The sequence below is a fragment of the Centrocercus urophasianus genome, unplaced genomic scaffold, assembly GCF_019232065.1.
Source record: "Centrocercus urophasianus isolate 14NV4802_14NV808 unplaced genomic scaffold, USGS_Curo_1.0 seq_9, whole genome shotgun sequence".
In the NCBI taxonomy this organism is placed as follows: domain Eukaryota; kingdom Metazoa; phylum Chordata; class Aves; order Galliformes; family Phasianidae; genus Centrocercus; species Centrocercus urophasianus.
Window position 1 is genome coordinate 21,013,051 of NW_024885532.1, and position 72,089 is coordinate 21,085,139.

Below are 72,089 nucleotides of genomic sequence, written 5' to 3' on the forward strand. Positions count from 1 at the left end.
TAGCAATGTTAGCAGAATAGGACCTGTGAAAAATGCAATGTAAGTCTTTGTGGCTTGGCCCAAAGATTTTAAGAGTCTAAATGGCAAGTAAAACCTGACCTCTAAAGAAATGCTTGCAAAAACCTCTCTTTACTAATTCAGAAACTTACAGACAGCCTCCAAATGTTCTGTCCTAAATTGGACAGGAATAAATTTAAGTTGCAAAATTTCTTAATGGAAGAGCGATGGGATCCTGGAGCCAATTTCCAGTAGAAATGGTGGGGAGATGAAAAGTAGTTTGTTCAGAAATCAATGTTGATAATATCATTTAAAATGAATTACTTTGTCTACTTGTCCACAGTACCAAGATGGATAATCAGCTCATCGTATGTCATCTGGTTCTTCGTTCTCTCTTCTATAGCATATCTTGCTCACAGTGTCCCTTTGGGGCTTACAAGTTATAAAATGTGCTGAATTGCAACACTACTTTCACTGTCATGTTATTTTAAAAACTACTTTGATCTACTTTCTAGTATGGACAGGCACATGTGTGAAGTTAGCTGTTTACAGGGTTGTTTACAAGAATTCACAGTGAAGAATAATTGGTAGGGTTGGTGGAACGATTTTTACCTCAGCACTATGAACTTAAGTTAAGGAAATAAGACAATTGCCTGAATATTTGAAAAGTTATTCCAGCAGTTAGATTTCATTTGACTGTGGAAAAGACTGAAGCTGCTAATTATACTTAGGCTTAAAACTAATTCTTGAGGCAGTCCACGAATCGCTTTGCCACAATTTGATAAATGGCTGGTTATCATTACCTTTTGTTTATAGGCCTCTGCGCTGTGGATTATGCTTCAAGAGGAGAAATGCTTTATTCCATTCCTGGCCCTAAGAGAAACTGTACCAGTGACAGCTGCTCTCAAAGAAGGAAATTGTTTGTGCCAATTATAGCCAGCCAGGGAGGAAGCCAGCAAAAACCTCTTATAAACACCAACGAGACTAAGTATAACTGGTTTAGTCTGCTTACTGTAGTGAGGTCAGCTTTTCCTGTCTTGTTTTTTGAAGAACTTCATATATATTGGGCAGAATGGGAAGATTTCACCAAAACATACTGCAAATTGTTATCTGAGAACTTAATAAGTGTATTTGGTATGCAGTCTTCCTCTGTTGTATTTTGTTCTACACAATGAATGAAATTGGCCCTATATAGAAGTCCACAAGGATTAGCAAACACTTCCCTCCCTCCCTCCAATGCTGAGAGCCCATGTAGCTTCTGCTTCAAATACTTTTCAATCAGCTTTGTGAAGAGTGTCTTACTCAGGTTTTTATCAAGCAACAGAAAGCTGCTTGGTTATAAATAGCAAACAAGGAGGAAATATCTAAAAAAATAGGTAGGATGGTGGAAGAAAGTCTGCCCTATTCCAGAATTCCCTGAGGAGATCCCTGTTCTGCAGCCATGGCACCATGTACCAGGCCCAGCGCAGGCTGAAGGCTTGATCCAGTGTAGACAAAATCTGAGTGAATAATTAGTTTGTCCCAAAACCCAAATCAAGAATGTTAGCTGATTAACATAACACTGAAAAGCAAGCTTCTGGTTTTTACTGTTAAAACAGATTGGGGGGTGGGTGATGGGGAAGGAAAAAGAGGGGAAAAAAAAGCAGTGCTTCATACAAATAAAATTATTTCATGTTGTTTTTAATAAAAGACAAAGCAATTCGAAATCTCATCTACAAAAAAAGCTCAGAGGTAGTTATTAGCACCATACTTGATCAATGGTGACGGCACTCTCCCAAGTTGTGGTATATCTAAATAGAAATACATTTATTGTCTGACAGGTTTAAATCTGCTAATTCCATCTCCAAGAAGAGTGCTTTAAACACTCCCTGACATACACATTGAGGCAGGTACTGTTTGCATAAGCATGAACGCTTTCTTGGAATCGAGGTCTGAAACCCTATTTATTTCCTTGGTGGTTTGTGTAGCAGGTTATAAGTTTATTCAGTCACGTAGAATGGTATATTTTTTTTTTTTTCTCCTTCCAAACTGGTGAATAAAGTACTTGAGCCAAGACTGTGAAGTTTTGGCAGGAGAAAGTAGGATATATCTTGAGTTGGAATACAGACGGCACAGTATTCACTTAGAAAGATCCAAGGGGTCAGGATTTTGTGGGCAGAGAATCAATCCAAACCCAGATTCATGAACTGAATGGATTTTTCAACTATTCAGTAAAAGGAAGAGGTTTTAATCCTTGTTAATGAGGATGTTCGAATCTACATTTTTGATCCATTCCAATTTTTTCATGTTGCATATGTTTTTGTACTAATCTTCCTAATGATGCTTGATATTTATGAGATTAACAAAGCTGTTCTTTTTTTTTTTTTCTCATAAAGGTGCTTTCAGTAATTTTTTAATTCATTGAACTGCATTCTTCTATTCCTGCACTTACAATTACAGCTGCTAACACTATAAGAGACACAATAAGAGACAGAGATGTGATTTTGCAATTACAGGCCCAAACAGAGCATTGCAATATAATATAATCAATAGCATCGAAAACAAAGCTGTTATTTAGAAGAAGAAACAGAAGGAGTGATGTTCTGAATAATGGAAGCTGAAATAAGGTGATTCAAGTGACTCAGAGATTATTAGTCTCAGAGGAAGAAAGCCAAGCTTTGATGAGACTGAGTATGATATTTGGCACTATCTTTCGGGGCACTTGGTGAATTCATGATAGTATGAAAAAATCTGGATAAGCATTTCCACCAAAATATTCTGCTCAGTCCTTACTTCAGGACTTTGCCCATAACCCAAATCTTTCCTTCTCTAAAAAGCAATTTCCACCCACTTTTTATGTAGGATGGTTAAAAGATGAATGTTTCCTTGAACCAGAGAGCTTCCTCGCTTTCCCAGCAAGACCATAAGTTCTTGGGGTCAAAAAAAGATTTTGCTGTGTTATTTTTACTAGCAGTTTATGCCATCAGGTTCTCAACCTGCTTAGTGCCTTTGCATGTTACTGTAATAAAAGTAACTGTTCATAACATATAATTTGCTGAAGTTATCTGGAAAATCTCTGGCAGGGGTAATGTTTAGAAGGATTTCTTCGATATGTTCCTGTTTCTATCCTTCCACTCAGAGACTGCTTTCACCTGTTGGCACAGGAAAAGATCCTTGAGTGTTACTGAGATAACAGAAAGATTATGAGCAATTGGAAAACAAACCTCCAGAAAACCATACCTGCACCTTACTGTCAGTAAAACTGTATCAAATTATGTATTTTTACAAAGGATTTTGAAAATACCTTTGAAATTCTTACAGTACAGATAGATTACAAATATTTAGCAATTTTTTCTGTGAAGATTTTTTTTTCATAAAACTCAATCTTCACAGAATCACGGAATCACAAGGTTGGAAACGACCTGCAAGATCATCCAGTCCAACCTCCCATTCCTATCAGTGCCACAAGCCGCTAAACCATCTCTTGTAGCTCCAACTTTTAAAGTCACATAGTCTTCAATGAACTACTGGATGAACAGTTCAACTCTCAATTGTCTTAGAACTTTGACCATGACACAGATGAGATTAGATTAAAAACTAATCATAGATTAAAACTAATCATAGATTAAAATGTTTTTTTCTTTTTCCATATTTTAAGACATTGACCACTTTTTATTGGTTTTGTATGTGTGTTTTAAAAAGTGCCTGGAACTTAACACCAGGTGAAATGGTGCATTCATCAGAACTATGATCACTCCAGGAACAAGTTTTTTTCATTCTCTTTGATTGCTCTTCAGAAAGTCAAAAAGGTAATGCACAGAACTGAGGCAGACAGAACAAGCAAAGTTTGAAAACCTCAATCTGTTGGTGAATGGAGCATTGACGTGCATTCTAAGTACACCCAGATGGAGAACTCAAGCCTCTTTGCCATCTGGGGAATCTCCAGCTCAAGCAACAGAAGCTTGCAGGATTGTTACTATAGTATAGCAAAATTTAGTTAAGATTTTTTTTCCTTTCCTCCCCCCCCTGGCCAAAATAGACTCTGTTCTTTAACTCATACCTGTCTATATAATGATGTGAAGCACAAAACACACACAGCTGTACAGGGGACTTACTTCTCAGCATGTTGAAATCAATGAACATCTCTGTGAGTTAGTACATTTCTACTCTGGGTGTTCAAAGGCAGCTCTGAGGAAAATAAAATAAAGTGAAAGCTGAGATCCTGCACTGCTGAGTTATAAAACTTCATTTTCTGATCGTTTACATGCAGACATTGTTAGCAACTGTTGGTTTTCTCCTACCTTATAGCACTGATCAAACTTATCCACAGGTGTGCAGATGGAGAACTGGTGTGAGTTTACTTGTCCAAACATGCATACCAGGTGTCCATATACAATGCTTGTTGTCTTCCTGTGGCTGCAAAGAAGGAGAGATGCTCCTGTGATATATCTGCTAGCTATGTGCAGAAGTGTCTGGTTCTGTAATGAGTCTAAAATGACCCTGGACACCAGTGTTCAAGCAACTGAATCCACCTGTAATGATTAAGCATTCTTTTAAAAATTTGTACATTTGGGAGGATCTTGTAATTTCTCACATTTCCTCAAGAAGAGTATTCTATAGGTTTCAATGGTTTGTTTGCTACAGTCTTCTCCCACAGATCCAACTGGAACAGGGACCAGGAGCCTTCTTATTCTTTGGATGAACAAGTGACTTTGGCATCTCTTTGAAGAAGCTTGCTTTCATTCAAGCTCAGGCTGTACAGGGCTCTGAGCACCTTGATCTGGAGACAGGTGTCCCTGTTCATTGCAGAGAAGTTGGACTATGTGACTTTTAAAGGTCTCTTCTAACGTATTCTCTGTGTTGATTTTATTCTATGAAGCAGCTTTAGTCTTTTGGAACTAAAAATTCCAGTAGTCTCAGCGCAGTGCTCATGTGGTGCTTAGTTCCCAGGATCAAGGTACTGCCTGCAATGCTGGGTTGTCAGACTGTCATGGTCAAGCAACACAAGATAAGAGCTGTTTCAGGGGCTCAGTGTCTTCAGAACTGTAAGGAATTGCTAACTGCCCCTTATTTTTTTCTTCCAGTAACAGTTTCTGTAATCTGCTGGAATTAATACGGCAACGCTGAAGACAAACTCCTTTCTCAGTTTGCTTTGTTGTCTGAACCAAAAACTCTATTGAATTGCCCACTGCAGTCTTGGATAGTTTCTCATTCAAACTGTGCCCATTATCCTATTTTCTTTTAATTTCCAGTGAAGATTCAAATTCAGTTAGTAAGGTCTTTTTTTTCCCCCTCCCATGCGCACAACTATTATCTAGTCAGGGAATGATCTTGCATTTGTGTCAAAATTAATTTTTTCACTCCCTTTAAATTGTCCTCTCTTGCTGAAATTACAACACTGAATAATGAACCCTTCATGTTTCAATATCCAGAGGGAGGTGCTTGAATAAATATTGTTAATTGCTCTTTTTGTGGTGAGATTCCCAGTATGAAAAAAGTCCAGAATGTCTTATTAGACTCTAAGCTTTTGCTCCTATTTATTTTTACAATACCATCCCTGAAGGGACTCTGCCTTTTCCCAGGTGAACACAGACCATCCATATATTCAGCCAATATTCAAAGCACTGTAAAAAGGTTTTCACTGGTGGGCATTGGACCTATTATTAGATGCCAGCAAAACATCAAACACTTTTCAGCTATGATATTGCCTGACTCAGTAACATTTTGTTTGTCTGCTTCAAGAGGCCACTTGGTAAATGTTTATCTTTTTCTTATAGAAGCACGAGCTGCTTTCATGTACAATTACCATTTTCAATCACTTGTTTCCCACAAAAATTCTTTCTCGTCTGGTGGGCTGACTCAGATTTGCAAACTGAAGTTTTTTTCTACTATGCATTATCAATTTACCTGTGTGTAAAACTAATCAGCTGTTTTCACATTTTACATTTAGAAGAACAACCCCATTTAAAACTGACACATAAACTTTCACAGCTGAATTTCCACCGGATTACAGAATGGCCAGGGTTGGAAGAGACCTCAAGGATCATGAATCTCCAACCCCCCTGCCACATGCAGGGCCACCAACCTCCACATTTAATACTAGACCAGGCTGCCCAGGGCCCCATCCAGCCTGGCCTTGAACACCTCCAGGGACGGGGCATCCACCACCTCTCTGGGCAGCCTGTCCCAGCACCTCTCCACTCTCATAATAAAGAACTTGTCTTTGCCTTCCCTAAGTTTTTGGCTCATCCCCTGCCAGTTGAGAACTTCATTTGTTTACTTCTTTTTATCCCCCAAAATCTTTCGAATTTGGCATAGTTATACCTCTTCCCTTCCTCTTTAGGCTTCCAGGCATTTTTTTTCCTTCCTTGATGGTTTCTAACAGATGCTGTAAGAAAACAAATGCTCTTGTTAGTTTCCTTTTCATGGTTGTTTTTTGTTTTTGTTTTGTTTTGTTTTGTTTTTAACAACTTATTAATTCACAGATTGAAATTAACTTCTCATATTTTTAGGGTCAACGAGCAACATATGTGTAGAGATTCTCCAGAATAACTGAGAAAGTAAATAAAATAAAAAATGACGGTGGAAAGACCTGGAGAAAAACTGAGCAACAAACACCCAATTTAACTGAAAAACCTAAAGGGGTCCTCTTCCTTCTTTCCTTCCTTCCCCTCAAATGTTTGATATTTCATTTCTGTATTGTAGAAAGCATCTGCGTTACTATTAGCTCTTGTAAACTCCAAGACCAAAAGTGAACGTTGCCGCCATGGGTCTTAGTGAAGATGACCAGGGAACCCCCTGAGTTAACAAGAAATAAAGGCCACCCAAGAGACGCATATGGAAGAGGTCAGTGAGTTGAGGGGAATTTTTCTGTTGAGTTTAAAGGGAGCGGAAGCGGATCAGAAGGCAGCCAACGTGAGTTTTGCATAAGATTCTCAGCAGCTATCTGCTGCTTGTGCATGTGCTTGTAGCTCAAAGGGAAGGACTGTGTGCGTGCAGAGCCAATACCGCTCGGCAGCATCACTTCTTTTCTGCTTCATCAGAGTAGAAACGTCGAGACACATAGCCATCCTAAAGCCTAGGCATTTACTGTGGGAGAGACTGAGGACACCAAAAAGTCACCTCCATCTACTGAACTATGTCCTGTTTATGCACTCTACACACTTCTGTAAAGGGTAACTTGTGATCCTTTTTTAGGATATCCAAATGTTGTTGCCTCAGGAGCTGTTATTTTTCTCTAGGAATAGAAAGGGAGGAGCGGGGCAACTGTTTGAAATAACCTGCATGAATTTCTTCTCTTGTCCTATTTATGATCTGTTTTTTTTTTTATGTTGAGGAAAAGACAAGTAACTTTGAGTTGACATTGCCCCAGTATTTCTGTTTCTTCCACTTAAAAACAGTATCTGAAGTCCTATTGCTTCTTTATCATTCTTAAGTTTAGAGTCTTTAAGTTCTTAAGCATAGGTTTCTATATCTTGTATTGTTGTAGACAGTATTTTTATGAAAAACACAAAATACTGATTTTCAGTTATAAAATGCCAAAAGACTAAATACATTGAATAAAATTTTTCATTTTACTGCCCAGAACACACCAAAAACTTTGCATGCAGAAATCTACCAGTCTTTCACCCAGAGATCTTTCCTGAATACTTTGATCAAAGTTCCTGCATTCTAGTTTTTGACTAGAATGAGATTATTTGCCCAAAAGCAGGCATAAAGGAATATGGTCTCCCTTTAGGGTCAATGTAAAGGAATACAAACACACACACACAAAAAAAAACAGAAGCAATGCAGGGAAATCCGTGAGAGTTGTTGCTCATCTCATAGGTTAGATCTTTCAGAGTGACAGCTTCTCTCTTCCCTGCTCATGTCACTGATTTGACAGTGGACTTTGGGAACATTTTGAGTAGATAGATCTCACCTGTAGCATGGAGAAACTCTCCTTGTTCGGAGTTGTCAGGCTTTGCTCCCTCTGCATCTGAATGAAGGCATAGAAGGGGCTGCATTGTGCTCCTTGACATACACAAGAGATTTCTTTGCTGCTGTTGTATATCAGACAGTTATGCATCAGGCTGGTGATGGGGCGTATAAAGGTGACATGAGATTATGTGAAAAAGCACAAGACAACTGAGTTTAGAAAAGAGAGATTAGAAGATGGCAATTTAATTGCTGGAGAAACAACAGAGAGAAAGGCAAGTTAACCAGCCCCAGCTTGAGACCATCTGGCAGGCATGCACATCCATCGGCTGGAGAGCAGAGGGAAAAAATAAATTCAGTCAAACATCTGGAAAATCTGCAAACCAGCCAACAGTCAGCTGCATAAAGATTGGCTGAAAGCCCATGTGACTGCAGATGGATTTGCAGGGACTTTTGCCCCTTGTTTGGAACTGTTTCCTACCCACTCCAGCAAGAGATCTGCTGGAATGGAAGAGTGAAGAGTAATGCTGTGTGTGCCACATTTGTCAGGTGCCTGAAGCAAGTAATTCCTGTGAGAGCAGGAAGCACTCTTAGCTTTGGTCACCAATTAGAGCTACACTCCACCTATGTATAAATCCACTTTGGAAACAAGTATGAGAGGGCAATGTTAGTCCTACACGCTCTGATTTGTTCCCAGACCTAGCACTTACCAGCTCAGAGACCATGGTAGAACTGTGGAAAGGTTTTGTTTGCTTTATAGTGAACACACAGGAGAGTTTGAATGAGAAGTGCTTTTCGTTACTCTTCAGCCTTCTTCTTCTCACCTCATATGTACCATTGCTCCTTATGAAGGTGTTTTGAGAGACACACATCCTGACAGTGGATGAGAATATTTTGGAGGTCCTCTCATCCCCACTTTGCTGTGTCCCATCGTCTCCCCTGCGCTGACTCCAGGGTCTGGGTACCCATATTAATTTTAGAGAAGTTGCTTATCTGAAAGGAAAGGCACCGTAGATTGAGAATGCTGTAGGGAAAGTGATGGATTTTTTTTTTGTTTTTATTTTTTCCCTTGTAATTATCATTAGTGTTAGGAAAGGGCTGTATCTGCTCCTATCACAGCAAGAAGAAAGCATCTGGCAAAGACACTGTAGTTGAGTGAGCTCTGTATGGGCAGTGCTGTATCGTATCTATATATGCACATGCAATAATTGTATGCTATCTTACTGAAGGTAGGCCATACAAGGAGTAAGACAAGACTGTTCACAACTGCCACTAGATGGAGAGCTTTAGATATTCTGTGCATACATATGCAAAGATTCAGAGACTGGAAAGGCTGGAAGGTACCTGAATTATCTTTGAGTCTGAGTTCTAGCAAACAAAGAGCAGAATTTTTAACTTAAAGATTTCTCTGTCAAAGTCGTCATTCCTTGCTGTGCTGAAACATAGCTTTCAACAAAAGACAGATGCCCTTTCTTTAAAGACTGCAAAAGAGAACCTGCTCAATCCGTACTAAAGTTGTTCAAATAGCTGGTTGAAATATGTACTTCATTTCTTATCATGAATTCTAACCATTGCATATAAACTTTCATTTATTTTAACATCAAGTCATTAGCTTATAACCGAGCGTTTATCTGCATTTCTTCATCTTTCACCTGTATTACCCTGACCTGGTGTAGGTAGAAGCTGTCTGACATTACTGGAGAAGCTAAGTGCTCACACTTTGAATTGTTAAATTGCATTTTTGTTCTAAAAGCACTAATATAACACTTTGCACTGTTTAAAAAGGGGAAAGAAAAAGCTCTGCTAAATTCTTCTGTCATTAATTTAAGAAGTTCCAAGGAGAGTTCAGTGTTGTGTAGTTTAAGTGAGGCTATCTAGAAATGCAGCATTTGTGACTACAAATTTCTACCTCAAAAAGAGGCTGAGAATCAGTCATCAAATTGTTCCATCAAAGTCCAAAGCAGTAAAAGCCTTGCTTCTGTCTTTGTCATTGCTAGTTCTGTGAATTCTTTGCATTAGGAAGCTGAATCCATACAGCTGCCTTAACTCACTAAGCCTTTTCTTTGCAGTGATTTCACTGGAGTGAGAAGAGTATGAATAATATAGTAGAGATGGTTTCACACAACAAAACAGCTTTCTTACTACATTTGTTCTCAGTTCAATCCAATTTCCACATCAGGTTACGTGTAGTTGCAAATACCCCAGAATTAATATGGAGGATTTGGGAACATACAAATGACATGTTCTCATAGGCTTTAGTGGCATTACAAACAGTGCTTTCCCTACTCACCATACATCAGCAGAGGACCCTCTCTCATCTTTCCCTCACTACCTGGTCTGGCCCAGTCAAGAGTGGGGTTAAGGATGCCCTCTGGTCTGGCCTCATCCCACTTCTTGCAGAGAACGTTGAATGGATGGAAAATCATTTGCAGTGCAGGAGGAGTGAGCACATTCCTCTTCAAGGCTCTCCTGACTTAGATATCTCCAGGCTGATCAGGGACTGGGTACCCATTTGCCCTGAGCACACAGTGTTCCAGTTCTCCTGTCAGCACCTCTTTCTGAGACCTCCTCAAATCATGTAACCTCTTCATTTGCCTCCTCCCAACCTGCAGCAGGTTGTCCATCTGTGATATCAGGAAAATAGATTCAATAGTGAGGATATAAACAGGACCGTGGGGTTAGTTTTCCTCCCTCAACCATTTGCATGTCCAAATGGGAACCCCATCAGATAGTGGCCACCAGGTCCTATGGGAGGAGAACTGGAGAAGAGGGCTTCTTTTGTGAAACAAAGCTTCCTTCCTCTGGAGCATTTTTACAGCCTTAGTTCTGCTACGCAAAAATCAATGACCCAAAAGCAAAAAGAATCCTGGCACTGAAGTATTTGCTCTTGTTCATGCACTTATCAGAGACGTAAAGGAAAGTTAGACAGGAATCAGACCTTTCTGAAGTCTGCATTTTCATAAATATTTCCCTTTAAGAGTTTGTGAAATTGAATTTGGGTTGATAACCCTGCTTTGTTCAGCCAGCCTTACATCTTCAGAGAGCGGTGAGAAAAATGAATAGATTTTAACAAAATGTAATCATGGCAATTCACTACAATGGCATGGAGACAAAGATAAGATGAGAAAGAAGGTGCCGTTCTCTCTGCTTTCCTTGTTCCCTTGTTTAAGTGATAATTTTCATACCTTACCTTTGAAAGATATAATTACAGTAATTGGAATCCAGCTATTTCCAAGAGTTATGCTGCACAGCACTTTCTCCCCTTGGCACTTCTATCTTTTTACCAAATATAAGATCTACTAAATAAATACATAGGGCAAGATTGCTGTGTGCAAGCACTTTGTACTTCTTGGGCAGCTAAGATCTGCATTAATGCCAGCATAAGGTGCTGTAGGAAACCTTGCCCTGGAAAAAAAAGGCTGATTGAAAATGGTTTTAGCATTACGGGTGCAAGGCACGTGCACTGTTTTGTAATGCTGGGTCTCACCATGTCCAAAGGAGAGCTACAGGGATAGTGAAGGGTCTGGAGGGGAAGATGAAGCAGCTGAGGTCCCTTGGTTTGCTCAGCTCACAGCAGAGGAGCTGATGGGAGGCTTCATGGCGGCTGCACCTCCTTGCTTTATCTGCACTTTTAGTTCAGTTCTAGATGTTCTGCTCCTGTCAGGAGAAAGGTCCAGCTGAGCTGCTTGCTTGGCTGTGCGCTCAACCAAGTATTTCCTTCTGCTCTGCCTTTGAGCTGAGGTAAATGGAAGCAGAAGTACTCAGGGGACCAGACTACTTCCCAGCCTGCCCTACAATTTGGGAAGGGCAAAGGACCATGGTACACATTCTATTGCATTCGGCTGTCCTTTGGCCACTTCATAAGGCACAGTCAGTATACCCACTGTCTTCCAGTAACACTGTCCTGGGCAGAAGCCAGGCTTCTTGACCAGAGGGTAGTGCAAAGAGGCCAGTGCTGCTAGCATCAGTGAGCTACAAATGGTCCTACAGGGTAATATGCATGCTGCTAAAACCTTTAGATTTGAAGATCCTACCACTTGTGTTCTGGCATGCATATGAAGGCAGGGAGGTTTTGAGCAGCTGCAGGACTTTGTGGGATAAGGGCACATTTTAAAAGTTTCCCTAGGATAAGGCTTCTCAGACTTCGTTAGTCTGATACCATCCAACAAGCAGAAGCAGCAGTGACATCAGTTGACCACCTGTTATTGCTGCAGAAAGCAGGACCCACACCAGTCCCATCTCTTTCAATCTAAATCTTCCCATGTTTCAGTGTTGATGATGATTGGGCCCCTGCTTGCAAGATTGCTGACAAAACGAAATGAATCTGGGAGATACTAGGATGGCTGGGGACTGTGGCATAACATGTATGAGGACAGTGTGAGGGAACTTGACTTGTTCATCCTGGGGAAGAGTTGGTTTTGGAGGAAGCTAATATCAAACTGCCAGTGCCTACCTAGACAGGGATGTGATGATGGCGGTGCCAAATATTTTGCAGTGGTGCAAAGGCAAGGAGCAACAAACACAAGTTACAAAAACGGAAATTCCAGCTTAGCACAAGGGAAAAGAGATTTAACAACACGATGAAGAGATGGAAAAAGTTGCCCAGTGAAGCTGTGCAATCTCTATCCTTGGAGATTACATGAAGCACAGTTGGAGAGTGTGACCTTAATTCAGAGATAACCCTTATTCATGGAATCAAGTGATCAGAGATTGGACTAGATGACATCCAGACATCTTTTCCATCTGAATCAGCTGAGATCTATATTCTAACGGAGTGAGCCATTAACCCTTTGGCAGCACAGTGTATTCAACTAGCACGCATAGTTCTGGTAGTGCAGGCAGTACAGTATGTTTTGGTACATTTCATCCATACAGAAATAAATTGAGATTTCTTTTTGCTCTTTTTCCTGAATAATCTTCCTGACTGACAACCACACAGTACAATTATATTCATTGATCAGTGCTGTAACCAGCTTCTTGAGAGTGATTATATTTTTATATCAAATGAAAACTTTTTTTGTTCAGCACCATCTCAAATTTATCATTATTAATTTCTGGTCAAAGGAATGAAGTGAGAGAGAGCACATGAGAGTTCTGCATGTGTTTGCACACTTTGGTGTAATGGACTGATAATGAACAGGCATGGCACCTTGGAGTGGTCACGTACTCTTGTTTGTAATAGCAGGCTATAACAGGAAGGACCAGACGTGCTACAGCACTTATCCACAAGGAGTCTGACTGCTCCTCAGCCCACCACAGTTATCTTTTGTGTCTGAGTTCCTCTTACGCTAAAGCCATCCCAAAAGGTCTTGGTGTTCAGGGCTCAGAATCCAGTTCTCAGCCTTTTCATTTTCTGTGCTGGATATTGTGTGTGTGTGCATCCCCATTTCTTTGTACATTACATGAGAGGGAGTCAAGGCTCTGGGAGAATACTTCTGAGAACAGAGGAGAACAAGCTTAACACCTTAGATGTATTTTCTATTCATGCCATTATTCTGTGTGAATAGCTCCAATTTACATAATTTTTTTCACTAAAGTTTTTCTGAAGTCTTTTTAATGCTTGCTGAATTGCTGTGTACCTTCAGTACAGAAATGTAAGATAAACTCATTATAATATAACCCAGCTTAGATGTCTTTCCCTCTAACTGCAGAAAAGGGAAAAAAAAAAAGGCACATCTTGACATCTTCAGCAAGTGGATTTTAGTAATTTCTCATTTTGGTCTGTTTTCTTCCCTCCCCTTTACAATGACACTGAAATAGAAAATAATCCAGTTAAAATGAGCAGTAGTAAAAAAAATGATCACTCAAGATATTCATTTGAAAAACGGCATTTGGATTTCTGGGTCAAGTTTCCTCCCGTAGATTATGCATTTGGACATTTTCTAGTGTATTTTCAAAAGATTATCTTTTCCAGTGTCTAAATCTTGGATGATTATTCATTTTGGAAGGTGCTTCATGTGCTAAGAAAGCTCCTGGAGACATCACATGTGTGATGATTCAACAAATAGGTTAGTCAGAGTGGGTACTTTTTTTAGTGATTTCTACTTTTTAAGCTAATTTGGACTTTATGACTGAAGCACAAGAAGGTGGAGTGACTTTCTTACAGTCACACTCTGAGTCAGTGGCTTGGTACTTCCAGGCTTCCCATATTTTTATTCTAACCACTGAGAAGACCACATGGCTTCTTCTTGGCATGCTTTGGGATTTCGGCTGAGAGGTGCAGGCTGTAAAAGCTCTTGCTGCTGCTGGTTGGTGAGCTGGTGATTTTACAGAAGAGCTTCTTAATGCAGGAGGACAGGATCCAGCCAGCAGCAATCAGTTGGCTTCTTGTCCACTCATTCCGCCCCCTGTTTATGGAGCTCCTCTCAGACATTTTCCAACAGCACTAGCGCTCACCACACAGACACTGCTTACCATGGGAGACAGGAAAATCGCCGTGGTTTCTGTTCCCAGGCTCTATGTCAACCTTTTGTAGCTTTGGATGGTGAGGTTCATAGACTTATTTTTGTTCATTGCTTCAATTTTTGAATGAACGTTCCCTCTCCTATCCTCTGCCCCAAAAACCCAAAGCAAAAATCAGCTGAAATTGACTTTTTTTTTGTTTGTTTGCTTGTTGTTTTTTTTTTTTTTTTTTTTTTGCCAGCTTTCAGATGGAAACCTTGCTAAACCACTGAATTTGGCTTTGCGTCTGCCGGAAACTATAAATAAGACTGTTCAGCTGAAACTCAGCACTGGTTGACTCAAGCCACAACCCAAAGTTGTGAGACAGTCTCCAAACCCGGGTAGATGTTTTGGAGAATACTGGCCAAGTATAAGGAAATCTAAATTCTGCTGAGTTACCTTCTTGGTTTAGGTTTTCACTACAGAGGTTTTGTTCAGCTGTATTTACCATTAAATGCTCTGAAGGTTTCATCTAGTTACCTCCTGGCCCTCCTTCAGGCTTGACCTCTGCTTCTCAGCAGCGCTAATTCACTGGTTTTTGTGTGAAGGGCTTCTAATTCCTCCCTGTTAAGAAATGAATAATTTGAAACCTAAACTCAAATTCTGTATGCATACTTCTCTGAGCATTGTATGACTTATTCAAATCCCTTTTTTTTTTTTTTTTGTTTTCTTCAGACTTAACTCAATAATCTTTGGTAGATTATTGGAGGAAAATATTCTGTTCCCATCTGTTTAAAGTAATAATAGAGGCCAAAACAAAAGTAAAGATTAAGGGTGTAACTCTGTACCAGTTTAACTCTGTGCTTAAGATATAACACTGAACTTCTCGTGGGTTTCTAAAGGAGAACTAGGCTATAACTAATGTTTGGATCAATATCCCTTTCATACAGCAAATAAAATAATTTCAACACATTTAAACGGGAAAGAAGATTAACTATGCATTTTTGAATTATTCCATCTGTAGAGAGAGAACTGTTTAGTTACATCCTACTATTTGTTTCTGTCCTTAGCCCCTCCAAGTACTTCACCTAAGTAGGTTAGGCTTTGTGCTGGATTACATCATGGCACAAGAGGCCTTTTGAAAGACATTAGATTTTCAGTTTATTCACCTGAGATAACAGTGTATTCTTGTGTGAGCAGAGCTGTCACACTTCATTTGATATTTCAGAATTTGTTCTGTGGCTTAGTGGATGAGGTGGTTTTGCAAGGCAGAGTACTCTAATGAATTTATCTGCCTGGAAAGTGTCACCCAGAATCTGAGAGTGATCTATCTTTATATATTAGCAGATCAGCCATGACTCTGGAATCACCTCTAGGTCATGGTGCCTTCAAACCGCTTTGGAACTGGGCATGTAAATAGGGAGAAAGGAGCCAGCTCCCAGTTCAGGTGTCTGACAAGTGCTCCAGAGAAATTAACCACAGAGCCAACCATGTTTATTGCCAATCAACCATGAAATACTATAACAAGGACTCCTTGTGAGACCATAAATACTGTGTCTTCAAATAGTACTGAGGGTGACACCACAGAAACGAGAGCATCTATCTCCAGTTCTCTGTGCAGAGGGGGGTGCAGAGTGTAAACCTCTTAGCAAGTCTAGGCAGGCCATTCAAGTGCTGCTTTGTCATGTAATTTTTGTCTTTTGAGAGCCCAACTTGAGCTTCCCATCTGATTTGTAGAATACTTGAGAGTTCACAGCTGTGGGTACACAGCACCAGCAGCTGCACTTTGAAGGGAGAAAGTGGCAGATCACAGGGTGTCACAAATAAGAAATCTCCGAATCCATGGATATTCTTTGCTACTTAATCCCCTCTCTACCATATGTCTTGATCTTGAATAGTGAACCAATGCCATTTCTCATATCGCGGGGATTAAGAAGGACATGGGAATAGCACTAGAGCTGTGGAAACACTATATATTGAATGAAGAAGTGATTTGAGTGAAAACTCTATGTCCTACCCCACCTGGTTTGTCCCTTGCTGTGTGGTATATCCCTCCATCACTGTAAATTTGTCCTAGAGAGAGCTCATCCTAAGAGAACCAGGGGGGGAATGAACAGTTGGTAACAAAGGTGGTTGGGTTGAGATCCAGACAGTGTCTATAGCACCAAATAAACTCTGTCCCTTCTTCCCCCAAGTTTTCCATGCGACATTTCAGACTCTCTTCTTCAATCTGTGACCTGTTTCCTGCTGGCTGTCTCTCCTTGGGTGCCTGGGCATCACAGGTAATCTCAACAGCACTGAGCAAGTCTTTGAGCAGGAGGAGGCCTCTCTGTCAAGTATGAGCACCTACAGTATAGTTGCCCAAAATCAACCTGAGGAGCCACACAAAGAAATCAGCATCCTCTGCCCAGCCCCATTCAGAGAAAAATATTATTCTTTGGTCAATGAAATAGTATGTATGTAAAAAGAATAGCCTGAAGCAGACGTGGAAAAAGGAAAGTTTCAGTTTAAATGAAAAAAAAAAAAATGATTGCAAAGGGCAACTAAACCTTGTGGCAGGTTTGGCTGAGCTGTATTTTATCCATTCTGAGCTTGTGTTGTTTATATTCAATTTATCTGTCTAGACGAGTCTCTTCTTCTTTAAAGGAATACCAAGATCTTTTGAATGTGTAGTACAAAAAACCTAAACATTAAAGAAGAGGGCATTTTAGGCCGACTGCTTGAATGTTGTGTCTTTTTTTTAATGGATAAACACGACTCTCCTGTTAACTCTATTGCAACTTTATCTCTTTCTCTTTTTGTTTGCTTGCTGTAAAATACATTAAAACTGCTCATGATGCTAATGGGTCACATGGTCCCAACCCAATCAATTAACGGCTTTTAAAGATGACTCATTGTTTTGCCTGTAACAAAAAACAAAAGTCCAGAGTGAAAGCCCAGCACAGGCTTTTGCAAAAACTCCAGAGATTTCTTTTTCTATTTGTGGTTTTATTTTTTAGTGTTTTTTTCTAAGCCTGAAGCCCAGATTGTGATGAAGTGATAGGGTGTGTGCATGCAGAAGGCGTTTCATCTTTTGGCAGCTCACATCACTGCCCTGTTTCATCTGCAAGTACAATTTTAGGGTACAAATCTGATTCCCACTCCTTATCTTGATATAGCTGTGTTCATGCCTCAAGCCTCGACTCGAGTACAAACAGCCCTATTTATGGCAGGGAAAGGGTTTTTATAAGTGGCAAGCAATTTCCTTTTCATGAGTGTGCAGAATCTAAACTGCTTATTATATGTTTTAGGATATATTAATTAATATCAAATCTCTATCTGACTCTTTGTTTTAGACAGAAAGAATTTGCAGAAAATCTGCACTGAAATAAGCTCTCCCCATTTAATGTTATGTAGACACTACCCTGTTATAATACAGAAGACTTCAAAAGAGGCTTTCTAGATTGTCACTTTTTATTAGTGTAACCCAGAGCCTTGGACCCTATCTTATGCGATATTTTCAGCCCAGAAAATTCACTACAAAGTAATATGTCAAAAAGAAAAAAAGCAAAAAGACAAACCAACCAACGAACAACAACAACAAAAGCAAAGAAAAAGGAAAAACAACAACAACAAAAAACAAACAACCAAACAGAGGCTTTTCTCTCAATAAAAAGAAAAATGAACTGGAACAAACGGACATCCTGCCTGCAAGATGGCTCTTTCTATCAAGTCTTTTTAGTCTGTCAAGGCTTTCTGGAAAGCTAAACAGAAGAAAAAACACTTTTTTCATGTCTCTTTTCAGACTTCTATAGTTCTTAATCATAGAATCTTAGAATTGTTTGAGTTGGAGGGGACCTTTAAAGGTCATCTAGCCCAGCTCCTCTGCAATGAACAGGGACACCTACAGCTAAATTAGGTTGCTCAGAGCCCCGTCCAGCCTGACCTTGTGTGTCTCTAGGGATTGAGCATCCTTTTTATTTAGTTAGCTATTTGTTTGGTTGGCTTTTTGTAGACCAACTAGGTACTGTTGAGTACTACAGATGAAAAACAAAGACTTGTTGGCTAGTTTTAGGCTCCGTATCTGTTTTCCTCTGTGAAGAAGAGTCTGGCAAACTGAAAAAAAAAAACAACCAGCCCTTGACAGCTAAGGAGCCTACATACAATTTATGTTGGACTAAAATAAAAGTAAAGGAGGCTCCCATGCTGAGTGATCAGTCTCTGAGGCAAAATCCACACCAGTGAATGAAAACACTGTTTGAGCCTTCCTTACCTCTCCTCTCCCGTTTTTTTTTCCAGGAAGCCTCATGTGTTGCCTGGCCTGAGTGGCCCAATGTGACTTCACATGCATTGCCTGTCTGCCTCCACCTAATGAAGAAAGTTTCTAGCTGAGCTGCATCATCAATCAGCTCCTCCTGGAAATTATATATACACTTTATATTCTGCATGAGAAGCAGAGTATTAATAATTCCTTGTTTCATATATTAAAATATTTATTCTTCAAGTTCTTTCTACCCTCTCTTTCTTAGATATGGTGATGAGTAATGAAAAGATGTGTCCTACATTAAGAACTTTTCCAAGAAATCCAGAAATCTACATTATAATAAAATTTGGTTACCTGTGGTGAAGGCTCCTGAAACTCAAGGTGCGACACATCTTTTCAGCTGCCATTGCTGTATATGCCGAGCTGACTAAATAGATACTAACTAGTACATTTTGTCTGAATCAGCACACAATCTGAACCTTGACATTTCTGCTAGTAATTAGTAATTGGTGCTGCCATACCTGAGATGCTGATTCTGGGGACACTGTTACATAAGGAAAGCATCTTCTGGGTACTCAAAGACCGATCCTGCTGGTCACCTTCACCCATTCAATAAATGAACCTTGCTTTTTTAATCCAGTATTGTGCTTAAACCAGGAAGAGCAAAACTAGCTTAACACACAATTGATGAGCTTGGAGGAAGATATATGGGTATGGAATGAAAAACACAGATTGTGATTATGGTGAGATAGGAGTGTTGGGTTGCAGATATTCTCTATGATATTTGGAAGTAAAGCACAATGCAGAAATTTCAGATTCATTAAGCTGCTTAGGGGAGGTCAGAAAAGTGAACAATTTGAGGGCTTTGTGTCTTTACCAAAAGGCTTGGCAACTTCCAAAGCACTAATTTGTAATGGCACATTGTCTTCTGCCTCCTGTCAAGAATTTCTGCCTTGCTGAACTCTGTTCACTGACTTTGCAGAGAAATGGATACTCCTAGCTGTGATCCACTTCACCCTAGAAGAGTTGGCTGACAGTGATCAGTGAAATTTCTCCCTGAATATGCCAATTTCTTTCCAAGGCCTAAGGAGGTAGATGAGGACAACTCTCCATAGATGACAGCAGTGTAGATGCCTAGGGTCAAGGAAATGAATCCCACCAATTTGCTCTTTTGTTTGCATAGAACTTGGCCCAATGGAGCTGTGTTTAACTATCTTGGTCTCTCAAAGCACTACCAGCCTGTAGATCATCAACTCTGATAATGATGTTGAGAGAAACAGACACAGAGGAATGGAGCTGATCTACAAATATGAATTCACGAAATATAATATTTTCATGAATTATTCATCTCTCATTTCTAAATTAAATTTCTCAGTCTTGCCAATACTAGAGATACTGCTAAATCTTGCTCATCTAGCAAGATGGGGAGGAGATAAATCTTTTGTTCTTAATGTCATCAGTGATCCTAGTGATCCATTTAAGAAGGTCTTGATCTCTGGCCACTCAGACTCACCGTGGTGCCCACATAGTGCAGCAGAGATTTAGCAAGAATGGAAAACACTTTTGTGATAGCTCAGCATAGCAAGCCCTGGAGAGGTGGCTCAGAATAGCCTTGCTATCATATCAACCTTTTACACAAATGTAGATCATCTTCTTTGTATAAGAAATAATGTTGCTAGCAGGAACAGGGAAGTAATTGTACCTCTGTACTCAGCAGTATTGAAACCACACAGTGAGTACCATGGTCAGCTTTTGGCCCCTCACTGCAAGAAAGACATTGAGGCCCTGAAGTGTGTCCAGAGAAGGGCAATGAAGTTGTGAGGGTCTTATGGGAAACAGGTTGAGGGAGCGGGATTGCTCAGTCTGGAGAAGAGGAGGCACAGGGGAGACTTCATCGCTCTCTGTAACTACCTAAAGGGAGGTTGTTGTGAGCTGGGAGTCGTCCTTTTCTTTTGTGTAACTAGTGATAAATGGCCTCACATTGCATCAGAGGAGATTCAGGCTGGACGTTAGGAAATACTACTTTTCTGATAGAATGGTCAGACACTGGAATGAGCTGCCAAGGGAGGTGGTGTAGTCACTGATCCTGGAGGTGTTCAAGGAACATTTAGATGTTGTACTGATGGACATGGTTTAGTGAGAACTATTGGTGACAGGTGGGTGGTTGGACTGGATGATCTTTTAGGTCTTTTCCAACCTTGCTAATTGTATGATTCTATGATTCTTCCTTACAGTAAAAGAAAAAAATCTGTGAGATTCTGCTAGTACAATTCCCAGGTGAATGGTGTCTAGTCTTTCTTGTGTGCAGTTATGAACAGGAGTCTCTTTGCGTCTGTTTTTCCAGTCCTCTCTTCCTTTGGACCATCTTGGAAGAGATATTTCTCTGTCCAGCAAAAACAAGCATTGTTTTCAGGAAAGTATTTTATTTTTGTGCCACTGATACTTCAGTGAAGGTGCTATACTGTTCAAGCTGTATTTGTTATCTATCTATCTATCCATCTATTTATATATTGATCCATCTATTTTTATTTAATTTTATTTTAAAAGGTATCCCTTTTAATAATAATAATTTTATTATAAAAGGTATCCCCTCTGTAAGGAGAACATAACATTTCAAGAGAAAAACTACTGCTTCCCAGAAAGAGCTTCTGGCAGCACTTTGAAGACTTTTGAGGAATGGTGAATTCTCTCCAGTATGTGTGTATCGTATAGGGTGTTTTATTAGCCCTTGGTGTATTTGGAGCATTATGTTAATCATCACCTAGAAGCAAGAAGAAAATTGTTAGAGTCTCTTGAGGGTTTTGTTGTATACTGTAGTAGTCTGGAAGCTGAATTAACTTACCTTTTTTTTCCTTTTTTCCTTTTTTATTCCTCTTTTTCCTCTTCAGCCCAACCAACCATATCTACAGAAATGGATTTCTTGCTTTAGAAGAAGAAAAGCATGATTTTATGTATTTCCTACCGGATAAATGCAAAAAGAACTATTCAAGTGATTTTTCATCCTTTTGGCATGGTTCTACAGGATTAGGTGCATTTGATCTGTGTCATTTGTGGACTCGGGTGGGCTTTTTATTCAAATTCTATGGCATTTACCTTAACATTCAATAGTGGAAGGCAGAGCTCTCACCCAGCAGAAAAAATTACTTTTTTGTTGTTGTTGTTGCTATGATCCAAGGATGATCTTTAACTTTATGCATGTATCTACAGAGATATCTAGCCTGCATATATGATTGTATGTGAAATAAGGCAATTATATATATGTTCACAGAAAGAGCTAGGCTTTTGTCTCCAAAAGCACACACACACACAAAAATATATATATATTACTATATATATTTTTATATATATAAATAAAATCTTTGTATATTTCTTAGGAATATATAATGTAATGAGAGAGTGGCAGGTCAAACTAAGTGTTCTTTAGGTCTAGTATTCTATTTCCTACAATGTTGAGGAGTGGAGGTTTAGGAAAGAACACAAGAGGAGGCAAGTAATTCTAATGTTTTCCTCTTAACACTTTCCCAGCCTTCAGTGTCTTTAAATTTTCGCGACTTTCTGAACCTGATCAAGGTTTGTTGATGTCTCAAATGTTTTCAATCTTCCTTGGAATCTGCTTACTTTTTGTGGATCTGAAACATCCTTTGCCAAAAAATTATGCTATATGAAGAACAACTTCCTTTTGTTAATTTTGAATTTTGTGCCTTTTACTATTATTTGGTATCTTCTCATACTGATATTGAATCTTGACTTAAGTTTGAAGTTGCAAGTCCAGCCATAGTTAGCTGTGTGCTGAAGGATGGCTTAGAATACCAATTCAGTGGCATTTTTGCCAATCAAATACAAAGAATACTTGACATTTTCTTTCCCAACCATATTATGGTCTGTCATTCTGGACCATTCCATCACAAGAAAAAACCTTATGCGTAATTGCTCACATTTATCCCGTTAGCTTTCTTGTTGTGGTAACTGCTTGCACAAATCAGGACTAAGCTTTAGTTTGCATAGCTCAGAAAACTGTGTTAACAAGACAGCAATCTAATGTCATCTATTGCCTGAGGGAAAAGAACCCACAAGTTAAGCAAAGTGTGTAGAGTGATTGACTGTCAGCAATAAAACATTCACACAGGGCTACCACAAAGTTCAGATGGTTTGGCGAGGCCTTCTAGGCTGTTCTATTCTAACAGAGTCAATTCTAACAGTGTACAAGGAGGGAATTTAATGAATAGTCAATCAAATGTGTCTTCTGCAGGGAATGGTGCTCCTCTTCCTTTCTCCATACTGTGTTTTGCTACACAACAATGAACAGCCCAGACATTTCGAAAAAGGGTCATGAGCTTCTTAAGCAAGCGCAGAAAACAAGAAAGGCAAATTGTCTCACATCTTTGTTAGAACATTTCTCCTTCATCAGCCTGAATGCTCTTTTTCCATAAATTAAGCTATAAACTTCCAGAACAAGAGTCCATGCCTTCTTGAAAGCCTTCCTGAAAAGCACCTAGGATAATGAAGTTTCCTTCCTTCTTCTGGCTTTTAGGAATCACCATAATATAAAAAAATAAATAAAATTATTCTAATTCATGGTCATGGCACATAAACAGACTCCTTCGTATCAGCTTGGGAACACGATAATTAATTGCTTTTTAAAAATGAATTAATAAATAGTATTCCCAAACATGTACAGCTCAGGGAGGATGCTCAGTTTATTGCCTGAAAATAGAAGCTTTTTGTTCATAAATAAATAGGATGTGGGAACATTTTCAAGTTTACAAGTCTGTCTGGGGGTCATATTTCTGAAAGCATTCAAGTGCCTAATGGTGCGAGCATGAAAAGTCCCCCCCAGGAGTTTTTCTTCATCTTTTGATACCCACAGGTACTGGACAGTTGTTGCTGAAACGTGTTCTGGGAGGAGACAGACTGACTGAAAGGAGTTGCTTGCTCTTAGAAAGTGATTTAAGATCAATAGATGTTCATTCCAGGGGCAAGACTCAAGTTCATTTTTTAAGGACTTGCTATTTCTGCTGACCTTGTCCACTGATAGGCTACATTGTGAGGTACTGCTAACTGAGATAAGGCTTCTCTGGTGTGAACAAACATTATTAGGAATTTAACTGAAGTAATGGCTTTTGTTTAAATCGGTTTGTCAGTGACCTGCTGAATGCAGATTAGGCTACGGAGGCTGTGTTATTGTTCGTATTGATACTGGAGATACAGAAATTACCTTACAAAATCTCCAATCTTTTCATTCTCATCCCTTTACTGTGGGAAGTCTTTGCATTTTGAAAAATATCTACCAGAGCGTGGTAGCACTGACAAATCAGGGTACTTTAAAACTCCAGTATCTGCTATATTCATTCATCATCAACATCTTTTGTGTAGTGGCTAATTCCACGCATGTTCATCATCATCACTTTGTGCACAGAACTGTCTTTAACAGTCACAGCCAGCTGTGAGGACATGGCACTACAGAGAGATGCCATACAGTTGATAAGTAGATTCGTATGGTTCTTGGTTATCCTCAGTCACCAACACTGGGGCGATTGAGACAGTAATGAAGTGTGCTTGTCTTCTTTCTTCTCTCGTATTTCTTATTGATGCCTGATGATTTTATGCTATTTCCCCTCCCAAAACTGGAGGACTTAACTCCTTAACTAGAATGTTTTCAGTTTTGACAGTCATGGTTCCTAAGTGTTTGGCAGAATGTCCACCTATTTGCAGCCCATCATGCTTATTCTCTGCATGGAAAAAATTGTTACATAGACTGCTACCTGCAACTATACCCATCTTAATTAGTCATGTTCCTCACATACTGAAGTAAAATGCATGTATATTGGATCTTATGTGTCATGAGTGTCACAAAATACTTCTATTCTGCTGTTAGTTACACCACCCTCGTACATATTTGGGTTGAAGACAAATTAGTAAAAATTATATCCTGATTAATATATTTATAGTTTCTAGGTGGCATAGACCTCTGTTTTACTACAGGAGCATATTTTCTGTGTTTCTGACCTGTATTCCCATGGCACAGCAGGCTTGTGGCCTGTACTGCCTTACTGTCTGAACACCGCTGGCCACACTGTGCAGTGACCTTGTAAGACAGATAAATATTTCCTTAGTCTTCCCATGACTATTTCTGCAGATATTGAATCTGCAGTCCCTTGCAGGGGTGGAAAGGAACTGTATCTGTGCACCCATGTTAGATGTTTACTTCTTTAGCAGCAGTTCAGTCCAATCCTCAGAAAACCCTCGGTGCACTCTCTTCTGTCATGCCCACATTTTCAGCGTACTCTACATGAGTAAATCTGATACCAGCCTCATTGGGAGGGAATGCACAAGTAGAGAAGCTGATGTTTTTATCTCCATAACTATTCTTCAGTGATAATGAGATGACTGAAATGACTACTATTCTCATTCTCCCTAACTGATGAGGTGATTTGCTATCACCTCAATGGGCCAAGTAAGCACTCCTGGCCCAAACTTTTTTCCTTTATATTTTTAGGTAGTGAGGGAAAGTATTTTGAAATAGGAGCTTGCTACTAGCTGATGAAGTCAGCAATAGAGTTACTTACAACTAAGAAAGGGAAAATGAATAAATTTGCCTTAGGCAATCATAGAATCATAGGATTGAAAAGGCCCACAATGATCATCTTGTTTCAACCCCCTGCTATGTGCAGGGTCACCAACCAGCAGACCAGGCTGCCCAGAGCCACATCCAGCCTGGCCTTGAATGCCTCCAGGGATGGGGCATCCACAGCCTCCTTGGGCAACCTGTTCCAGTGCGTCACCACCCTCTGTGTGAAAAACTTCCTCCTAATATCTAACCTAAACCTCCCCTGTCTCAGTTTAAAACCATTCCCCCTTGTCCTATCACTATCCACCCTCACAAACAGCCATTCCCCCTCCTGTTTATACGCTCCCTTCAAGTACTGGAAGGCCACAATGAGGTCTCCCTGGAGCTTTCTGTTCTCTAAGCTAAACAAGCCCAGTTCCCTCAACCTTTCCTCATAGGAGAGATGCTCCAGCCCTCTGATCATCTCAGTGCCCTCCTCTGGACCCCCTCCAAGAGCTCCACGTCCTTCCTGTGCTGGGGACCCCAGGCCTGGACGCAGTACTGCAGATGGGGCCTCACAAGAGCCGAGTAGAGGGGGACAAGCACCTCCCTCTCCATGCTGGCCACCCCTTTTTTAATGCAGCCCAGAACACAGTTGGCCTTCTGGACTGCAAGCGCACATTGCCAGCTCGTGTCCACCTTCTTGTCCACCAGGACCCCCAAGTCCCTCTCTGCAGGGAAACACACAGTAGATCATATTGAGAACTTAGAAAACTCTAACCATGAGAGCACGGTTTTGTTTCATTTAATGGGGTGCCACCCTATTCAGTTCACAAGTGATGCACTACGTCCTGGGCCCAGTGGTACACTCATGTGTACCATTTTTCCAGGAGAATCACAAATCACACCCTGTGATTTGGGCCTCATCTGGTAACTATTCCTATTTCTTGAACTAGTCATTTATCTACTGAAATATTAAAAACATTCAATTTATTTTCATTGGATCTATCTGACACGAAGAAAATAAAAATATCTAGGATTTAAAATGTATTACTTGGCATGATTAAATGGTGAAATGAATGAAGTTTTTATGCATGATTGGTAATTATTTAATAATTAAAGAGCTCTTATGAATATTCTTGAACACCCTGTGGAAAAGCTAAATGGTACTCTGATTTCATCAAGCATTCAAATAAAATCAGAATTTATTTTTATAAGATCATTATAAAGATAGTCTGCAGGAACATCACCACGATAACGCAAACAGAACAGAAATGTTACTCGCTATAACACCTCTTCTTTTTTAGTATAAGACCTTGATTTTTCCATGCAAAAGATTTTTCTGCACTAATGTATTTCAGGTGAACTCAATTCCAAATGCCGTTTCAGCCAGTCAGGTTTCATCAGTGGTTCAGTGATAGGTTAAGGGTGGACTAAGCTTGGTCTGTAAGTGCAGATGAATGGCAGCCTCTGGCTGCAAGGGGAGCTTTCCCATTGAGCCCCTCCTGGAAAAAGACAAAGGGCGATCACAAAGGAAAATCAGATGTGATAGAGAACCATTTCACTCCTGACATGAAATCATTCAATCTCAGCTTAGTCTCTGCAAATCTCATTTTGTTTTAATTTGTGTTTCCATAGTACGTACATTGCAGGTTTGTGCAATATTTTAATAAGATGGTGTTTTCTTTCTTATACTGGAAAGAGTTATCCCACTGAAATGTCAGAAGTTCAAGATCAAAGTAAACTACAGGAATCATAAATCATTCCAGTTTTCCTTACCTCCAATGTTGACCATCAGGCAAAGTTTTATGTTAAACAGGTTGTTAATTAGTCCTCCAATGGCATGGAAAATAGATGACAGAGGCCTCTGGACAAAGGTTATTAGAGATCCATCACTCCATCTCAACAAAGAACCCTGCAGACAAAAAAGAAATTCTTCAGAAATCTAATGGGAATTCAGGATGCTTTTAAATTCTGAAAGTTGTTCGGATGTTGTTACAGTTACATATTTACTGATATGGAAAAAGGACTGAGTGGAGACTTTCCTCCTTACGGTTGCTGAAAGAGTTATTGCTTGTGAGGATATCACTGTTCTGTAGAACAGCATGAATAATTCATTTTTAATTCTGTATTAGATTAATTTCACCTCATACTCTGTTCGTGAATTGTCCTCAAATAAATTGTAATTTTCTTGAATATATTTGTTATTCAGAGCAGACAATAGCACTCATGAGTAATTCATTGCAGGTAGGTGACATTCAGATTTTGAGACGCTCGGGATGGACACACGGGTCACTCATGCACCCTGTTGCATGCTGAAACTTAAGGAATTGAGTTTCTACTTCTAAAAGGCACTTACAAATCTGAAATTCACTTGCTTTTGCCACTCTAAAATGCTAATTTTAAATTCATCATATCAGCAAAAGCACTGGTAGATTCATTGGCTGGAACACTGGTGGGAGGACATTCTGAACAAATTCATTAAAAGAATCTGAATGAATACATTCATTTATAGAACCAAGTTGAGTCTACTGACCTGGTATTCTGGTAAACTGAGATTAAGTAGAGAAATTAGTACCCACCATCCATCCTCTTCTTTGAGATTTGTACCTCAGCTCTCCTTCTTCAGGTGGAATTTAATTGGAATATGATGTTAATGAGAGTTTATCCCTTCAAAATTTTTTCCCTTTAACTCCTATCTTTTCCCATCTTCTGAAATCATTGAAAGAATATAACAGAAGTATTTAATACTTCTTTTAGTTTCAGTGAGACTGAAATTATTTTCTATGGCAACAAAGGGAAGATCTCCACTTGAAAAAAAAAATAAAAATAAATAATAGATTTATCAGTTGAGTCCTAAAGTTCTTTTGACTGATGTTCATTTTCACTTCTGGTCCTGGCATACTTGCCTTTTGGTAAGTTCCCCCTGTCCAGAACTGGGTATTCTGTTGTCCCTGAGAAAGCTTACGAAGGAATTCATTCTGTTCTGCGCTGGTGATGCTGGTTAGGTGACCTCCTGCACTTATAGCCGAACATGTTTTCTGTACAGTAGAAAGAGTGAAACACGGAAAATAAAAAATGGCTACAGCTTTGTCATGACAAGATTTCTGAATAAGAAGTGGGCAAGCTAAAAATGTAGAATGAATGATTAGGAGATGGAAAGGGACAGGCAATAAGAGAAAGTCCAAGAAAGGGAAATCTAAGAGGAGTGAAAATGGCAGGGAAATCCATCGAAAGTTTGCAGTCTCAAATATGAGAAATCAAAGAGAGAAAAAGAGAGGAATGGAGAGAAGAAATGCTCAGTAAAAGTAAAGGACTGAACAACAGGAACCAAGTGAGTAGTGTCTGTAGTGCAACCAGTTGTATGGGCTTTTTGTACAGTCAGTGAAAATTGGTCTCCAAACTGCAAGAAAGAAACTGAAGGGAGATAGGATGAAGTGGCTGTCACTGGGCAGAGTTTACTGAGCAACACAGCTTAGGTACCTCCATATTTTTGATAGCTAAACTCAGGCAAAATGCACTGTACAATGAAAATAAATGCAGAAAGACTGATGAGAAGAAATGGAAATTTCGGAGTAGCTGGTCCAAATGAATTCTATTTATTACGTTTCTTCCTCATGTCCTCAGCCAGATGGAAAACGGAGTAGGCAGGAACACTGCTCCATTCTTGAGTTTCTCTAAACTCAACTCAAAAAGCTTGATTTGCATTTGATAAAGAAGGATACCTTTCTCTGCACCTTGAAGCAAGAGCACTGTAGCTGGTGTTTAGGCTCAGAGGAAAACTCTGAGAAGAGTTTTCTTCTCTTCATCCTGAGGCATTTAAACTGCATGCACTCTTGTAGACAGGGTTTAAGAGGAATACAACCAAAACTTTTATGGAAATGTTTGGTTTAGTTTTCAAAATACAGCATCAAGTGCAGGGCTTCAAGTTATAGGGCTCGCTTGATTTCATCCAAACAGGCAGCAAAATGAAGCCAGAATGTCTTTTAGGAAGTATCACAAAGTGGAAAAGGGATTTGATGAATCAGTCAAAGGCCAAAGCCAGGAGGTATGAAGCTGTGCGCCACAAGAAAAGCAGGGGGTGAAACATCTCAACTATAACTTGTAAGTTTGGTGTCCTCTTACAATCAGCAATCCCCAAGAATCCCCTCATCTTCTCTTCACTGGTGTATTTTTTTCCCAGAGTGCCCAGGGAAGTGGTGGAGTCACCATCCCTGGAGGTCTTAAAGAAATGTGTAGACATGGCATTGAGGGACATAGTTTAGTGGGCAGCGTAGGTAGTAAGTGGATGGTTGGACTAGATATTAGAGGTCTTTTCTAACTTCTATCATTCTATTATTATAGATGCTTCATTTTAGAGCATGAGGAAACTAGACCCCAAGCTCAAAAAACTCAAAAGGGATACAGAAAGAGAGGAGAAATGGCAACTCCAGGTCTGTGTTCCAAGCAGGAGGTGGTTAATTGTAGAAGTCTGTTATTTTGTGAAGCAGAGTACAACCAGTCTCATCAGGACACTGGTATGAATATCAGGTACTTTTGGTCAACACTGGTACATGACAGAAGCAACAGAAAGGGAGGAAAAAAGAGTTAGGCACAAAAAATAACTGTGGGAAGCAGAGAGGAAACGATAAACACTCCCATTTTGAGCAACCAAGTACCTCAGCTTCCAGCCATGTCATTCTCTCTTGAATAAACATGTAACAGTAGCCTTCGTAACGAATCCAGCCTTTCTGGCATAGACTTCGACAGACCTGCTTTGCAGATGAGTCTTGTTGAGACGGGTTAGGAATTATGTTATGTTCAGGCTTATGTTTGTCAGAAAAGTCAAACAAGAACCTAGCATTGCGATGCTTGCCTGTGGAGTTGCCAGCACCTGAAAGAAACACAGAATAAACTCAGAAGTCTCGCTCATCTTTCCAGAAAAGAAAGTATTATTTCCCTGTAACCTCTTGAATCGACTAACCCCACCTCAACATCTCACAGGCATGTCCACTAAAGTGAAACTACAAAATGAAGGGCACCCAGACAATTTTTTTTCCTTTTTTTTTTTTTTTTAATAAGAGAAGAAATAAGAAATGTAAAACATCAGTACATGAAGGGCACTAATTTAGGATTCAGATGCCATTGAGGTTACAAGCAGAATTAACTTGCTGTTGTCGTTACAGAGTCCAGTGGGTGCAGCAGTACTTTAGCAATCTATTTCAGTGTGTGGTGCAATGCATCACATTTGTGGATCTGTCCCCTGGAAACAAAGCAGCAGGTTCAGCAGGCCAGCTCTGAAAGGTGTGCAAGACTCTGTGGATTCCCAAGAGTCATCAGCATGTGGCTTGCCTGGCTGGAATTGTAGTATATTAGTCTCTCTTTGCTAGAGAGAGCCTATCTCTGCAAAAGTAATAGGGATTTCAGGCTGGTTCATCACACTGCTTTAGAAGAGAACAAAATACATCTGTCAGACCTGAATTAAGATGGATTTTGTTGAAAGTTCTTGGAATTGATTTCTTTCCAGTTTCCTTATTGGTGAGTAGTCAGCAGAGTTGGGTTCAACTTACAAAATATCATTGATTTCTCTCCCCAAACCACAGCTTGTAATTTCCTCTACAATTATAGAGCAGGTCTGCTTAGAAACTACTTGTATCCATTCAAAGTTTCATCTTGTGGAAACCACATTTCTCCTCTCTTTGGACAGATGTGCTTGGCACAAGTCCAGACCGAAAAAAAAAAAAAAAAAAGGAAAGAAAGAGGAAGGTATGTCAAATATTTTCCTCCCGTATCCTCTCTTTTCTGCTTCCTGAAAGGAGATTCACAGCATTACTGTTTCAGCACTCTCTGAGTGCTTTTGGATTTCTGGCCATCCCAAGCAGTGAGATTTGCTAAGGTGCTGCTCATGCCTTCTCAGAATACCCAGCATGTTGCAGTCTTTCTCCTCTAAGACAAAACAGGGCACAAAACGGTGGGCATGTCTTTTGCCCTGATATAGTGTCATGCCACCACAGCCTAGCCAAGCCAAGGTGATTGCACAATTGGCTCTGACTTGGCTAGCAGTCATACATTTCTCCTTGTGTAGAACTTCAGCAACACAGGGGAAGTCTCCACCTTCTCTTGGCATTCTCTGTGACCTTCAAAGTAACCCATCCCTGTGCAGGGAGTCCCTGCCGTGGAAAGAGCTTGGCTTCTGGGTTTGAGTGAGAGAGTCAGATAAACCACAGGACCTGGTCTGGACAGATAAATCAAGGAACTAATGACAGTTTGCAGAGCTTTGCAAGAGAGAAGCTTGCACTGTGGCAAGGTCACATGCAATGGCTCTAACTTCTGTTTTTCCTGAGTACTTTTTTGAAAAGGTCGAGATGACATTAAACTCATTTTACATCTAGAAAAATACCTCAGATCTTCAGCCTTAATGACTGTGAAGTAAGCCTGTTCTGGCAACAGAGGCAAAAAGTTGAAGCAAGGAGACAGGTTTTATGTCTATATACATACATACATATATATATGTATATGTATATTTACAATGTTAGACATACAACCAAATCACGTTAAACTCACCTTCTGAGCCAGAGAGAGCTAAGGCTCCAAAAAGGAAAAATAGAAACAGATGGGTCATTGTCAGGAGACCTGGTGATCCTCCTGCCTGTGACCTGTAAAGAGCAGGTGGTGGTCAGTGTGGTACTTAAACACTGGTGGAAGCAGGAAAGATCTGACACCTCATGAAAGAGACTTGCAGCGGTGTATTTCACTGCACTGGGGAGAGCATGCACATGAGGCGGACTGAGAACTGCAGGGCCTGTAGCATTGTGGCCAGCATCAAAAAGCTCAGCAAGTGACCTGCAGTGTATGTCCCTGGGGTCAATACTGCTGCCAATACTTGCTAAGATCTTTGTTAATGCCCTCTGTGATGGAACACAGTGTACCATCCATAACTCCACAGATGATTTAAAACTAGGAGGAGTAGTTGACATGCCAAATGGTTGTGCTGCCCTTCAGAGGGATCTCAACGGACTGGAGAAATGGGTAAACAGGAAGCTCATGGAGTTCAACAGTGCAAATACGAAGTCCTGTTTCTGGTTAGGACTAACCCCAGACACCAGTGCGGGCTGGGAGCCAACTAACTAGAAAGCAGCTCTTCGAAGAAGGAGCTGGTGGACAACAAGCTGACCATGAGACAGCCATGCACTTTAAAAAACAAGGACAATAGCCTCCTGGGTTGCATTAGAAAAAAGATAGCCAGCAGATTGAGGGAAGTAATAATTCTTCTCTGTTTAGTTCTAGTGCTCGGCTCTCCAGTACGAGATAAATATAAATGTAGTAAAGTGAGTCTAGCAAATAGCCACAGTGATGAAAAATTGACTGAAGCATCTTTCGTATGAGATGAGAAAGATGAGACTGTTCAGCCCAGAGAACAGAAAGTTCTGAGGACACCTCATTATGGCCTTTTAGTATTTAAAGGGAGTTTACAATCAGGAAAGACTTTTTTTTTTACATTCTGACAGTGATAGGATAAAGGGGAATGGTTTTAAACTAAAAGAGGGGAGATGTAGGTATTAGGAGAAAATATTTTAGTCCCAGGGTGGTGAGGCAGACTGCCCAGAGAAGCAGTGGGTGCTCCATCAGTGGAGGCATTGCAGGCCAGGTTGGATGAGGCCTTGGCAGCTTGAGCTGGTGGGTGGCAGTCCTGCTTATGTCTACAGCAGGGGGGTTGGAACTAGATAGGCTTTAAGGTCCCTTCTGACCCAAACCATTCTATAAGTTTGTGATTCTATAATTCTTCTGACTCCTTCCTGCTGTAAATTCTCCCTCTCAATCCACCTTATCCTTACTTCTTTCTGCCTACTCTAGTAGTGCATTTCCTTTTCCTTTGCTTATACAATTTATGGCAAAGTCATTACCTCTGCATCACTTCAGAATGTTGCTCAATTCACCAATCAGAATTTCAGATCAGAATCAGAGTTTTTTGTTAGATTTTCCCCCCATTTTTCAGCATAGATTTTCTCTTTCCAAATTGTCCTGTTTCTCATTTGCTTTAGCGCACACATGAAGAAATTATTATCCATCTTCTCTCTATACTTTTTTTTTTTTAAACCAATTTTCACATTTCTTGTTTTAGTAAATCAGCTCTGAAGCATATGAGCAGAATGCAGGAGAATGAACGGAAAGTAAAACAGCCCTGGCATTTGTCAGGGATAACTTGTAGGGAAGGTGTCACACAGTTGCTTTGGCAGAATCAAAAAAACACCTCCAGAGCTACTGCAGTGTATACAAGCAAGGATGAAACAAATAAGGACAGAATTGACACAGGGCTGAAAGCAGCAGCAGAAGGTTGGACATCATTCATTCAGTGTACGGGCAAAAAGAACTGAAATGCCATTGCTATGAGAAATAGAGAGATTTTGATGGACCTCAGATTGAGTTAACACAAATCATTTGGTTAGTAACTCCTACACAGAGCAAATCAAAGATAGTCCCAGTTTGCACATATTTTGACCTTCACTAGGCTATAAAAAAGCCGTAGAGTGATTTCATTTCAGTTGTTGTGGTGGCTCTGCATTGACAGTTGAGGAAAGAAGATTGAAACCATGCCTATTGTGAAATTGAAATCACACCTATTGCATGGAAAAGTTACATCCGTAGTGCTAAAGAGATAGAAAAGGTGTAAGGAGCAGATAACATATGAGAATGATACCTCTGTAAAACAGAAAGTGGCAGGTATGTATATTTTCATATAATGTACACACTCCTATGAACACACATGCATATTTGTAAACTTACATGAGCATAAATATACAGACATAAAGATACAAAACAGCTATGCAGAGATATTAAAAATGAGTATTTAAACCCACCACCTTTGCTGATAAGCTGGGGTGGTTCTAAGAAAAAATGCTGAAAAGAAGATACCAGTTTATGGATGTGTGTTCTTCTTCCCTTTAATTCCTTCCTCCTCTTCTCTTTAGGGGAGAAATCTTTGTCTTTGAGGTATTTATATTATGACAGCTTTTGCTAGCATGGTTCTTTGCTCTGGTAAATGAAACCACCTCCAATATTATCCCCCACAGCTTTTGCTGTGGGAGTATTTTCCCTCAAACATGGGTGGGTGGGATCTGGTTCTCACCATACTTTGTGTACACTGATTGAAATGTCTGTGTGTATTAGGGCCTTAATCTGAAACACACCCTTAATCTGGGCAATTAAGTGAGAAGTCACATGGGTCCTCAGGGCGAATTCCTATCTCAGCACCAGAGATGGTGGGGCTGTGCCTCAATCAGTGAGGGGCTGAGAGGCTTCTGTGGAAATACCATCACTGGACAAAACCAGGGCAATCAGCCTTGGCATCCTTAGCCAGTGCATAAACATGTTTTCTGTGGCTAGACAGGTGTGTGAATGGAAGTATCACTTAAGCAATTGTGTGCATGTGCTCTGTTTGTGCTCTCTTGTGAACAGGTACCTGTTCATCCCTGTGTTGGCTGCAGGGCAGTACCTAACGGGGACTTTGCATGAACTATCCCTGCGGGAGTATTTTTACATAAGGCCAGTACTGAGCTCTGCTGGTAAAACAATATTTTATGGTACAATGCTGAGAAGCTTTTCAAGCTCTATTAAATTTACATAGGCTCCTACCCATTTCTTTAATCCAGTTCAAACATCCTCATGTACAACAAATATCTTCCCTAGTGGCTGAAAAAAAGCCCTGACGCATAGTACGCATTTGCACTGATGCACTTACATAATATCCAAATATTTAGTAAAGAGGTTGAAATGACCTCCATTCTTCCTCTACATAAATACAGGCCTTACCACTGTTAGGCCCAGAAAAATCCATTCCTTAAAATTGTTCTTCACTCTTTGTCAGATGTGGAATATATTTCAACGAGGACATTCTCCATGGACACCACAGGCTGGAATCCAGGTCTTTCTTAGAATGGGTGATGTGGTTGGTTTTCATGAGCTTGCTCCACAAACACCAGCAGCTTCTTGGAATGCTCTGTTGGAAGCCCACACTCAGCCTCATCACTCAGTACAGTTGGTATCTCAACTCTCTCAAGAGAATGAGATCTAAAAACACATTGGGAAACACTTTTTTAGGTGAACTTTTTATGTACTGACTGCAAAACTGCACTTGACTTCAGAAAGCTGCTTCATCTTGCTAGGAATACAATGTAATATATATTCTCTGTCTTTGGTGATGACCAGTTTTGGATGAGGATTACTGTGCTAATCCTATGGTATGAGAGGAAAAAAGTGACCAGATTTTTATATCCACTCTCTCCATAAAATATTAAATATTAAAGAAGTTATTTATACAAAGCAGTAGTCTCTTTGCTACAGCTATATGCATAACTCCTACAAATGCTGATAGATTTCATCACATTTTTTTGTTTTATTCTTAAGTAGTAAATGAATTAACTGTGATCATGCCCTAAACATTCATTACCTTGTACTATTTGCTGGATCTTTTTGACAAATAGTCCTCGTGAACAGCTGTATTCCAAAATGTTCATGCAGGTATGTAAGCCATGCTTTATATGCTATTCTCTTGACTCAAGGAAATTATCAGTAATAAGATTTCAGGTTGTGAATTTAGCATTTGATTTCTATGAATATCTTACTTATTGGAAAGTTAGTGTCTCGTTCTTTTGTTTGCTAGTATATCTGTGCTAAATTTATACAGAATCATAAAATCCTCTGAGTTGGAAATAACTCTTAAATGCTAATCCAAGGTTACAGGAATTCAAGGGTCACACCTAAAAACGTGTTTTTCAAATTTTCAAGATCTTCACAGCTCACAACCCCTGATATAAACCAGCTGGCCACTGCGTTAAGACTTATCTGAAACTTCTTCCCTCTACTTCAGCTTCATCATTCAAAGATGAAGCTGGTTTGCTTGAATTGCAAAGAATTTTCATAGGACTTAGCTAAAATCTTTCTGCCTTTATGAAGATACCTCTTTGCTGTCTGGTTCTCATAGCATGGACATGTTCTGTTTCCCAAAACCACTGGCAGATGTTAGGATGCATGATGCTACTCATTTGCAGTCTAACTCTCAGCAGCCCCATGAATCTACACAGAGATAGTTTTGAAGGCTGAGCAGGAGTTTCACTGGGAGAGTCAGAGCAGTCAGCTGCATTGCAAAACAGCAAAGATGTGGTCAACCGAAACAGCAATGCAACGGCTGAGGTTGTGCAAAACACTTAGACCAGTTCCCAGAGCTCTCTGTCACACTTTCTATCTTCCCCTACTCTCCTTTTCTCTCCCCCTGCTCCTGTGTTGCTAGGATATGTGTCAGCAGAATGGAAATGATACTGTTCCTGGGGGAAATGAAATTTAATATTAATACTTTCTCCCTTAGAAAAGTGAAGGGTGAGTCAAAAATGAATAGAGTTTCTTTTATATATGAAGTCTTTCATTCTGCATGGTAACTCAAAGCACAGCACTGTGAATTTAATGTTACCAACTCCAGTGGCTGTGTAGTCAAACACAGCAGGCTTTGTGCATTAAGCAGTAATGTCTCATTAGCAGGAGTTTCACTAACAAAGAAATAGGGGAGAAATGCTCATCAGAGCATTTCTCTGTGGGCAGTATTTGATATAAGTGTCACAAGGAGCTCTTAATGCCCACTGGGCTGAAATCAGGTAGGATCACCTCAGTTAAATGGACCCAGCTTTCCTCTCTGCCTTTCCAGCCTCTGTGGCTTCCCGTTTCTTTATATTCCTCCTCAAAATGCAGCTTCCTGCTCTCTTTGGCAGTGACCTCTATGTCCGTATTGCCCTTTTTGTTTCCAAACAAGATGGTTTAATACAATTTGAGATGTCAGAATTTGATGGTCCAAAGCTGAAAGCATGCAGCTTTGTCTGTTTGTTCGAGTAAGAAAGCTACCTCTGCCCTCAGAGACCTTTCTGTCATCTCTCACTGTATTTGCGCTATGTCCTGCCATATCCTGCCAGATGCTGTTATAAGGAGCTGGTGCTTTCCCATACTTCAGTTCCCCATGGGAAAGGTGGTATAAATAAATAAGGATGACATAATCTGCATCTGAGATTGCTAGTTGGATTGAAATTAGTGTATTCTCTGAAAACTCTTGTAAGCTTCCTCTAGGGTGCAAACTATGATTCTTTTCAACTCAGTACCACAAAATTAGAGGATTAGAAGGAATTAAGAACTGAGACTGTCCTGTGGTGGTTTTTGGTGGTTCTTAACGGGTTGCAGTCGGTAACTTCTAGGATAAAGCATTTTCACAGTGCTAGTTTTAGCAAGTTTATATTCTTCTTTTCCCAGACGATCAGACCCTGTTCCTGGTGTACATGGTCCTGTTTTCTTCTCTGTCTCATTTTAAGGAGGGACAGGCATTTCACCACCTTTTTCTCTTCAGCAGTTGTTTCCCACCTCCTTCCATCCCTATCAGTTTTTACTTCAATCTGAAATAGAGCTGATCTTCTCTTTTTGACCATTTACATGACCCTTGTGTTGATTATAAGAAAATATATGAGTTGAAAGATGTTAGGCTGTTATTAGGACCTTGCTGCTATTTGACATCAGACAAATGTGGCTAAATTGGGGTGTTAGTTCCAGAGACTGTACCATCCTTGACTACCATGAGTCAACCGCAGTAAGGAAGTCTTTTCAAAGTTCAGTCATGTGATGGCTGGATTACACCAAATAAAAAATAATAGTAAGACACATCACACTTCACAACAAGGTCATTTTTCCCTGGTTTGTAGGCTGAAAGCTTTTGGTAGCCAAACGTACTGAGATATGCTCCATCTCTGGAGGCATTCAAGGTCAGGTTGGATGGGGCCCTGGGCAGCCAGCCAGTGGGTGGCAACTGCCACAGCAGGGGGGTTGGAGCTCGATGATCTTTAAGGTCCCTTCTATCCTAAGCCATTCTTTGATTCTATGAAGTAATCCTGTGCAGCCCTCCATGCTGGTGGATAGATATTTCCACCTGGTCAAGGAGCATATCAAACAAGAGGCCACTATTACTTCTGATGTGCTGCTTTCCCCATTTGTGGCCAGTCATAGGCAAACACAAAGGGAAGAGGGGGCAAAATAACAACAGATCTGAGGAAAATGAAGTGCTCTGTGCTTGCAGGATCAAACACAGATGGCCAGTCACAGATGGATGCTTTGGGCTGGCAGGTCAAACCACAACAGCCATCACTCTGATCACTGGCTCACTTCCCCAGTTAACTGTGTGGCCTGGTCAACTCTCTTTCTCTCTCTCTTTCCCAGTCTGGGCATAACTGCATTTCTCTGTTGGCTGCAGAGCCATCAGTCTCAACTCAGATGAAAATCTGAGAGTGAGACTTAAAGAAAGGTCAGAAGATGGAAGAGGAGATTTGAATGCAGTGTAAATGGGAGAACTGTGTACTTTTTGGTCCTTGCCCAAGTAGTGGATGTGGTCAGGAAGACTGAAGGTAGGAGGCATGGTATACTACTGGAGGTAGGCATCTCTTGGTGTCATTGTGATTCCTCAGGTCTAGCAGGGCCTTGCTGCTGGAATGGAGTAGATACACGCTGATCCCTGCCCCTTCTAGAAGTCCTCCTTTCCTCTTTCACCTACTTGCCTATTTTTTTTTTTCATATGCAAAAAGTGAGATGAACTCATCCCTTCATTATCTTATCTCATTACTTCTGCTGTATCTTTTAATTAGCTCATTTCCGACTCCAAGCAATCTCTATACATTCCTTGGGGTTTTCCAGCTGGCGGGTTTTATTGGCATAATTCAATCTCCCTCTCCTCCTTTTCCATCTTTGCTGTCTGTGCTCAGTGTTCAAGACTAACAGAGTATTTATAAATCTGTGCATGCTTCCCAAGCTAGCGTTCCCAACTACTGTAAGCCTCACTCATTATTGTTCATGCTTGTAGAAGTCAACAACCAAATTTAAGGAATACTCAGCTTTACTAGCTTTACTGAGATCAACAAAACCTGGCAAAAATACTTTAAAGTCTTCTTCCTCCTGTCCTCATTCTTGGACTTGTAGTCCCCAGCCAGTGATGAGCTCTGCTGGCATGACTATACACTGTGAATGGAGCTGCTATCTTTTGGCCTGCTGCCATCTGCCGCCTCAAAGTGCCCACCATTTTGGAGCTAACAAAGGGGATCTGTAACCAGGATTGTGTCATGGAAACATGCTCTTAGTGATTTTTTAAATGGTTAAAAGTGTTCCAATATATCCTTTACTCTGTACTTTTCTTTCTTGTTTTTATTCTCTGCTTCATTTAATAAAACCCTGCTGCAAGAGAACAGTGAAAGCAGAAAAAAATATGAAAGAAAAATCCCATTCAAAGCCATGTGAAATTACTTTTGAATCAGATGCAAATTTGGTCCTACTGTTCACAGATTGCAGTGTGCTGCCTTTCTGACAGGATCTGAAGCGAAGAAGGCAGAAGTGTTATCTCTACAGCACCATGAAACTTAATGATAGCAGGACTATGAGGAAAACACTGTACCACCACCATGTGCTCAGTCTCCAGCAACAGAGCTCACTGGGTAAGTGCCTGCTGGCACTGCTAAGTACATCACTAACCTAAAGCAATTGGAGCCTAGAGTGTAAAGCTGGAGTTGGAGAGGAGGTTTATGGGCTGTGTAGTCGCCACATACGCACACACAAATGCACACGGGATAGGAAGGCCTTGTGGAACCTTATGACTATTGAACTGTACCCTTCTTGTTGGAAATTATGACCGCACCAACAGGTCCAGACTTTGTGCTTCCAACTTTTCACATGAATTTCTTCACGGCGAAAGTGCTTGTCCCCTTCCACTGTCACTAACCATAGAAAAGTTAAATGCAGACAGCTGGAGAGTAAATGCACAGATGGGCTATTTGTCCTGTCCATCCACTTGCTCCATAGCCATGTTGCCTATGCCTTTATGTCTTTTTTCTCCATGCTCTGTAGCTCAGTGAAAATTATGAATCTTGGTCTTCCAGGAAACATTACAGTAGCGTTGCAACCTTTTCCTGAGAGAACACTGTCAGCTGAACCCTTTTGGAGACATGCAATAATATGCATAACATGAGTTTACCTAATACTGAAGAATTGGATATCACCCAGGGATGGTTAGGTCTCACACAGTTAAAGATTACTTTAGGACAATACTAACACTGGTTGCACTACTTAGATTTCTAGGAGGGAATGTTGGTCTACAGTGCACCGAAAGAAAGAGAGAGATGCTGAATGTTGCCCATTTTGTTCTCCTAGCTGAGCCCATATCTTTGATATTTTAGACAAGTCTGCTACTACTCTCGTGAATCATGGCAAGAGTAGTGCCACATCACTAGGAGATACTGGCTGTTAGCAGAAGGCTCAACAGCTCCAGATTTTAATTGAGTACGGTATCTTCAGACTCCATCATTCAAACTTGGTGAATGTCAGTTGGCTTTACAGACTTCTGCTGCTGTGAGCAGTGCTGCTGTGTGTGTGTGGCTATGCTGGCTTTAGTGCACTACAGGAGCCTTCTTCAGTACATGCTCCCACCTCTGCAGCAGTTCTAGGGGCACGTGGTCTCGCAATCCACTTGGGCAGCAGCAATCACAGGACATGCATATTTATCTGATGACAGATTAATTTCCATATTCCCCCACCTGTCATCCAAGTCACATTACCCAAGAAGTCAAGTTTTATACCTCCTTCCTGGACTAAGCTTGTGAGAAATCCCCCAGCAAAGTCTCATCTGGAAAGATGTCTCAATTGAAGAGTTCAGCTGGCTCTAAATGAGACAGATTGTACAGACACACTAATCTGAAGTAAAGATATGTCTGACAGCTGCTAAATTCTTTCTGATCATCACTTTCTGTTGGGTTATTCTGCCTCTGGTGAATGTAATCCTAATAGTATTAACTGTATTATTTTTCTCTGTTCTACCATCATCCAGGAACTCGTATAGGTTAAGTCCTACCAGGTGAACATGGTGAATTCTTGTCCTTTAGATCCATGTTAAATAATTAAAAAACACCCCAGCTGAAATAAATAAATAAACAAATAGAATCTGGATTGCTGTTTCTAAACTATGTGTTTATATGAGCAAAAGGGAACAGGTTTGTTACAAGAGTAGACCGGAAATGGCTTACAAAGACAGCATGAAACTGTTCCCATCTGGCCATGCTGATGATTTAAGCTGGGATTTTCAAAGGCACCTGATGTAGTGACGTGCCCAAAACCAAAAGGCTTTGCCAAATTTCCAAACTTTAATGTGGAATGAAGAGCACCACTGCGTGCACCACATCTGAAATACTCCACTCTGCAAACTTACTGGGTGTTTTGCTGACCAGTTTTGTTCCTGTTTGGAAGGGAAATTACTTGGACAAGATTAGTGTTTTTGCTTTCTCTCAGCTCCCCCAGTCATCTGTAGCAGTAGCAGTACTTTGTTCTATTTGCTCTCATTTCAAGGTCTTCAGTGTGTGTCAGCAAGTCTACTTAGGCTTGGCAGGGAGAGAGATGTATTAACTGTTCTGCTACACCATTCCCCTGGAGTCTTTTGATTACCTTTAAAAAAATAAAAAGAAAATTAAAAAAAAAGGGTTAAAAACATAGAACAATTAAGAATCTCCATCCTGCTTCTGAAGCCTCAGTGATGTTACCAAGTGCCTGGACACCTTGAACAATAAAACAGCCTGTCTAATCATAGAATCATAGAATGGCCTGGGTTGAAAAAGACCACAATGATCATCTAATTTCAACCCCCCTTCTATGTGCAGTGTCACCAACCACCAGATGAGGCTTCCCAGAGCCACATCCAGCCTGCCCTTGGATGCCTCCAGGGAGGGGGCATTGGGATGATTATGAAGCAAAGGAATGTGATACTTAGGTGAGATTTCAAACCTTATCTTTCAGTTAGCAAGTACCCTCAATAGACAAATGAAATAGGATGAGGTATACAGGTTTCTGATAGAAATGTGTTGAAGTCAAGTGAAGCAAAGACAATACTGCTGATGGCTATACTGTTGTTGAACAATGAGGAGGATGTACCTAAGGGCTGATGGCACTAAGTGGCACCTTTTCTCATGGCATCTTTTCAGCAAAATGAACTTACACAGCTACAGCTAGTCAAAATTTTCCATCTGTATTATTTTCAGATAAAAATGGGGCTTAAACTAAAAATAAACCCAAAACCTCAGTTTTCCAAGGAAAATCTTTTGACTTGTGAGGTGTATTCCCACCACATAGCTTAGCTGATGCAGAAGAACACTGCATGATATACTGCTATGATACAGAGAAAATGAGCCATTTGGGGCTTGACATGACAAAGCTTGTGCATATGATTTTCTCTCAAGAAATGTATAAGACTGGGTTGAAAATGAGGCCCAGCTTTTTAAAATGAAAAATAAACACTTCCCAGAGGAGAAAAATAAGCTCTTAACAATTTTAATTAATTTTGTATCTGCTCCTCCCCCCAAAACCAAGATATCTGGGAGCACGTACAGGAATACCTCCAGACACTGTGCTAACAACCTAATAAAAATATTTACTTTCATTGACTTTGATTCAATTAGTGATTTATTTTAATTATCTGACAGAAATTAACTACCTTTCTTTATTAGATCCCAAATAAAATTAATTTAATTTAATTCTACTGACTTGAATAACTCACAGAGGGGAAGAGCTGAATATTGGCTGGCGAGGAGTGCAGGCTGTTCAGCTCCTTGCAGAATGGGACCTTCTGAAGGCTCCCCTCTCCATGGGCTTGCTCTGCATCTCTCCAGCACTTGAAAGGATCACAGACTTGTAAGGGATAATGAAATCTCTGTACAATTATAATGGATTGCTAAAAGTATCAGAGTTGTTGTAAATAAATCATTGTATCAAGCTCATTTAGACTGAGTCCTACCCTCAGATGGCTTGTAACACATTCCCAGCTCTGAAAGTCAGCCATTCCTTCACAATTAGATTTATCACTAATCAGAAATGGAAGCTTTCCTTGCCAGCCCTGAACTGCGCTTGAAAAAGTTGGGCTTCAGCCTCAAAGCTGTGTTTATTCGTTTACTCAAATCTAAAAAAAAAAACCACCCATCTGCAAAGATTTAGGTGGCCTAGCTATTAATTAAAATATATGGTGACTACCGCACAGTGTGCATCATCCACGTTAACCCAGCCATCTAGTAAATCATAGCAGCAGAAAGTTTTCTTTCACCTCCATGTGCTTTGGCAACACACCTTCCATCCTCCTCAAAAAATCCATTACTTTCATAGTTTACAGCAATCATGTCCCTGCAAGCCTCAATTGTCCTTTTCCACAAAGCCTGGCAGGAAGAGGCACATGAGAAAGGAGCCAAATACGCGTTGTGACCGGAGACAGAGATCTCTCCCAACTGGTTTGGGTGGTACGCCAGTGGGATTTGTGTTCTGGAAGGCTTCGGGTCACTCTTAATTCAGGGCCAAATTCTCATGCAGGAGTAAAATCCTTCTCCCTCTCCCCCATAAATAAGCAAACAAAATTAGCGCTAAGCAAATTCATCTTCTGCAAACATGTATGTTATGATTTTGTTGAGAGCAGGTTGAATGTGAGTCAGCAGTGTGCCCTGGCAGCCAGAAGGGCCAACCATGCCCTGAGGTGCAGCAGGCCAAGCACTGCCATGGGGTGAGGGGTAGGGTTGTCCCCTCTGCTCTGTGCTATGTGGCCTCACCTTCAGTACTGGGTGCAGGTCTGGATGCCACAACATGAAGACACAAGACTATCAGAGAGTGTCCAAAGGAGTGCTGCAAAGGATATTCTGTGATACCAGGGTATCACATGATATACTGTGTGAGTGGATGTAAATAAAATCCCTTCACCATTGCAGTCCAGCCATCTCTGGGCAGGTATGGCAACTGAATAGCAGTACTCATATTCTGTCATCAGTGACACAGCAGAGAAGTTTTTTATAATATAACATGGGATTACTTTATTCTGAGTTTCACACTAGGAAGGGAGAAAGTAATTACAGCTAGAGCAAAAATCAGCTGTGTGTGGGAAGAGACATCTGGATATGACCAGATTATATTTTGTAGTTTAATCCTTTTACTGTTTCACAAATAGATTTAGGTGTCAAGATACTCTTGGAAATTTCCTTAATGCAATGATTCCTCAGTGAAATTTATTTCAATGAGCAGCACTCTGCCAGTCTGTATACACAGTCTCCAATGCCTTCTGAAGACACAGAAGAGTTTTTCTACTACTATGTGACCTCATGAAATAATAATCCCGGACTTACTTCATGTATAATTCTTGGTCCCTGAGGAGATGATTAAAGAGAGGAAGAAATGTTTTGTCTAGGGACAGAAAAATTGTGGGAATAATAAATATCATGTGGAGCAGAACTGCGTGAGGCAGCAACCCAACACCAGCCTCCATCTGGATATTTTGTGCCAGGTCTTTGGGAGAGTACAGTCTAAGCTATTAGATAGAGACTTGAAAGTAGATAGTATTAAAAAAAACATTACTGTCCTCTGTCATAGATTATTTTCTACACCCCAAAATCTAATGTGTTGCACAGAATGGATTAATTCTGACAAACTTTCTCTCTTGCTGACTATGTTGGACATACATAAAAATGAATATTAACAAGAAGCATTAATGGATCTTACGCTGAAACTTTGTCAAGCATGGCATAACATTCCTATAATAAAATTTTACTATTTCAGTACAACATGTTGTTCAGTAGAGCCCAGTTAAACATAGCTATAGCTATTTGGTATATGGAACCAGTTAATATAGTAATTGAGTGGCATCATGCTTTAGATTTCAGTTAAGTGGTCACAGCATATTAGTGCAGGTATCTATGGTCTAAGAAAGCTGCTGTCAGCCAAACCTTGTAGGACGTGGTGCTGCAGAGTGTGAACATGGCCAGTCACATATCAAAGAAAGTTGTGCAACCTGGTAAGGTGTGAGGGTACAGACCTTCCTAACTCTGTAAAAGGAGAGTTCCTGAGACACTTAGGGCTATCCTTTTAATGCTCTTCTAGTCCCTTGGTCGTGAGTATAAACTTCCAGCACAGCTCCCAAGCCATAAGGATGAGATGCAAACATCACCAGAGAGGATGCTGCTCTATAAAGAAACTCAAAAGTGGCGCCTTTTTGTTTACCAAAAATAACCTCTCTCCTCTCCATAGCACAGATGAGCACTGTACAAATACCCCATATGAATTCATGCTCTTTGTTTCCAAAATAATTCAGTAAATCTGTAAGATCTGATGACAAAGGTAAGGGTGAAAAGATCCATGAGGCATCCTCAGTCACAGTGGCATACCTCTCTGACACAAGGATTGCAGTAGTGAATCAGATCCACGGTATCCACACGAGAACCAGTAATGTGCATTGAAATAAAGCAATTAAACTGGATAATATGTTTCAATGAAACTACTGTTTCAATCCAGCAGGAGCAGCAGGCAATAATTTCATTTTATTTTAGAAAACTCTTCTTTTTTAAAAAGGGCATTTTAAAAACTCATAAAAATTTGAGTAAATGTAAAGGAAAGTCTTTAGTCAGCACTCAGAAAAATGAGAAAATGGATGATTTAAGATGAAGAACCTATAAACTAGACCTTCTTGAAGTTATCAAAGCCAGCAGAAGATCTGATAATAAAGGGAACATTTAAAAAAATAAGAAAATGAAGCAGAATAAAAAGTAGTGACAAATGCTTCATATATTAAAGCAATTATTGTTCAATCTGCTGCATTGTAACATTAATATAGCACAAACTTTATGAGCAGCTTTGTGAATTTAGCAAAAATGAGAGGAGGCAGTTTTGAAATCTTCACATCAAATGGTTGTATAGTGATTCAGCTGTGTCTGTTTGATCTGGGCATCACTATTAAAGCTGAAATTGTACTGTGGGGTCCAGGATGATCTTTGCTTTTCACTTTAGGTAGTACAACAACGACTTCATGCAGAGCTTATGTCACATGTACAGCATGTACTACAGCAGGCATTAACAGCTTCTCCCATGTCTGATGGATTGCATGCTTGTTCATCACCTTACCTGGCCACAGTCACCAATTTCAGAATCAGCAGCAACTGCTTTTGGCCAAGTTGTAATGAAAATCATGAAGGACACAAGTGCCAAATGCAATCTTGGTCTTCAAGGTAAGAGTGACTGAGTTTGAATTAGTAACCTGTTGTTGGAGATTGATTCATTATGTGCTTGGTGGACTGAAGCCTACATTTACACTGTCTATGATGGATAGTCACTTTGGGCATTTGTTAAATTCTTACCTCTGCTGGTTGCAAAGGATGTGGCAGACCTGCCTAGTGTCCCTGGGTCATGCATTGCTCTTCTGACAATAATGGATGTCTTAACAGGTATCATCTCAGTCTAGCTTAGGTGCCATTGTAGATGGTCTGAATATGGTCTATGATTATGCTTCTAAAAGGAAAAAGGGCCAGATCTGTCTGCATTCTAAAACACTGTCTTAGGAAATGGTTTGTAGTTTTTAGTAGCGACCCTTAATTTTGATATAGAGATCATCATGCAATCATGATATTTCCAGTAACAGTTATGTTGTGTAAAACAGTTCTCAAGCATTAAAGGAAACCTGGTCTCTGCCTTGTAGACCTCTTCTGCTTTTAGCATTATGAGAACTATATGTTTTCTTATCCCAGCTGCTCCCTTTTACAGGAGGATGTTTGCTGTACTGCGAGAGAGCTAATGAATTCATTCGTGAAACTAATTCTGAGTTAAAGGAGATGAAGGAAGTGACTCACAGGTTTTGGTTGCTGCAATTTTGTTAAGATTGTTGGTGGTAACAGCTGTTCCTTGAGTGAGTGAATCCGAAAAGGCTTTCTTCCCTTCTTATCATTACCAGAGTTATTAAAAAAGAAGGGTAAGGTAGAGAGCTGGCTCTAAGGAAATCTAAAATATCACAGCTAATCTGCTACTGGCACTTGGATTGATTCATCTAAAGCACGGTTGTCCAACCTTTTGATTTGCCTGGGCTGCAGTGGGAGAACAGGTATTGCCTATGGCTGCATATAGAATATGTAATACATTTAATGAACGTAAGTAATAAAACTTATTTTTTATGTATTTTTATTAAAATGTAAAAAAACAAACCAAACCAAAACAGAGAGCAACAATAACATATAACTGTTGGGATGACTGACCGTGTTTTTGTGAAACAAATGCATCAGGGTGATTTGATGGCAGTGGTTGCCACTCCCAGTGCATTCTTTAGGTTTTCGATAAAATATTACTCTTCCTGTGCTTCATCTTTGACAATGTTTATTCACAAATGTACAGCCAAAAACTGATGACATGAATAAGGTGTGACTGTGAAGAGGGATATTTTTCTCCGGTAAAGAGACACAGCCATTTTTTTCCTTGAGTTGAACATCTGACTGCAACTCTGTACATTCCATGTGAAAATTTGCAGGTAACGTATTTATGACAAGTGAAAACGGAGTTGCAAATATACAAAAAAGTAATGGCTTTTTTTGGAAATCTTGAAGCCTATTCTCAAATTCCTGTATCAAAATGTAAAGCATGGCTGCATATTTTTCACTAATCACAGGACTGTGTTCAACCAGCATAACAAAATGTTTAAAATTATTTGCCACACTTGAACTTGTCGTAATTTAAGTTTTGTTTCAAATACTGTTCTTATCTGAAACATAGCATATATAAGGTGATTTTCACCCTGAAGACTCATGTTTAACTCATTTAAATGAGCTGTGAAATCCACCAAAAATGCAAAATCTGTGAGCCATTTTTAATCGTCACATTCTGGCACAAATTTTCCTTTTGAGTCCAGAAAATTTCATTTTGATTTCAATTTTCAATTTTCATTGATTTCATTTTGCAAATCATAAAGTATTTTTTAACATTTTGCCCTAGCTTAGCCACCTTCCTACAGAAAAGTAAATGATGACCCCATAATCAGCATCCATTACAATACTTGTAAGGTATTCCTAAAATTGGCAATCATTCAGTCTCCTGGCTTTTAGAAATCCACAATTTTTTTTATTATTTGTACGATATTACCTATTTTAAAGTTTTTGCACATAAATTTTCTTGATGTCTGATGCAGTGATATTTCATCAGATGGGAATTACCTGTGGTAACTGCGTCATATTCTATTAATTTAATTATTCTATTAACTTTATAACTTTTTTTTTTTTTTACTAACCATCACCAGGGCACTATCAGTAGCTATACCAGACACATTGACAAAGGTTAAAGAAAATCAATGTAATGTATTTTTTTTTTATTGCTTCATCCAAATCAAGAGATTTAGTTGTGTCCTTCATTGGCACCAAAGAAGCCATTTCTTCAGTGACATTATACTCATTATCAATACTCTAATGAAAATAGCAAGCAGAACCATAACTGTAGCATCAGTACTTTCATCTGTCACCAAAGCAAAAAATTTGAAATTAGCAGCTTTACTCTCCAAATTTTTTTATGATAGTTTTTTCCTGTTACTTCAGTTCATCTGGCTGTAGTTTGGTGATACAAACTGGTTTCAGAAAAATGTATATATATATGTATATATATATGTACATATATATATAATCAGTACTCATTACATCTTCCTTGCTTTCCATACATTGCTTAACAAACTCACCACCAGGAAATGATTTTAGTTTTTTTGCAATCAGATCTACTATCATGTAACAAGCTTTTATAATAGTCTGTTTCAGCTTTAACTTGAAAAAAAATATACTGTTGAGGTGATAGATTTTTTCCAGTCCCACTACTGTGTCTTTGCAAAGCATTCCTTGATATGTATCTATTTTGCAGCATGTTTCTGCATATAAAGTTTTTTTCAGATTGTAATCTTTGAAAACGGACACAATTTCCTTGCAAATTAAGCACACTGAGATATTATTTGGCAGCACTGCACTGTGCCTGCCCCATGTCCCTGGGGGACAGAGCTGACACCATGATGATGTGATGCAGGCAACATGGGCCATAGTGCAAACTGAGCTGGGCCACGTGCAGCCCACGGCTTGTCAGTCAAACATGCCTGATTTAAAGCCTGATCAGGTCTTTATTTTGGACGTCAGTGCAGATAAGCCTTCACCAGGCAACTGTAGGTAAATCCCAAGGGAGGAAAACACAGCAGTTCCACCAACACTTCCTAACTGGCGCATGTTCCTTCACAGAATCACAGAATGGCCAGGGTTGGAAGGGACCTCAAGGGTCATGAATCTCCAACCCCCCTGCCACATGCAATATGCGAGTGGTTGACTTTCTAGCTCTGGAGGTAAAGAAAATCTTCCTGCAGTTTTAGCTGTGAATTGACATCCCTGAGGTAGCTTAGCCATAGAGGCAAAAATTCAAAACAGCACTTCACCTTCTCAAACCACTTCCATTCCTACTTGCTTTATAGGCATTCATATGAAGATATAGGTGGTGATGCAGCCAAGAATTGAAAGTAGCAATGAACAATCTCTCCTTTGAAGACAGCCAGGTCAACCTAGCCCCAGTTCTGTCCTGGATGTGTACAAGCAGATTCACTGATCCTAAAAGAAGAGGTGAATGGAGAACTACTTTCTTACAGCAGAATAAAACTGTTGATGCAAGCCGTTCTAGTGAGGCTACTCAAGGGATAGCATGAAGAAGAAACTCCTAATTCAGCCTTATGTTAAAAACAAACATCCATCTATTCAAACAAAGAAACCAAAGTCCTTTCCCAGGAAGCTTCTGACAACAGTAGTTAATGTGAGCATTTGGATTCTCCTAGACCTCCTTGGAGCAAGTAGGATGCTAATCTATGCATAATCCCACTGGAAAAAATGCAGCTGGAGGGGGGGCTACTCCTGGGAGCCAATCACATAAGCCTAAATCCACTATAGCACTGTTTAATACAACTGTATGTACATCAGTATGATTTTAAAAGAGCTAAGGGAAGATTCTTTAACTCGTTTCTATACACCGAGTGAAGGAACCACACTGAAACAAAGGGGCAGTAGAAATTGAAGAAAGGTAAAAGAGCTTGGCTGGGAGAGCTAAGGAAGGAGAGACAAAAAAATCATCCACTTCACTGAAATCCAGTAGCAGAACCTGGAGTGGCATTTTGGGGAAAGAAGAGATGAGGTGTTATTAGAGATCACAACAGACAGAGCCTTAGCAGAAATGAAAAACCATCCACTGATTAGTTAGGCAGCCCCAGGGTCTCTTGTCACACATAGAGTAACAAGCCCCAAAATCACATTTGCCATCTCCCATCTTTCCTTTATCCATCTGCCATCTGCCTCTTCTCCCAAGGCTCAGTGTCTGTTCTTTCCCTCCAAAATCCATCTAGACCCCACACTCTCTCCCCAGTGTCACGAAGGCGCTAGAGTTCTGCTCCAAGCAGGAGATGTTACACAGCAAGAACAAATCTGACAGAATAGGGACTGAGCATTGTTTACCCTTCCCACACCCACACATAAGCACTACCACACAGTAAGGAGATTAGACATGCTCCTCCTGACTCTGGCTGCAATGAGAAACAAGAAATAATGAGGTGATTTATTATCCCCTGTCCCTCCTGAAGACCTCACCACACTCTGGCTCTTTCCTGCACTGCTCTGCAATTGATTTCAGAGGGACAGAATTCTGTTCGCTCTTTTGCTGAAGCAAAATACCCTGTCTGTTCCTGAACACAAACAAATGAGGGGAACAGGCAAGCTGCCAGGTTCTCAGATCTTTCCCTCATAAAAGCAATATATGCGCTTATTGTTCTTCTAGATTACAAAAATTGAAAAGGAGAAAAGAAATAGTAAATTGCACGGTTTATTTTATAGAACGGAAAACACAGTGGCAGACCACTATTGGAATGATGTCTGTCTAACCATGAATGTGTCAGGGCTTGACTGAGAGCACTGTCTTCACGTAGATGAGTCAAGATTCCCCAAGAGGAGTTTCCACTGAGTTCAGCACACTTTACTGATTTTGTTGGGAAACATAGAACTGTAGAAATGCTCCTGGCTTTGACCAGTCCATCCCTTAAGTGCCATCACTCTTTTGTACTTCAGGGCACCCCAAAGTCTCAGAGTCCTCTTCTGCCAAACACTGTGCAGAGATGAGCAAACAGTCCTCGTCCTGGAAACATTGTGAAGCTGTCTTCAGATGGTTCTATATTTTAAATATGTCTGAATGGAATGCAAGGATGTTATACAATACTGAGTTTTGGATTGTGAACTTGCTCAGGATGGGTTAGATTCTTAGGCTTTAAATCTGAACTGGTTGTTGTCATCTTTGATCATCTTGATTTCTTTGAAACCCCAGATGAAATAAAGGTGGAATGGATATTACTGGTACTGCTGACTGTACAAGCATGAGCAGGGTATCCGGGCTGGTCCTGGTTGAGCAGGCAGCTCTCCAGAAGAGTGGTGTTGATACAGTCACGGTATACTGAAAAGTTTAATTAATGTTTATTTACCGTCTCCTGCAGCGTATGACAATACTGAGAGTGAAGAGTGCATGACCTGAGAAAAGCAAGGTCCCCATGGGGCCAAGGAAGCTATAGGCAGAGTGCACTGGCTTGGTGCAAGATGAGGACAAGACACTGAAAGATCTTTGCGTTGCATTCTCCCTGTCCTGGAAGGTGAGCACGTAGCTGAGAAACTACGGAGTTTTACAGCTTGATGCTTACAAGTCCTCCCACTCTGTTCCTCTGTGACTGGGGTCTGCTTTGACAGACAGCTCTAAGACATACCTTCAGTGTGCTATGAGGCATTGGGAGGACAATTCGAAGCTACCCCCCGGCTGACCAATCTAACTCAATGTCAGCAGATGCCAAACCTTCATCCCAGAAGTGCTGTGGCTGCACTAGGCTACTGCTAGTAGCCCAGGATAATTAGATCTGCCTCTCAAGAAGACTAAGGATCTTGGGCAGAATGACATGGCAGTTTAATGGCGCTGCTTCCAGAGCTAATTCAGGATTCAAAGCATTGGGCTGAATTGCATAGTTTGAGTGTATCAGAAGTTACTTATGATTTTTGATTACATCATTCCAAATGATCATAGAATCATGGAATAAATCATAGAATGGTTTGAGTTGGAAGAGACCTTTAAGATCATCTAGTTTCAACCCCCTGCTATAGGCACGGACACCTCCCTTCAGACCAGGTTGCTCAAAGCCCCATCCAGCCTGGCCTTGAACGTCTCCAGGGAGGGAGCATTCACAACCTCTCTTGGCAACCTGTTCCAGTGTCTCACTACCCTCACAGTAAAGAATTTCTTCCTAATATCTAGCCTAAATCTACCCTCCACCAGTTTAAAACCATTTCCCTTTGTCCTGTTGCTACATGTCCATAGAAAAATCTCTCTTCAGCTTTCCTGTAGGCCTCCTTCTGAAGGCTGCTATAAGGTCCCCCCAGAGCCTTCTCTTCTCCACGCTGAGCAGCCCAAGCTCACTCAGACTGTCCTCATAGGCTCCAGCCCTCTGATCATCTTCGTGGCTCTCCTCTGGATTTGCTCTAAAAGCTCCTTGTGCTTCTTGTGTGGGGAGCCCCAGATCTGGATGCAGTACTCCAGGTGGAGTCTCACGAGAGCAGAGTAGAGGGGAGAATCACCTTCCTCAATCTGCTGGTCACACTTCCCCTGATGCAATCTAGGATACGGTTGGCCTTCTGGGCTGCAAGCCCACATTGCTTGCTCATGTTGAATCTTTCATCAACGGGCACTCCCAAATCTTCTCCTCAGGGCTGTTCTCAAGTTGTTCTCTGCTCAGCCTATATCTGTGCTTAGGATTGTCCCAACCCAGGTGCAAGATCTTGCTTGTTGAACTCCATAAGGTTGGCATGGACCCTCCCCTCAAGATTGTCCAGGTCCCTCTGGATAGCATCCCTTCCCTCTAGCATTTCAACTGAACCAGTCAGCTTGGTGTCATCTGCAAACTTTCTGACAGTACACTCAATCCCACCGTCCCTGCTGCCTACAAAGATGTTAAATAACACTGGTCCCAGCACCAATCCCTGAGTCACCTGTCTCTGCTTGGACACTAAGCCATTGACTGCAACTTTCTGAGTGTGACCACTCAGTCAATTCCTTATCCAGCGACTTGTTCATCCACCAAATCCATTTTTCTCCAATTTGGCAAGCAGCACATCATGTGGGACAGTGTTAAATCTTTTGCACAAGCCCAGGTAGATGATTACCCACTGACAATGTAACTTGGTCATAAAAAGCCACCAAATTTGTCAGGCATATCTTGGCCTTTGCCCTCGATGAAGTCATGTTGCTTACCACCAATCACCTCATCTTTATTTTGCGTGTGCCTTAATCGGGCCTATGACCTTTGATAAGAACTCATAAGGGAGAAATTTAGCACTGCAGCTGTAATTACTCTACTGCTATTGATGGTCATTCTTTAGTGTTTTCCCTTCTAGCTCCAAAACCCATGACGCAAACACACAAGTGCTGCTGTCCTCTAAACTCCAGTCTCCGTCTGTCAGAAAGATACCTGACAGAGCCTTCCATTCAATCCTTGAGAAGAGCTTACTCTGGTAATTTTTTGGACTGTAGAATGGGGAAACACAGTGTTAAAGGAATGAAAATGAATGGTGTCAAGTACAAAGGAATCAGGTTAGGTTAATAATATTGGAAGGTCATTATTAATTTTTGCTGGCTTTTCATAATATACATTTTTTCAAGACAGCTCAGATACGTTACCATGATAAGCACTGCACAAAAGCTCAGCCAGACATCCAGACACTGTACCTTCACCTTATTATGTGTGACTGAAACTGCAAACAGCTCAGATCAATCTCAGAGATATTAAATTAGAGCTGAATCTCTCTCTGTCTCCCATACGAAGTGAGCTGAGCTAAATCTGAGATAATGCCCATATCAAGAGAACATTATAAACCATACTCTGCTGGGTGAAAATTTATTTTTAGTTTTTCCACAGAATATTTCTGGTTATATGAACAATGGGAAAGGAAAAAAATTCTCAGCATTAGAAATGCATTGAATCTGTACATGCATTATGTAGCAGCTAGAAGTTCTGTCTTTAAGTCAGGATGGAATAATGATTCTTGCATAATGTAACAATATGATAACCAAGAAGAAGGCCTGAGCTAAAACGGCTACCAGAGACTATTACAGAGTCACAACAAGGGCATTAGAAAATGAGGGCAAATAAGTAAGCAACACAATAGAAGAAAAAGTAGATGCAGTGAACAGAAAGGAAACATTCTTTATGGAGCGAGTGCAGAGAAAGGGATAATAAGTTAGATGCCTAAATTAAACTAAATTTGCACAAGCTGGCATTTTTCTCTCTCTTACATCTTTGAAAAAACATCTTTGTCCATTTGTCACACAGCTACTGCAGTTCTTATGGGGATAAAATGGGTTATGCATCCTGTGCCAGTGTCCAAAACACTGAACTGATCATTGTTGTTGCTATGATCACAGCTAAAGTGGTTGAAGCCTTCTCAGAGGGATCGGTGAGCATTTTATGCTATATCAAATTATAGCTGTTATTAAAAAAAAAAGGACTGGGTATGGACTGACACATTGTCTAGGATCATCCCAAGTGCTTACTAGTAAAAGATCTCTGGCATAATTTTTGCTCTTTCCTAATTAATATTTTACCAGATGGACGCAGATGAGGAATTACCTGGATAAGAGGAATTTTGAATGCAAAAATATTTTTTGGGGTACTGGGAGAAGGTTTAATCATGTGGACATTAGTAGTGCTGTGCAACTTGGTCTCAGTGCAAGTTTGCAATCCCTGGTTTATTTACGATTAGAGAATTTAAACTTTGAGAACTCAGAGAGGTCAAATAATGTACCAGAAAATAGTAACACACGGCAAGCACAGTGTCTATACATATACAAGTAAAAGATCAGTCAGCATCAGTTCCTGGAAGAAATCTAGAACAAATAATCAGCTAAATTCTCTATAAATATCTGAAGGACAGTAAGGAGATAAATAATAGCCTACTGGAATTCATCACAACTGGACTGTATTAAATCAATCTAACTTCTACAGAGTTAGAGATGAAGCACTGATCTTCAACATATTTTGATTTTAACACGGCCTCATCTGACATTCTTATTAAAAAATCTTCATGTGTATTTCTTTAGCAGAAATTCTACAGCACGGGACAAAATTTCTGAGAATATTTCCAGTAGTTCACTGTTAAGATGGAAAGAGATGCTAAATGGGGTGCCAGAGGGATCTGTCTTGGATCTCACTCTACTTGATATTTTAATTAATGACCCAAATGATAGAAGAGAAAATACGATTATTAAATTTGAAGATGGCCTGAAGACAAGAAGGACATCAAATGCATTGCAGGACACATCTAGAATCTGAAGAGAACTTCAGAAATGCAGATGTCAAGTAAAATCAAAAGTGGAAAAATGCAAGATATGGCACTAAGATAAAAGTAATCCATTATACATATGTAGTACAGTCAGAAAGGAGCACTTGTTTAAGACAAGTTTTGAGAGTTAAGGGGCCTGTGTAAGCAAGCAGGGGTGTATAACAGCAATCTGAGGATCCGGAGTCTTGGGTTTACATTTAAAGGGTTTACTTCAGTTTAGCTTTACTCAGTCTTACGGACAGACCACCCATCAGCAGTAAATAGCAAGAGCAGATTTGAGGAGCGTCTTCCAGTTTACTCTCATTCCGAAGAAAAGCATGTCATGTACTTCAAGACTGTTCTGCAGTGCAAGATAAATCATGTTCTGTTGGGATAGTCTCAATCACTTCAAAACTACAATTCTAACAGCTGAAATACAAATGTACTGGCATTGTCATTGAGTATTATAAGCTGAACTCAACATCATTTTCCCATTATAAAAGTGGCAGACATCAGATAAGGTTTCACATGCAGGAGAACAGCTTTCAAGACGCACTGTTTTGTTCCACTTTTTAGAAGAGTTCATCTGATGTGCTGTTTATTTCTGGGTGTCAGAAAGACAAGCTGGAGTTACTCTACAAGAAAGAGATTTTGAAATTATGATCTTTAGAAAAAACTGAATGACTTGGGATTGTTTAACTTGGAAGAAGTTTGATTAGGGACATGACAACATTCTGCAAACACTTTGAGAAAGAAGAGAATAATCTGTTCTCTCTTCCCATAATGAATAGCACAAGCAAGAATAACGGGAAAAACCTAGTAAATCTATGTATAGAGAAGCTCTGGCATGGATTGCCTAGTGAAGACTGGCAGTCTCTATCCAGAAAGGACAGCAGAGCAATTGAAAAGTCAGAATATCCTTCCTTAGGCTAGGTGGCTGGAGTAGACAGGTAGGCAAGTCCTCTCCCAATCCATTTTTTCTATGATTCTGTGCTCATTCCTTCTGAATCCATGGAACTACATTATATTTTGCAAAGTACTTTGCTGCATACTGGGGAGAGCAGGATGCTTTGGTTGTAGAACAGCCATTCATTGGTGCTTAGGATGTTCTCCTGGGATGCAGTCAGAAGCTGAAGGTGAAAACGTCCTAGGATCCCATATTGAGTATCTCACTCCTGAGAAAGTCTGACTCCTCTTGCCACTGAACTACTGGACAAAAATAGATGCATACTCCAGATCTTCCTCCAGTTCAAACCATGGTTTTGAATAACTGCTTATTCTGACTGAGATCATAGGGGTGCAGACCAGATCATATGCAGAAATAGAGCTTAAGGTGAATATATTGCCAGTTTTCTTGGGAATATGATGAGGTATTGAGAATCGAGTTGTGACACTAGATTCTGCCTAAGTTCCATGTCAAGCTCTTGAACTCCCTTGTACACATACATCTAAGCAAATTCCTTCAAATAATATAAGAATACTGTGGTGAACACAAGTGCCTTCAATAGAGCAACAAGAAGACAATGAAAAGTAAAAAGAGGGAAGGTAACAGGAATTACTGTTGCAGTGTCATATCTACAGGGCAAATTAAGCAGGCACCTGACTACTCACAACAGTCCTTATCTAGAACGAGACACTATCTGTATTCACCTGGTAGTAAACTACTGTTGACTGCAGAAGGTATTTGTACAAACTAGTCAGTCTACTAAGATCCACCTTTCTTTCTGGCATGGTGCAAATAGCACAAAAAGGACACCTTTGCTGAAGAAACACAGGGTCTGCTGTAAAGCAATGTGGGCTTGAAAGAGACTCACAGTATTTTGTCCCTCACAGAATGAAGGCCAGACATCCCACTCTTCAGAGGGTAGTTGTTCTTCAGGAAGAACAAGACGTTTAGCACAGAGTCAAGAAAAAAGTATGGCCTAAACAGTGCAGAGTCACTGTGCTGATGACCACATGTGCCGTGGTGTTTTAAAAAAGAGCTCTGGCTTTTTAGTGCTCTACAAACTACCAACTTGATCCTTTAAAGCCTTCATGCGTGGAATTCACATTGACTTGTGTATAAGGAGGACTAGCCAGTTCAAAGCTTTGAATATTAAACAATCACTTGTCATCCCTGATGTCACTGCTTGGAACTCACATCACATTATTTTCTGGGGGCAGAAAGTGTTCAAAACATTTTCATACTCAGGCTTAAGTGAACTGAGAAGACTAATATTTATAGAGCAATTATTATAGATAGGAAATCTACACTGTTTTTCATCCCTCAAAAAAAAAAAAACCAAAAACCATTACCAACCTGAAATGAAAATAGCATCGCCAATATCTACAACAAAGCAATCACTGAAACAAATAGTCAATATTAAAAAGAATATAAGGCCATCCCAGAACAACCTCCATCTTATTAGGTAGTCTAGACAGTCTGGCTGCAATAACATCAAGAATTTTTCTTTCTCAAGCTGCAACATATTATTTTTAGCAGCTAAAATGCTCCATAGTCAAGGAGAGCACACAGTCAAGTTTTATTTTGGCAGTGCTGTTGATTTCTAATGTATAGTGAAATAAATTGTAAGGGTATAGGCATTATTCACCAGAGCTAGAATATAATGAACTACATAGGCAGGGAGAATGTGCCTCCTGACCTCCAGGCTGATGCAAGTTAACTCCGTGTCAGCCACACATTTAAATCTGATTGAAATCAACCTCTGATGAAGTCAAGATCGGATAGGTCCCTAGAGAAGTGTAACACTAAAAACTGCAGTGGTCTTTACAGTTCATTTACTCTCCAGGGAAAATATAATAAGAACTTGTAGCTGTGGCAGAGACCTCTCTAACAGCAACTTCCTCCATTTTATGAAAGTAGAACATGTTCCTTAAGTATCTGGAAAGATTTTACAGTGACATAGGACAAAAGTATCCTCCTCCAAATTAGAATGAAAAAGGAAAAAAAGAAAAAAAGAAAAAAAAAAGAAGAAATGTAGGGATAAGAAGACTGAGAAAATGAAAATGTATTCACTAGGAGGTAGTATTTAGAAGCCGTGCATTTTTAGATAGAAGTTGATCTATCTACTAAATTGGTCATATTATTTTTAAATAGAGGAAGTTAACATATATCCTTAGGGTAAATTGTTGCTAAATTTGAAAAATTGATGTCTGAAAGATTAGTCTATCAATGGTAACACAAAAGGGCACAAAAGCAACACATGAATGGCAGATGCATTGAGCAGCCTTGCAAACTTTGTGAAAGTTATTTTCCATTCAAATGAAAATGAAGAGGAAATGTAGCAAAAAATGTCTAGCCTTCTCACCACCCATAATTTGGATCCAGCTCTTTCTGATGTCCCCCTGTAAAAGGTTAGCTACATTATGCCTTCAGATATATTTAAGAAAGAATGTAGGACAAACATGACTCAAGGCTTGTTTGGAGCAAGGTATTCAGGCTCATTTCCCAAACCCATGCAAAAGCCAGTCAATTTGTATTCCTGATATTATTTATTTATTTAAAATTTCCTACAGGATGATAATATATCAGGTATACAAGTTTGTGTAAGACATTATTACTCCAGCTTGCCTGTGGTCCCTAAACAATGCTCTCCAGTAGATGGCATTAATAATAATAATGGTGGCATTATTAGCACTCTGCTCTGTGGAGAGCTCTCAGGCAAAGAACCAAAATGTGCTGATTCTACCTTTTAATCTGAATGAATCAGGATTAACACCACTGCAGAAAGAAGAACTGCTGTGGGAGACAAGTCCAGAGGTCTTTAAGTCATGTCCATTACAAGAACCATGTTTGTTTGTACACTAGTAGTAGTAGTAGTAGTAGTAGTAGTAGTAGTAACAGCCATAAATGTTAAAGCTCAAAAATGACTTGTCTTTCTAAAGGAAGTTTCTATCCTATGGTACTAGGAGAAGGAGGGCAAGGAGTGTGGGATCTACTATGCCCACCACACCAATTTCCCCTATTATTGTACCTGCTAATCTGCTTATTCAGTTAGAGCTAATGTTAAGGCAGTTTTTTTTGTCATACAGTTACTCTGGCTGGGCTTCCTCCTATTTCTGGAGCATTGTAGCATCTTTTGCAGACAGCTTTGAGAATACCTCCAGCAAAATATGCATAATACGTTATTTACTGAGAAATCCCTAAAGAAGGAGCTGCCCCTTAAAGTAAACTTTGCTAAACCTAGGAAAATAGATTTAGAAACACTAGAGTCAGAGCATTTTCATCTACATGAAAGGATTCTTTTTATTTACCAACCAACAGCTGTGCTTGGTGGATAAGCCCCAGCAGAAGGAAACACATCCATAGCTGCTGCGGTTACTTTAAAAGACTATTGCCAATATTTAGCTTAGACACTTTCTTCTCTGTGTCATTTTCTAAATATCCTCTCAACTGGAAAACATACCCTACAGGATTTCTCCTCCATTATTTTTGTAGGAAGGCAAGGTGAGAACACGTAGTGCTACACTGAAACAGCAGCAGTTAATTTTCATGAATATGGGTTTGGTAACCAATGCAGAGTGCTCTCTTGTCTTTCAGATTTTGATGGTCTGGGTTCATCTGGTAAATGCGTTTGTTTTCCTGGGAGATAGAGTATAATTTCACACAGTCTCCACCCAGGAAAAAGAAGGATTGCACTACACACACTTACGTTTTATATATACTTTGGAAGAGGGTGGTCAGAATATTTAAACGTACTAATTGTCACATCACTGATGTTAGATCTCAAGAAGAGTCTTACAAGATGGCCAGCAAGGACCTGCCATTGTTTCATTTTCAAGGTTAAATGAATACGTTGCAAACACCAGTACCACAGGCAGAACTGATTACACTGGCTGGTAGCTCTGGTAGAACTAGAGTGAGAAAAGTCATCACCTCAGCCTATCAGAGACACGGTGCTACCATTCAGCCTGGTGACAGTCATTTCAAGCCCTCTTTTGCAGGGTCCATTTGCATCTGGATTGACTTGCAGTTGTGTATGATGCCTCAGGAGTGATGCTGCAAACAGTGCAACACAACAGGGAAGACCTCACAAGGTCTATGCATCTTCCTTTGCTCCAGCTGCTGCTGTCTTCCTTTCAAGCATATCACCACTTGGCCCTACTTCTACTCCTTAGAAAACATACTATTTGTCCACTTTCTTTTTGACATATACAACAGCTTGATTCTTACATCAAATGTCCTCAATGTTTATTTGAGTACAATTCTGAGCTATCGTAGTAACAAACCAGAAACAAGACAGATCCAAGGAGCATAAAAACATGAATCAGTTTTAGTAATGCACTATGCTGGTGTGTATTGAACTGCAAGTGGTGTATTGTGCTTATTTGTGGTTGACTGCCTCATCAGTTTTCATTTGCGAGCTGAAATGGAATTTGGAGGTGGATGTGGTATTAATTAGGAAGGAAATTGGCTGCAATACGCTTAGAGATAAAAATCTTCTCTGGTGGGAATCTGGTTTTGTATCACAGCCAAATTGTTAAAAAATCATTTTACTGGAAAAGATACTTTTATGCAACACTGTTACCTCTCACAAGAGAAAAAGTGAAATGTGAAGCTGATTAAATTAATAATAATAATAAGAGAATTTCCAGCTACAGTAGATTCTCAAAAATAAACCTTTGATTAGCAGTGCATATTACACAGCCCATATATATTCCTCTGTATGTGTAAGTAGCTAGGCAACTCTCACCATTACTGTATTTTACATTATTCATTTGGCCAGTCTGTCAGGAACACAAGATAAGATAAAATACTTACAAAGATACGTGTAGCTTCAACTTCTGTCCTATAGCCTGTAAATACTATTGAAATACATCTTAAGTTCAAGCTTGTTTTAAAAGTTTGGTAAGAGCTGGATTCTAATTTAAGGACCTCTGTCATGGATCAACCTCAGATATAAAAACGGAGATTCTTCAGGCTTTGAAGAAGTTCAATTTCCTTTCCAATTGTAGAGCATAGCTTCCTGAAATTGAACTAGCCTTGCATAAGTTTTCTTGCTCTACTGGGTTGTAAGTGGTAATAAGATGATAGCAACAAAGCCAGAAGAGAAAAAAATATGGAGGATAGAAGGATACACACTGGCTGCAGTCAGATATAAAGCAATAAAAAACATCACAGGAAAGGAGGCGGGGAGGGATCAGGGTAGAACACTTCTTGACAGAAAAAAAAAACCAACAACAACAGATTAAAGAACATGCCAGGAGACTGAAATTCATTCAAGTGCTTGTAAGACATGAAAGAATGAAATATAAGGAAGAAAAGCAAGAAGTGACTGGAGGATGTGGAAAGACAGTGGAAACTAGAGATAGCAACTCTGGCAATCAGTAGAAGAATTGAAAGCCTACAGCAGTAGAGAAATTTAAATTCAAGGAGTGAAATACTAGAGTCAGCCTGCCTGTCAACATGTAAACTCAAGTCTGGTCTCCTAAAGAAGAGACAACTTGAAACAAGGGGAAAAAAAAAACCCAAACTCCAGGGAAAAGGAAGCTGAATCTCTGGAAAGTAGAGAAGAATCAAGAAGTTAGATTTCCAAAGAGAAGTAAGAGAAAAGAGAAAAGAGATGGAGAGAAATAGACAAGTGCCTTGATCCAGGTCTCAGAAAGACCTAGAAAAACAAGGAGATAAAGAAGTGGTCAAAAAAATCCTTGTGGGAAATCTGGCAAAAGGCTGTAAAGTGTGGTAGTGGTGGTTCTACCATCCATGTTGTATCAGAGGGCTGTGAGAAGGACACTGTAGAACAGCAAAGAAGCTCAGTTTGGACATGCCATTTAGGTTTGATGTCAAGTCCAATTGCTTTGTGGGGAGTGTTGTGGAAAGGTTATTTCTATATTCCTGACAACAAACATCTAAGACTATCTAGGTCCTAAAAAACTGTGCAAGCTGCAGCTGGTACTTGGCAACTTGAGGAGAAAAGGCTGTCTTAAGTAACTGTTTTTTACCTTTTATGTTAAAGCCAAGCTTATATCTCAGCATGGCACAGATGGTAAGTGTGAAGGAGAACATCCAGAAGGAACTACAATTTCCCTAGAAGGGATTGGGCTATTCTAGAAGCTCAAAATTACCACTTTTCTTAAAGGAGATTTCCAAACAGGAGCTATCTTTTACCTGGATGTGCTTGGCTGGAGAAACTACTTTTAGCTATGACATTAAAATTCTATGTCAGAAAATTCAAGGTCAAGCTTTTGTTTTTATCAAAGCTTTAAATTTTTAAAAACATGAGGGACTTACTTTTGAAAGGATCCATTGTTGAAAACCTAGTGGAAATGTTTACTTGATCTTCAAAACAGCTCTTCTTATTTATATGGAAGACCTCTTCTGCACCAGAGAAATTTCAGTACATGCTCAAAGATGCAGTGCCACCTTTTGGACAAAATGATATTATCTGAGGTCAGGCATGAAGTTAAGGAGGGTGGAAGAAATAATAACTGGTATTCTGGCACTGACCAAATTTTATTCTCCAGAAACGATGAGTTGCAAACAGAAGAAGATAATCAGGAGCAGTATACATGAATGCCCGCCTGGTTTTCCTTTAGAAAACATATGAATTTGTTTGAAAAGCTTTTCAGGGGCAAAGAAATCTACAAGTGTTAAAAAATAAAAAATAAGGAAGAAGGAAAAAATATGCCATGGTTGTGTAGAGCTGGTGTATGGGTGTTAGCTCACAGAGCCAGGCCTTGCCTACTGTAATGCTAGATAAGTAGTACCAATTTCCCCACTGACTACAAATCTACAGTGTGTGATCTTCACGATTTAGGAAAGAACATTCAAACAAATATGTAAGCCATCATCCAGATCCAAGGGGACCATCTCTGTGGTCTTGAAGATTTAGAGGATGACAGCACAGAAACTGTGCAGGGTTCTTGTTTAGCAGAGGGATACTTAAAATGATCTATCACTCATCTTCAGTTAACTGTAAAGTCTGTGCATTACCTTGACTGTCCAAAGCATCAGTAAACAAGAATGAAGCTAACCATGTACAAAAGTGAGCTGATTTGTCTGGAAATCACACATTCTCCCAGTGGTACCCCTTGTGGTTCTGTACACACTTGAGATAATCTCCTTGGGCTGTCCGTGTGCTGGAAAACACTGCAAGGACAGAGCGCAAATAAGGTGCCCAATAGAGGATGTACTGTGAAAAAAAAACCCATATCTTTCTTCAGTGTAAATCCCTTGGCTTGTACCCGGACAAATCTGACAATAAAGTCTTAGATAAGTTTCCTCTGTGTCTTTTCCCTCATAAAAGCAGCAGCAGCAATTGCAGTCTTTGCTCAGAAAAATTCTCTTGAGCCCCAATAGTTTGACACAAAATAATATCTGCGCTTAGAAAAACCACTAGTGTGACCTAGCACTTTCCTGGGAAAGCTGAAATAAAGACTTGCTTGCTGAAGTGGGACAATATTCTGCAATGGGATCCTGCCAATGCCAGGGCTATTACACAGCAGGAGAATGCCGGACTGAAACCATCCCTCACCTTTGTCCAGCAGTCTGTGTCAGTAAGACATCCATTTCGTCACTGCTGTCACTTTCTGCAGCCTCCATCTTATCTCCTAGCTACCAGAGCTGGAGTTCAGGAGTCTGGGGACCCTTCTTAATTTACCTGAAATTACTGGCAGGTATCATGGTAGTCCTGGGACCCATCACACATTTAATCCCTCTTTCCCTTGTGTGCTAGCACAGGTACTGTTATTAGATGCTGCCAGTCCCTTTCTACAACTGGACTGATTGCAGTGGCAGATAGTTTTCTCCAGAAGGCTGAATTACAGAGCATGCACATATTGCTTCCTAGTAGCAAAGAGGAGCTTCAAGAATTAAACAAAGTTCTTGCTTGCAGCAGCACACCTGCACTAAAGTAACTGTCCTCTCTGCACTGCTTCCCTTGCCTTTGACAGAGGACACTGCAAAGCACCCTCTATCTCACAGTCCATTCCAGAAATACCATGAAGTGAACGTGCATCAATCTGTGGTCTTGCTAAAAGCACTGTTTATTTGTTTTTAGATTGGTGGCAAAACAAAAATATAATTAGGAAAGAACATTTCAAGTGAAGGAAATCCTTTTGTTTCAACTGCAAATGAGAAACTTCATTTTTGCTTTGTGCATTTTTCTTACATTATAAAAATCAAATTAAACTGAATTTAGTCTTAAAAACAGCTAGAAGAATGTCACCATACCTCTGCTGCATATAACTGTACTATATTATACTGTGCTATGTTAAGCTATACTATACCATTCTATGTTATCTTGTATTATACTATACTACACTGTATGCATGTCTAATTTTGAAATACTTCGAATTTTCCAGTTGTAACAATTGTTAGAATTAATGTCTCACCAAAACCAATAAAAAAACAAAATAAATCTGATTGATATCATTCGTTAGAGAATGGATTTTGGCAGGAATTCAAGTATTGGCCTTCCAGATCATGATTTTCTTTAGTGAATAAATGATGTGTATATAAAAATGCATCCGATTCCAATCACATCTTTCAATTCAGGTATGTGTTAGGGGAAAAGGAATTGTGTTTGATTTCAATTAGTGATATACAGAAATATAAGAGACACAAAGACAGGCCTCTTACGGAAAATTTTATTGGAAGTTTATTGTATTACACTTAATAGAACACTGTTATATTATACTCAGATTTAGTTCAGATACTTCTGTTTCACCTGTATCCAGTATAGGCACGTACCAGCAAATGGTAATTAACTGTTTGTGTTCAGCATTCTCTGTATTTGTTTGTTTTGGCATTGCATGAGCCATGTTGCAGGGCTGTTATTATTGTTGATTTTTTTGTTTTTGTTTGTTTTGTTTTTAATACACCCCATGCTGTGGGGATGCAATACAATCCAATGGGATAGTTAAACCAGAAGAAACATAATGGTGTGTAATTTTCCACAAACACAACTGCTGCTGTGCCTTAAGTTCTGTAAGGGGAAAAGGATGACCAGGGAATGTAAATTAAAGGGTCCAGCTCTTCTATTACATCAGCAGCTGCCAAAAAATCTGATGTGGCAAAATGGAGAGCTAAGCCATTGTCTTTCCTGTCGTGTGCAATGGAATCTGTCAACAGAAACAGAGTTTCCCTTCACTTTCTCCAGGTAATCATGTTTGGTGGAATCTAAAATGCTACAAAATGAGGGCATGCACACTGAAGAGATGGACGAGCAATCTGTTGGACTTAGGAAAAAAATATCCAATCTCATTCACACAGCAGGCTCCAGTTAATGAAATGGAGGAAATAAGGTGTTAGCCTTATTAAAAAATACAGAATAAAGATGCTGTCATGCATAAGAATAAGGTGGTGGTTTAAATCTGAGGTCATGCTGCAATTATTTTTCCTGAGGTGCTAAGCATCTCCAAATCATCATCTAATATTCATGCCAATATGCTACAATTAGCAGTGACTGAGTAGCAACACACAGCATTCAAGGGAGGAAAAGATAAAGATGGCTAAAAAAAGCTTCTCTTCACAGCTGCAGCAAGAAGGTCTTCCAGCGAGCATCAATTTCACTTAGGACACTGAGTTCAATTTTCAAGTCTACACACAGAAGCTGTTTTCCCTTAACAGGACCAATATTGTAAAAGCAATACAAATGCTCTGTTGGATGAGCAGAGGTTCTCTGAGCAACTTTGGAGATAATAGATTGTCCTCTAGAGTTACTCACGGAACTGTGTTTGGACAAGGGTCGTCCTGAGATGTTTGCAAAAGAATGCACTCTTCTATCAGTGCACCACACTATTGCCTCAGAAGAATGCCATTAAAACAAACGATCCACCCACAGCAGGCATGAAATGAAGCAGCGTAGAATCCTAGTATCATGGCACCACCAATATTGGAAAACATCTCCAAGATCATCCAGTCCAGCTGTCCACCCACCACCAATATTTCTCCACTATACCATGTCCCTTAGTACAACAGCTAAATACTTCTTGAACACTTCCAGGGATGGTGATTCAACCTCCACCCTGGACAACCCATTCCAGTGCCTGACCATTCTTTTGGAGAATAAATTTTCCTTAATACCCAACTGGAACCTCCCCTGGCAAAATCTGAGGCCATTCCCTCTAAGTCCTATTGCTAGTTATGCAGAAGAAGAGGCCAATGCCCACCTCACCATCTCTTTTCAGGTAGCTATAGAGAGCTTGAAGATCTCCCCCAAGCCTCTCTTCTCCAGACTGAACAATACCAATTCCCTCAGCTTCTCCCCATAAGAATTGTGCTCCAGACCCTTCACAGCTTTGTTGCCCTTCTCTGGATACACTCTAGGGCCTCTTGGAGTGAGGGGCCCAAACCTGAACACGGTTCTCAAGTTGCAGTCTCATCAGAGCTAGGTACCAGGGGACAATTGCCTCCTTGCTCCTACTGGCAACACTATTTCTTATACAAGCTAGGATGCCATTGACCTTTTTGACTAACAGGGCACACTGCTGGCTCCTGTTTAGACAATCAGCAACCAACACTCCCCTGTCCATTTCTTCCACACAGTCTTCCAGCCACTCTGCCCCAAGCCTGTAGCAGACTGGGGTTGTTGTGGCCTAAGTGCAGGACCTGGCACTTGGTCTTATTGAACCTTATCCCATTGGCCTCAGTCCAGCCATCCAGCCTGTCCAGATCCCTCTGTAGAGCCTTCCTGCCCCAAGCAGATCGACAGTTCCTCCTAGCTTGGTGTCATCTGCAAGCTTACTGAGGGTGCACTCAAACCCCTTGACCAGATCATCAATAAACAAGTTCAAGAGGACAGGCCCCAATACCAATCCTTGGGAAGCCTCACTTGTGACCAGTTGCCAGCTGGATTTAACTCCATTCACCATCACTCTCTGGGCCTGGTCCTCTGTTTATCCAGCAAAGAGTTGCACCTGTCCAAGCCACGAGCTACCAGCTTCTGCAGGAGAATACTGTGGGAGACAGTGTCAAAGGCTTTGCTGAAGTCTAGGTAGACCACGTCAACAGCCTTTCCCTCATTCACCAGACTTTCAAATATAGAAGCAGATCAGATTGGTGAAGTAAAACCTGCCTTTCATGAACCCATGCTGGCTGGGCCTGATCCCAGTATGTGTTAGGAGTGTGTGCAAGGCCCACTGACCGAAGGTGCCCCACATCTGCATCTCATGAACACTTTGCATGTTTCAGTGCAAACTATGTATTAGTTTAGTATTCTGGGAGAGAGTTTGTTGATTCAGCAAGACAATAGATTTTGCAGAATGTTTCCACTTTGATCTGGGGATAACAACATGCTGAAATACTATTGGAAGATTCTTGCAAAACTCCTGCGACCAAGCTCCTTAGATTTCCTACCTTGCCCTTAGTGGGATGCATTGTTTCTAAGATCTGCCTGGATGGTGGCATCACTGTTTTTTGTTTTTGTTTTTGTTTTGTTTTTTTCTTTTTTCTTTTTCTTTTTTTTTTTGAAATACATTGCAGGAAGTAGGTTTGAGGTTTGCAATTACAGCACTCACCAGAGAGCAGTTGGTGCAGCTGGATCAGTTTTAGCCCACTATGGAGAGAAGCAGCAGTCAGATGCTTTGCAGATAGGGTGATAGGAGTCAGCAACCTATGTGACTCCATGGGTCTTCCTAATTTTCAGCACTGGAGCATCTATATTAATAGTCTGCTGCCAGCTGTTCCTAAGGAAAGCCATGAGAGCTGCTTCACATACTCGTGTATGTACTCTATATGCAGCTGTGGCACTGGAGTAGAAAAGAAAGCAAATGAAGTGTATGTGGGCCTTTGGTCTTGTTTCTGGCCCAGTTCTGTAGACTATGAGTGCAGTGGACTGTGCAAATAACTCTATTATGCACACACACTTTCTAGAAGTGCAGATTAGTTTATATCTTATTAATAAGCAGAAAGTTAAATACTAGATGAAGAGGGAGGGTTTCCTCATCCAGACAATCTCTGCCTGAGGATTTTTTTTCAGCTGAAAAATGCTCTAAAATAAACATTCATTCAGCATTTACTATGCAAAAGAGAGTGCATGGTGGCAATGCCAATGCTTTCTATAATTGGTAAGACTGTAAAAGTATGTACTTGACTGGATTCTTGAGTGGCAAGTATTTTATTAGGAGTAAACAACAGTAGATCATCAGAGAGGCATTCACAGGAGAGAGACCAAATCAGTGAGTGAGCAGCAGATGGGGCTTGAGATTCAAAAATGAAGAGCACGGGCGACTTCATCTCCTAAATCTATTATTGATTAAACCATGAACAGTCAAGGCTCTCATTTTGCTGACAGTTAGTGCAGCAGCTCTTGGCTGACAAGCTTAGGGAGTAAAACAACCTAGCAGGAATTAGAAAAGAGTTGGATAGCGGACTCTGTGCAGATGACGAGCAATCACACCATTGTTCTTAATAATAATTCATGCACTGCTGAAGCCACTAAAATAGGAAATGAGGAAAGAAATTTTTAGTGGTACCTGTGGCACCACAGATACGCTAATGTGGGACTGGCATACAGTTCCAGTTACTGAGTAACCAACCTTCTGAGCACTGCTCTTCATCACCAAACACCTCCTTTCACTTCTTCCTACTGAGACATTCTCTTCTTGTTCTCTTCCCTGTAGTAGATGATCCACAGCTACAGGGGTGCTGGTATCTCTGCCTCAACACAGAGTGATGCTTTGATATTTTTCTTCTCATTTAGCACCTAGTCCAAAGTAGTAGATTATTTTTTTTTTTTCCTACCATGCTGTCTTCTTTATCTCCTTGATACAACTGGGTATTGATTTTTTTTTTTCTTTGATCCCTCCTCTTCTTGACCTCTGCCTTCTTTTGAGTATGGTACCTGATCTTTTCTTCCTGCCCAGGGTTATCTCTTTCTTCAGGCTTCTCTTCTAACAAAATCTGGAAACTTCTCTTGGGGTCTTAACCCAGTAACAATGTAGTGACCACCCGTTTCTACAAGACAAGTAGTACCTAGGCTGTTACTTCCTATCCTGCTTTGTGAACTCAAAAGGCTAGCCCAAATAAGCTATTAAGCATTCAAAGACAATGTTTAAGATTTTAACTCTCGTTCTTCCTTATTCATTCTTCCTGCATCTGATTGATATAGTTCATTCTGACCTTGAGATATTTTCCTGCTGGCGTTTGGTAGTGCCAACAAGATGCTGAATAACAAAATGCTATGTCACACTAATCCTAAAAACTTGCAGACTTTGCATCCTGAATCTAGTGGCAGAACCCCTGCTTTAACACTCTAGCTGAGCATCTTCCTTTAACAGCATGTGTAGAGAACATACTGTGAAGAAAGCTGTAGTTTGGCAGCCTCTGCCTTTTGACTGAGAAAAAAAAAAGAAAAAAAGAAAAAGGAAAAATAGCCTGATTCCATCTTCTTTACTTCTTTACTCAGGTATTTATGCACATGGACAAGAACCCCCAGAGTCTTCTCCAATTGGAACAGTTCCAAATCTGACCTCTCTTATAAGAGAGTTGCTCTAGTTCTTTCATCATCTTCATGACACTTCGCTGGACTTGCTCCCATACGCCCACATCTGTCTTGCACCAAAAAGCCCAGAACTGAATGTAGCACTTCAGGTATGGTCCCCCCAGTGCTGGGTAGAAAAGAAGGTTCACCTCTCTCAATCTGCTGGCAATGCATCTTAGGAGGCTGTTGTTTTGTTGTTTGTTTTTTTTTTTTTTTTGCTGCAAGGACACATTGCTAACTCACAGTCAGCTTGCTGCTGACCAACATCTCAAAATTCTTTTTTGCCAAGCTGTTTTGCAGCCAGCTGACCCCAAGCCTGTACTGCTAACTGGCTTTGATCGTCCCGAGGGGTAGGAGCTGGTGTTTCATGAAGAAATGAACATTATGGAAATTATGAAGATAATAAGGCTCCTGTCAGCCCATTTCTCCAGCCTGTTGAGGTCCCTTTGGAAAGCAGTATAACACTTTAGTGTACCAATCACTCCTCCTCAGTTTTGTGACATCTGCAAATTTGATAGGTGTGCACTCAGTCCCATCACCAGGTCGTTAATGAAGATGTTGAAGACTAGTATCAACTCTTTGGACACATCACTAGAGACTGACATTCAGTAGGACTTCATGTCACTGATGGCAATCCTCTGGGCCTGGATGTTCAGACAGTTCAGGTAGTCCACCTCATTGTCCACGTATGTGACCCATACTTCATCAGCTATGCCTGATTTAAGCTCAGACGGTGAAATTTGAGCTTTCAGGATGGAGGATCCTTGCTTGGGATATAGAAAGGGTAGATTTATCTATAGGCTTTGTCTATAGCGTGTGGGAGTTGGTACAATCAACCATGTGAGCACTTCTGATTCTGTGAAACAGAACACGATTGAGGCCTTTTTCAGCTTCCAACAGCTCTTAACTCAAATAGAGCATGACCTGATGTACCTGCTGACTGCTGTCATCATATTTTGCTCTCTATTTTGTCCCAAGAGGTGGTTACATCTTGCTTCCTGCTAGACACACCTGGCCACATTTGATTATGCTCCATTTCTTAAGAGGTCAGGTCTTTAGGCAAGCAATACAAGTTGCCAGTGGTGTTTGGAGAATTACGGGTTTGTTCTACATCCTGTAGCCTTCAATGCTCTGCATTTATTCAGAAATTCCTGGGCTGTGTCGCTTAGCTATTTTACTGTTGTTTCTTTTTTTTTGCATTGGGCTTTTTTTTCTTCCCCTTCTGAATTTATTAACATGATTTTCAATTACTTTTAGAACCTTGATAGTAATTTATTTTTAATTATCTACACTGTGTAGCTGTAACTTGCTAAATATGCAGGTCAGTTTAAGGTCTGCATCTGAAAATGAGCATTATAGTCCTGGAAGACTCTCAATCTAGTTCTATTATTGTTATTAATTCAAATTAAAATAATAGTTAGTATTTATCTAGCAGCTTTATGTCTGTAGTATTTTGCAAACATTTACCAATTAATTCTCACACATTTATTGCAACGTAGGTAGGAAATAACAGTGCAAAACTCTGTAGCATAGAGAGAAAAATAAGAAAGGTCAGTTGTCTATGATACATGTAATTCTCAGGCATGTGTTGCCTACAGTCTCCTTCTACTGGAAGTCTGTAGTTTTCTGCACATTGTATGGTCACAACAGACACATCATTACAGCAGGTAAGATAATGCAAAATGTGTTTCCTCTCAGTAGGGAGAAGAGATCAAGTTCACCACATCATCAGATTCAGCTTGAAAAGAAGAAATGTAACTCCCCCAAGATCAGGATTTTAACAGTGATTAGGTCTCCCTGTCTTGACTCTGACCGTGAAGAGAGTGGGATTCTTCAGCATACAGTTAAGTATCAGGGGAACAGGACTAAATAGACAAGATTGGATTGAGAGGTAAAGAACAGATCTAAAATTCAAATTAGGAAAGAAATAAGTCCTTGGCCTTGTTGCCAAAATTGACACTCACAGAGATTAGTCTTGGCACCATCAGTAATTAGAGAGTTGGGGTACTTTTTAAGCTAAATTTGCTGCCAGAATCTAAAAGGTTTGCCATCCATGGATGAACACATCATGTCAGAAGGCCAAAAGCCATTAATATGGTAAACACACAATGACTGGGGGAGACTGAGGGAACAGCATCTGTAAGATGGAAGGAAATTCCAAGTCAACATCACTTTTGCAGTGTTACAGTTCTGTGGAGCAGCTACAGCTGAAGTCTGGGACTCCAGCATGGAGCATCGGTGATGCAAACCACTGAGCAGCTCATTTTCCAAGGGGCACAAGCAAAGGACTTGCTCAGAGAAGAAAAAAAATTAAAAGAAAAAAGAAATTGATGTCTCTGCTACTTGAATCAGAATGATGCTGCTGGTATAATACTTCCAAGCATAAGAAT

General features: G+C 40.1%; 1 protein-coding gene across 1 annotated transcript; it reads right to left on the reverse strand.

Annotated features, from left to right (window-relative positions):
- Nucleotides 1-26,486: 26,486 nt before the first annotated feature.
- LOC122171509 (snaclec bothroinsularin subunit beta-like) lies at nt 26,487-41,374 on the reverse strand. Its single transcript, XM_042839132.1, has 6 exons — nt 41,311-41,374; nt 31,608-31,699; nt 29,723-29,937; nt 27,974-28,105; nt 26,844-26,979; nt 26,487-26,569 (listed from the first exon to the last, which is right to left on the reverse strand). Exons 2-6 carry the CDS (start codon nt 31,663-31,665, stop codon nt 26,487-26,489), a joined length of 624 nt encoding a protein of 207 aa, XP_042695066.1. The 5' UTR covers nt 31,666-31,699; nt 41,311-41,374.
- Between the last annotated feature and the right edge of the window lie 30,715 nt (nt 41,375-72,089).

Bases quoted from the DNA above. Each gene is read 5' to 3' on its own strand.
- LOC122171509 (XM_042839132.1), bottom strand. From the start codon at position 31,665: ATGACCCATCTGTTTCTATTTTTCCTTTTTGGAGCCTTAGCTCTCTCT. The intron at 28,106-29,722 runs GTACTTGGTTGC...TCTACTGTACAG, and splicing joins TGACATGGCTGGAAGCTGAG to AAAACATGTTCGGCTATAAG. The intron at 26,570-26,843 runs GTAAGGAAAACT...GTCTTTTTCCAG, and splicing joins CCTGATGGTCAACATTGGAG to GAGGGGCTCAATGGGAAAGC.